A 72,089-nucleotide genomic window follows, 5' to 3' on the forward strand; every position below is an offset into this window, starting at 1 on the left:
TTGCGAATGCTTTTCCCAGCTTCTGCTGCATCATCCAGCACTGCTGATCTTCTCTCTTTGAGGTCTTCCTTGATCACTTCTCTGCACTACTTTGCGAGCTTGAACATTCACTTGCGATTGCCTGAGGCTCGTGCTAAGTCACTTTGGTAAATGAGTTCGAGAGTTTTCGAAGACAGGCGTCCTTTTGTGGCTAACTCTCTCTGAGTGTTCCTTGCACAACCATAGAGGTGCTGAAACTGTCAATCGTATTCCTAGTCAATGTTGTCATTGACAGCATCTTCTCAGGTTGCTGCAATAGTGCCAAAGAGCTCCCAATTGGTAGTTGTTCCGGGAGTTCTCTTCTTAAACTTTGTGGCCCATTCCCTGCTCCATGAAGTATATTTTTGCATGAAGGAGATGGTGGTTCGATCCTGTTTGAAATTTTGGGACAACTTGACATCAGTCAGGCAAGACCGTTGATTGAATATGATGTGGTCAATTTCTTTTGGAACCATCCACCGGGAGATTCCCATGTCCGGTGTTTAGATTTGGCCTTCTGGAACTGTGAGTTACCATGGATGGTCTTGGTCAACATGATGAACTCAGACAGTCTCTCACCTTGTTCGTTCCCTTCTAGAACTTCTCAATTTCTTCTTCATCATAATTGGATGTTGATGCGTAGATAGCAAAGATAGAAACAGCCAGTAGTGAGCCACATCTATTCAAGTGTAATCGTCTGATTCGGGTTGTTAGGCATTTGAATGAATCAGTGAATGAACCAAGTTCGAATCATTTGTCTGTTTGTTTTGGCTACACTACATTGAGCTCAGGACTTATTCCTGGTTCTATGGGATAAAACCCAGTTGGCAGCATGCAAGGAAAGTACTTATTTCTGTGTGCACTATCTTTAGACTAAAGTCATTGTTTTTTTGATGAGAAAATTGTATTTTCTTTTTATTTTCAGAAATGATTATGTCACTATAGTTCTGTCATTAGGATGAGTCAAACGTTTGTTAATGCAAACTTTTTGTTTAGGGCCTGTGTTTGTGAATAAAATTCTTTATGCTACTGTAACTTACTTTGAAAAGGTTAGTGTGTTCTAACATCATTTGAATGAACCAAGTTTGTTTTGACAAGGACACCAACACCACCAATGCTTCTTTTGTCACATGTTCCGAGGAACACTTCTTCTCTGGTGTTGAAAATGGCATGATGTAATTGATGCCTTCTCATCTCGGTCAGACCAATGATGTCGTACTTGATCTTTCGCACTTGTACCATCAGCAATGCACGATGGATGCATCTGGTGCCAGCGTACATGCTTTGAAAGTACAGGCAGTGAATTTTGTCTTTCTTCATTTTGGCAACTTAGATTCATTTTGGCCTTCATTTTGGCCTTGAGATTTTATCAACCTCTCCTTCCTCATCCTTCTTAATACTGCCGTAATGGTGGCTCTTTCAGGGTCAGGGGAATGAGACTCAGTGTATTTACAGGTTTTGGCATATTGAATACACCATGACTAGCTTGCCAGTCTCTGTCATGAATGTAGGATATTCTCAGTTGCTGGCCAGGCTCTCCAAGAGGGATAGAGGCTTTTAGGGTGGCTTCTTAGAGCCCTTGCAGGTGTTCCCATGGTTCAAACCATATTTGAACCCTATTAAATATGGTGTGGTAATCCTATATTATGTGTCTTACGATTCGCAAAGCAGCCGCATGGTCCGAAAAGCATACTGCAGTATGGCGGCGGCTATGTAGTAGAGGTGGTGGAGGTAGTGGAGGTCTGCTGATGAGGTATTTATCTGGTACCAGTAGGGTGGTTCTTCTGTGTGTAATCCCTGGGTCACAGAAGGTTGGTGGAAGCAGACAGGGCAGAGTAGGGTGGGGGCTTCATGTTTTAATCCCTTGGTCGCAGGAGATTGGTTGGAGCAGGCAGTGGATCTCTGTTCCGGGGTCTGTTGAGCCTGGAGTCCAAGGTTACATAATTTATTAAGGTTGAAAACATTCCAATATGACTGATATTCATAAGAGAAAAACCTTGGACACTATGTTTCCAGGGGTTTATATGCAAAAAAGGCATGATCGTATTAGCACAGAATTAGAAGGGAGTCATCTGAATACCAAAGAAAGAGAAACATCAAAAGAAATTAAGCCTGCCAACAACTTGACTGAGATAAGAGCTTTTCTATGACACCTGACAAAAATGTGATAGGAATAAATGACATTTGTCTGTTTGTTTTGGCTACACTACATTGAGCTCAGGACTTATTCCTGGTTCTATGGGATAAAACCCAGTTGGCAGCATGCAAGGAAAGTACTTATTTCTGTGTGCACTATCTTTAGACTAAAGTCATTGTTTTTTTGATGAGAAAATTGTATTTTCTTTTTATTTTCAGAAATGATTATGTCACTATAGTTCTGTCATTAGGATGAGTCAAACGTTTGTTAATGCAAACTTTTTGTTTAGGGCCTGTGTTTGTGAATAAAATTCTTTATGCTACTGTAACTTACTTTGAAAAGGTTAGTGTGTTCTAACATCATGCACAAAAGTCATATCAAAATGACATGAAACCTGAATCAATAGAATTTATTTTATGGCATTAAATCTTGATATACATTCAATGATTTGGTGCCATTGCCCAAGCAAATAGAAGAGGGCATAAGCAAATAGAACTACATAAAACAAAAAAGCCTCTGCACTGTCAAAATAAACGATGACCAGAATAAAATGACACCCAATTAATTCCTAGGATAAAAATGTTTTTCCACTCCTCATCTGACAAGGGGTTAATATCTAAGATCTATAAAGTAATAGTAAATGCATTTATTTATTTATTTATTTATTTTTCTGCCATACTCAGCGTTGTTCAGGGGTTATTCCTGGTTTTGCACTCAAGAATTACTTCTATTAATGCTCGGGGACTGTATAAAATGCCGAGATCAAACCTCGGTTAGCCATGTGTAGTGCAAAGACCCTACCCATCCTCTGTACTTATTTTACTGGCCCCAGCACTTGTAGAACTTAATTTAAAAAATTCTATCAATGAATGCAAGACTCAGCAGTGATCCTTGAGTGCAGAGCCTTAGGCACCACTGGGTGTGACCCAAAAATTAAAAAAAAAATAAAAGAAAAAATAAAAGAAGATATGAAAGTGTACTTTGGATTAAAAGTGTTCAAGAAAAACATTCTAAGATATTATCATCAGGAAAATGTAAATAAAATAAGGAAATATGTCAGACACATGACCCTGGCACATATAAAGAACAAAAGCAACCAGCGTTGGCAGGAATATGTGCCAAAAGGAACCCTCATTCACTGCTGCTGCTGAAAATGTTCACTGATATAACATTTTTGGGAAATAATATCAACACTTCTCAAAAACTAAGAGTTGAGTTCCATATGATCCAGCCAGCACACTTCTTGGCATCTACCCCAAGAGTCTAAAACTATATTCAGGAAAAATAATTTGCATCCTTATGCTTATTGTAGCACTATTAACAATAGTCAAAATCTGGAAACAATGCAAGTGTACAAAAACAGATGACTGGATAATCAAACTATGGTATATAAACAATGGATTGCTATTCATAAAAAATGACACTGGTGGAGTGGAATATTTTATGCATGGTATGCTATATTGCCACTATTGTAATCGTCATGCCTAAAATTAAACATTTTTTTTAAAAGATAACATTAGTCTAGTTCTCAAAACTTTTTTTTGGATTTTCTAAGATCATTAGGAGTAAGCTTTAATTTCTTTAACTTTTATGAAATCACTTGAATCAATGTTTTTGTTCATAAATTATGGAATATATGCATAAAAAGCTACCTTGCTGCCATTTGTCATTTGTTTTGTTTGTTTTTTTTAGTTTATTGTCATGGATTCTTATCAAATAATCTGGCTTGTCTTTTATTTCAATAAAAGGTATTGTAAATTTTTATAAAAAGGTGAGGTGGGCACTCACGGGACTCAAGAGTTTGATGGCAGAGTGTTCCCTCCCGAGGCCAGTCCATGAAGGCAGCAGACAATGGGTGAAGGACAGGGGACAGACAAAGGAACAGGAACCAGGCCTCGGACTGGTTGGCAGTCATTTTATTTCTCTCTCCTCCCCGGGGTAGTCTGATCTCTCCCTTTACAGTGCAATCACAGTTATCATTTTGGTCGTAGTCCTGGTCATCAGAATTCCATCCAGTCTCCTTGTCCTCAAAGTCCTCTCCTTCATTATATCTTCTTCCTAATCTCATCATAGTCTCATAGTCCTCTACTTACAGTCATTGTCATCAACTGGTTCTCCTAGTTCTCGCAGATCACAAAGTCCCAAAGTCTCAGTTCTCTTTATCATCTTCAATGTCTTGTCATTGACTTTCCAGTCGATGGCTAGTCTTCAGCATTTTGTCTTCAACATCTTGTCTTCAGCATCTAGTCTTCAGCATCTTTAACATCTTGTCCTTAGCATCTAGTCCTCAGTATCGAGTCTTCTATATCTTGTCCCCCAATGTCTAGTCTCTTCTTACCCCTTCCAGCATAGTAATATAGAAATCATGAAGGGTGGGGATACAAAGATGGGGTTGAACATTATCATAACAACAAGATGTAAAGCCAATCCTACAAGGAATTAACTCAAAGACAAAATTTCATCTGAGGATTCAGCACTCCAGTTTACTAGGAAATTGCTCAAGGGCAGGATTCCATTCAGGGTATATTGCTTTCTCCTTTCCTTAGCTAGTAATCCATTTAAACAATTATACTAAATTTACTTATAATATTTCTAGAAATGTCATTTTGTATGTACACAGTAGAAGAGATACTAAGCTTAAAGGTTGGCTCTTCCTGGAGACATCTCACTATATATTTCAGACCATAGTCCTCAAAGTTAGTCTTTCCTAACCTCAGCAGGGTCCTTATTTAGTTACTTCTTTTTTTGGGTCATGACAGAGTGTGTCCATGCCCATGCTCTTAACTTATAGTTAAGTATTATGGCACTTGAACTGGCCCATTTTGATGCCAGGGTAGCTCACCACTTGCACTGGGCCCAGCCAGTCCATCGTTGAGACCCTGCTCTTGGAGTGCTAAGAACTAAGGGCAACTGAGGCTTAAGTCAAGTGAATATGGATGCCCAGGAGTAAATATTATTTTTGAGTCAATTAACTCCCATGTTACAAAGCACAGCATCAATTGTCTTCCTGTGTCCATACAAAAAGACACTGTTAAATTAACCATGCAAATGACATACAGGAAAGAGACAAGCAATATAGGATTATTAGCGCTGGATGGAATTAGGTATGCCTCAGGGTCATTGTTGTGGGAGTAGCTCAATAAACCTTAAGTTCCCTGTGGGAGGAACAAGGATAATCCAATGTTATCCAACAGGGTATCTTTTAGAGCAGTTTTGTCTTGAAAGTAAAAGTACAGGGACAGTACATTGGATTAGAACAGTTGCCTTGCCGAACTAGGTTTGATCCTTGGCATTCCATATGGTCTCCCGAGTCCACCAGTATTGATCCCTTATTGCAGGGCCAAGAGAGTAAGCCCTTAACACCAAGTGGTACCTGATGTACTGTCTCTCCATAATTTCTTTTAATACCTTATATACTTCATGTGTAAGTCTTTTTATTTAGTTAAACTATTCAGGAGCCCTTAAAATTTGTATGCATCTATCAAAAGCATTTTATTGGAATTTTCTTCCCAAAGATGTGTAGAAACACAAAGTACTTTTGTAATGTATTACTTGTATCATTTTGTCACAAATGGATGCTGAAATGTACTGCATACTCATACCTAATCTCATTATATGTCCAGCCCATCTGATTTTCCATGTCTTGGCAAACGAGACAGCGTCCCTGATTCTTGACCATCAAGGAAGGTCAGAACTCCAGATTCTTTCTATAATTTGAGTGAAACATGATACTCCAAGCATAGCTCTTTTGATTCCTCTTTAGAAGATCTGAATAACGGTCTCATCCTGTTTTCTTAGGGCCCAAGACTCTGAGGCATATGTTAATGCAGGAAGAACAGTGAAATTGTAGAGATGTGCCTGGAGCCGGAGGTTAGTTGTCCTCTTAGCTATTTCCTTGAGGATCTTGAAGTTGTTCCAAGCAGCTCTCTTCCTCCTGCGCAACTCATGTGCCAGGTCATTTGTCATGTTGACTTCTTGACCTAGGTACACATAACTGTATTTGGAGATGGTTGCTCCATTGAGAGAAAATGGAACACCAGGAATGAGACCATTTCTCATAAACATTGTTTTCGTGACATTCAGCTATAGTCTGACCTTCCCACACTCACAGTCAAAGTCGGCCAGCATTTGTGCAGCTTGGCTAATGTTTGGTGTTATTAAAACAATGTCATCAGCGAAGCACAGGTGGTATAGTCGCCAACCGTATATCTTCACTGCCATTCCTTCCCATTCCAGTTGTCCCATGATGTTCTCGAGGGTGGCAGTGAAGAGTTTTGGTGAAATGGTATCACCCTGCCGAACCCCTCTCTTGACATCGATGATCACTTCTTTGTAGAATGGTGAGATCCTGGTAGTGAATCCGCAATACAGTTCACGGAGGATCCTGATGTATTGAGTTTGAATACTCTGATTGGCTAGGGCTTAAATGACCAGTTCCGTCTCAACAGAATCAAAGGCCTTCTTTAAATCAATAAACGTTAGGCAGAGTGGCATCTTGAACTCCTGAGAAACCTCAATGAGCTTGGTTATCATGTGGATATGGTGAATTGTGCTGAATTCTTTTTGGAACCCGGATTGCTCACAAGGTTGTCCTTCATCTAGTATTCTGCCAATCTTATTCAGGATGACTTGAGTGAACAGCTTGTAGATGACAGACAATAGGCAGATCAGCCAATGGTTGCCAATGTCGTGGATGTCTTCCTTCTTGTACAGTAGTACAATCCTGCTGGTTTTCCATTGGGATGGAACCTTGAATTCAGACAGGTAGTGTGTGAAGAGCCGAGCCAGTCTATTGATGAGTACTGACAGCAGGTTCTTCAGGTGTTCAGATCTGACCTTGTCTGGGCCAGGTGCTGTTCTTTTCTTTACGGTGTTGAATTTCAGAACAGAGAATGTTGAGAATGACATATCCAACCTGTGGAATTTGGTTAGTGGGCAGGAGGACGGGGCTATCAAAGAGATCTGAGTAGAAGTCATGGATAATCTTCTCCATTGCCCTTCTGGAAGATATAATAGATCCATCAGAACATCAGAGGGCAGTCATATTGGTCTTGTAGAAGGCAAAGGACAGGCGGGTGTTACAAATGCTTTTCCTGGCTTCTGCCGCATCTACCAGCACTTTTGATCTTCTCTCTTAGAGGTCTTCATTTATTGCATCTCTGCACTGCTTTGCGAGCTCTGACGTTTGCTTGTGGTTGCCTGAGGCATGCGCCAAACCAAGTTGGTGAATAAGCTCAAGAGTTTTTGAAGACAGGCAGTTTTTTTGTGGCTATCTCTTTCTTGGCATTCCTCGCACAATCATGGAGGTGCTGAACCAGTCAATCATGTTCCTTGTCAATGTTGTCAATGACAGTATCTTCCCATGTTGCAGCAATAGTGCCAAAGAGCTCCCAGTTGGTGGTCATTCTGGGAGTTCTCTTCTTAAACTTTGCAGCCCTTTCTCCCCACTCTGTGAAGTAGAATTTTGCACCAAGGAGACGGTGGTTTGATCCTGTTTGGAATTTTGGGATAATAGCGACATCAGTCAGGCAAAACTATCAATTGAATATGATGTGGTCAATTTTGTTGTGAAACCATCCACCGGGAGACTCCCATGTCCAACATTTAGTTTCAGCCTTCTGGAACTGTGAGTTACCATGGATGATCTTGGTCGACATGACGAACTCAGACAGTCTCTGACCCTGTTAGTTCCATTCTAGGCCATGGGTACCGATGTGGAGTTCTTTGGCTGATCTTCTCAGTCCTATCTTGGCATTAAAATCACCAACAATGATCTTCTTGAAGGTGTGGTCTTTTTTATAGAACTTCTCCAGCTCCATGTAGAACTTCTCAATTTCTCCTTCATCATAATTTGATGTTGGTGCATAGACAACGAAGATAGAACTGCTGGCAATGAGCCACATCTATACAAGTGTAATCGTCCAATTCGGGTTGTTAAGCATTCAAATTAATCAATGCTGATGGCTAAGTTTGTGTTGACAAGGACACCAACGCTTTCATAGCCTCTTTTATCGCATGTTCCGAGGAACAGTTCTTCTCCAGTGTTGAAAATGGCATGATGTGATTGATGCCTTCTTGTCTCAGTCAGACCAATGATGTCATACGTTATCTTTCGTGCTTGTACCATCAGGTCCTCGATGGATGCATCTGATGCCAGCGTAAGTGCATTGAAATTACAGATAATCATTTTTGTCTTTCTTCATTTCGGCAGCCTATTTCGGCCTTGAGATTTTATCAGCCTCTCCTTCCCCATCCTTCTCAACACTGCCATATTGGTGACTCCTTCAGGGTCAGGGGAATGAGACCCATTGTAATTACTGGTTTTTGAATATTGAATACACAACGGATAGCTTGCCAGGCTCTGCCGTGTGGGTGGAATACTCTTGGTAGCTTGCCAGGCTCTTTGAGAGGGATAGAGGCTTTTGGGGTGGGTCACCCTTGTAGGTGTTCTTGTGGTTCAAACCATTTTGAGCCCTATCAAATATGGTGCAGCAATCCTGAAAGATGGGTATTAAGTGTGTTATGATAAAACACACTGAAGCAGCTGCGCAGTCAGGAAAGCATCCTGGAGCATGGCATTGGCTGGGTAGTGGAGGTAGTGGAGGTAGTGGAGGTCTGCAGGTGAGATATTTATCTGGTACTGGTAGGGGTAGGGTGGGTCTTCTGTGCATAATCCAATCCCTGGGTCACAGGTGGTTGGTGGAAGCAGACAGAGCATGGTAGGGTGGAGCTCCTGGTTTTAATCCCTTAATCACCTGTGGTTGGTGGGAGCAGGCAGAGGATCTCTGTCCCCGGGTCCGTTGAGCCTGGAGTCCAAGGTCTCAGAGTTCCGCTTATATTGTTCTGTGGGGCTTCAGTCATGCGTGAGTCTCGGCCTGAGTGTCCATAAAGCATCCTGGAGCATGGCTGCAGCTGGGTAGTGGAGGTAGTGTATAACCATACAAAGTGATTTATTATAGATTTACTACACTAAATTGTCCAGAATAAATGAAAGTAAGATGGAAATCTAGTTGTGCTCATTTGTGGCAAATTCTATTGCTAATGGACATAGGTTAATCAAGCAGAGGTAGAGAAATGTATATTTACTTTTTTAATTATAGATTTATCTTGTCAATTTAAATCTGCTGCATTTAGTATTATATATTCTGTGTATGCCTAATAATAGTTTCCTTCACAATAGTGATTAAAATAATTCTATGTAAGAATATAAAATACTGGGAAAACTCACAGGTGTATCATAAATTTCTAAGTGCCTATTTTTAACTTATGAGAATAACATAGAAATAAACTTATTTTTAGCTTATAAAACATCCCAACTTAAGATATAGACTAAATTATCTGAAATAGTATCAATTTCAACATGCACTGTAGCACTGTCCTCCTATTGTTCATTGATTTGCTCGAGTGGGCACCAGTAATGTCTCCACTGTGAGACTTGTTACTAGTTTTGGCATATCAAATATGCCACAGGGAGCTTGGCAGGCTCTGTGGAGAGTTGAGTCTCAGGCAGGAGTGAAGTCCCCCAGAACCCAGGTAATGCTGAGGAACTTTGTGACCTTGGACTCTGGACTCAAGGGGACTGGGAGCAGAGATTGTTTACATTAGGTAACAAAATCAAACTATGCATAATAATGAATAATTGAATAAAAAATTCAATGTTTATTCAGAGCAAGTCTACTCAACTATTTGAAAAGCTAAATTCTTGCTTCTCAAACAATATGGATGGAACTTGAGATAATTATGATAAATAGAACCTTAAAGTGAGTTAGAGTATTCTGCCGCGTTAGCAGTGTCATTCATTTGTTGAATATAAATAACCAAGGCAAACAAAATAAACTAGAAAAAAACCTCATACTTTGGGAAACATATGACAGATATCACAGGAAAAGTGAAGGGGTTTGGAGGATTGTCTAGAGGGTCAGTTTGTTAAACTGCTCTTGCAGCACTTAAACATCCTTGGAGTGAGGGTTAGTTGTATTTGTTTAAGAAAGTGTGAATCTGTACTTCCAATTTATTTAGTTTTTCAAATCAATGGTAAATCAATAAAATTTGATAATAAAATGCACATATTTTGCTTATTGAATGAAATTTTAATGGGCCTTTTTGAATTATCGCGTTTAAATTCGTTTTCTAAATCAATTCAAATTTTCTTTATTATTGCTTTATTTGCTCATTTTTCACACAAGCTTCTAAAATTTTCTTCATAACATGTTTTTGTAGTTTTAAAACATTTTCTCCCAGAAAAGCTTCCTTTTCTTTATTTCATTTCTTAACTTTTGATATAAAGTAAAACTAAATGGGTACTCAAGAAAAAATATGAGTACTGGGCTAATTAGTTACCTGTGTATTTTGTTAAACTGACACCATTCAATAACCTAGGCATAATGAATTTTCTCCTGACTGAAACTTTCAATTACTCACTCACTGTTACATTAGTACTTAAACATTTCAGTTATTGCCACAGCTCATTAGAATGTAAATGAAGACCAAGGGTTGAATTAGCACATTCAGGAACTGATTAAGTCTGGATTAGTTTAGACAGATTCTCTTGCAGATGTCAGTTTCTTTCCTCTCACACTAACAATGTATATCAGATCAAAGCAATTCTATTAATGACAAAACCTTTGTGTAAATTTCTTGCTGCAGATTTGCATATAACTTGTTTCATTAGAGGGACAGTTCTCCATGTTTCTTCTACTCACCAGAGATCCAGAATGAGCATAATTAATGTTCTTGAAATAAAGGCTTGTTAATGTTTGATTGCAACTTCATTGTTTCTAACAGTTCTTATTAACACTGTAACATTTGCTTCCCAGAATAAACCAGCTGCAGTGAAGTTCACCAGTAGTTATACCACAAGATTGAAATGTAATAACCTGCTCAATTTTTGCCCCACAAAACTGAGAAAGGAATGATTAACCTTTCTAATTAAATAAATATTTAAAATTAATACCAGCATTAAAGACCAAAAAAATAGTCATAAAAATAAAGCAGGGCTTGACACACTTGCCTGGCATGTAGATGAACCTGGTTGCATTACCAGCACTGCCATGAGTGACCCCTGAACTCAGAGCCAGGAGCATCCCAAAGCACTGGAACAGCTCCTGAGTACGCCAGATGTGGCCCAGAAACACCCCATCACCCTAAAAAACCTAAAAATGTTTAATAACTTTTTAAAACCACAGACCAAAAACTTTAACATATTTTCAGCTACTAAGTAGAAAATTGTTATGTATTTTATTTATATATGCTTTCCATAAAAATTGTGTGAAAATCTTAATAATTCTATTTCCAAAATATTATAGTTTGAGAAAAGCAGTATGGTTAATTGCCTAGGATTTACAACAAGCTACTTCCTTTAATTGTGGTTCTCATAGACTATTTGTCCACAGAAAATGCAAGAAAGAAATCTAACTCTTTAAAAAAAGATAGGGCAAAAATAGTGAGGGCAGAGGAGGGAGCAGATGTGTTTTAATTGTACAGTTAGGATAAAAAAGTAATATAGAAAGAAAATTCTCAGATCATTTAAATGTGTTGCTTAAACAATTTGTGTTCACCTATTGATTTAAAAATAATAATAGATGTTAAAGTAATGTTAAAGGCCTCAGAGACCTGGGCCCTACGAAAACAGGATGAGAACGCTATTCAGGTCTCTCAAAGAGGAATTGAAAGAGCTATGCTTGGAGTATCACACTTCACTCAAATGAGAGATAGAATCCGGAGTTCCAATCTCCATCAACGCTCAAGAATCAGGGACGCTGTCTCATTTGCCAAGGCATCAAAAATCAGATGGGCTGGACACATAATGAGGTTTACAGACAACTGTTGGACTAGAGCCATTACTGACTGGATTCCACGGGACATCAAAAGATCTCATGGACGCCCACCTACCAGATGGTCAGACTTCTTTGTCAAGACCCTGAATGATCGGTTTGAGGCTCTGCATGTTCCTAGAATGAACAGATGCCATTAGGCTACGCTAGCACACAACAGGGATGAATGGAGACGTTACTGGCACCCGCACGCGTAAATCGATGAATAACGGGGGAATCAAGTGATCAAGTGATCAAGTTAAATTAATAGTTATATATTTTATTTATTTTAATTTTTCTTTTCCCAGCTTTTATTTAAAGAGAACATATTATGTGAATGTTGAAATGTCTAAGAATACATTATGTGAATTTTGAAATGTCTAAGAATAAGCAATTGAATAAAAGTAGTAAAAAAAAACCTCTATAGACCATTCATTCTTATATAATTCTTTCATAAGAGCTAACACTTTAGTAACTTGTTAACTGAGACCTTTGCCACCTGAGATTTTTCAGAATCAAGGTGTATTTATCTTGTTACTTTCTTTTAGTTATTGAATTGCCAGGAACTACAATACTGTACCTCAGTAATTGGCATCATTCTATGTTTTCTCTAAAAATAGCTCTCCCATTACAACTCCAATTAAGTTTTTTGTAATACTGAGTAAGGAAAATCAATATAAAATTTGGCAGGTAATCAAACATTGCTTTATTAGTGATAATTGGAAGTGGAAACTATTAGCTTTCCTATATATCTTCAGGAAAAAGTGTGGTGATAACTTCATGGAGTTGTAAGTATAATGTAGGTTTTAAGATCACTTTATAAATAATTTAGGGAAAATATGTGGTTAGAAAACATTCATAGGAGATAAACATATTAGGGACTCATAGTTGTGTCCAAAGTCATATTGAATTAGAGAGTGAAATTTGTGCAGAAACATAAAACATATAATATTACTTAAAGTTGGTCCAAAGAAATGGTGCAGTGGGTATGGTATTTGCCATGCACACTGAAGACATGTGTTCTATTTTGGTATCACATCCACATAAGAGACTATCACGTACCACCAGAAGTGATACCTGAGCAACACCAAGAGAGACACCGAGCACAGACACAAAACTATGTCCTATGTAACAGTGGGTCTGATGCCAACACACACACACACACACACACACACACACACACACACACGAGATCTAAAAATCCATAATTGCTCTTGATATTCTGGTTAAAAATATTAACCTCACATTTTGTTTTGAGATTTAATAGTGAAAATTTCAATTTGGAAATAAGTTCTCAATTGAAAATTTTGGAAATAAATTACTGTTACTGACAGAAAAAAAACAGTATTTTACTTACCATTTGAAATTTAGAATATTTATAAAGAAACAATTCTTACTATTTTAAAGATTTAGTTACTGTTTTTGGTTCATTATAATATTTAATTTAAATTGAATTTTAATTTGATTTTCCACTTTTGTTTTTATTTGCTCCCATTTCCTTAGTCAGTAGAATGAATCATTGAAAATATCTCATAAAAACTGTTCTGAAGAGTTCTTGTTATTTCAATTTTATGGAAGAGCCTGAGAAAGATTGGAAGTAGGTCTTCTTTTAAGATGGGATAAACTAATTAGTAAAAACCATTTGGGCCCAAAGCAAAATTGGTTTTAAGAAGGAAGTTCATAGCAATGCAAGCATTCACTAGGAAAGAAAGAAAGGGTCTATATAAATAAACTCCACAGAACAGAATAGGCAGCTAAAAAAAATGGAACCCAAAGCAACCAGAAGGAATTATTATTTAATCATTATTTAATTTGTTCTGCTTGCTGTGGGTTCCTTTCTGACCCTTATGTTCTTGTTTGTCATGTCATTATTCATTTTGGATGTTCAGGAAAAAAATCCCAATAACTATTTATGGGAATATGAAAAGTTCAACATTTTGGGAAAACAAACAATATGGAAAATCCTCATAAAAAGTTAGGAATTATTCCTCCATATGACCCGGTATTTCCACTTCTTGGCAGCTACCTCAAGGGCGCAAAAATTCTTTTTTTTAAAAATTTATTTATTTATTTATTGAATCACCATGGGAAAGGTTACAAAGCTTTCAGGTTTAGGTCTCAGTCATGCAAATATCAAGCACATTTCCCTTTACCAAAACTTATTTTTTACCAAACTTATTTATCGCTGGAGCGATAGCACAGCGGGTAGGGCGTTCGCCTTACAAGCGGCCAACTATGGCCGACCCGAGTTCGATTCCTCCGCCCCTCTTGGAGAGCCCGGCAAGCTACCGAGAGTATTCGATATGCCAGACACAGTAACAACAAGGTCTCCAAATGGAGACGTTACTGGGCCCGCTCGAGCAAATCGACGATCAACGGGAGGGCCTTTTTTGCCGGGCGTGGTGGCGCGCGCCTGTAGTCCCAGCTACTCGGGAGGCTGAGGCCGGAGGATCGCTTGAGTCCAGGAGTTCTGGGCTGTAGTGCGCTATGCCGATCGGGTGTCCGCACTAAGTTCGGCATCAATATGGTGACCCTCCGGGAACGGAGGACCACCAGGTTGCCTAAGGAGGGGTGAACCGGCCCAGGTCGGAAACGGAGCAGGTCAAAACTCCCGTGCTGATCAGTAGTGGGATCGCGCCTGTGAATAGCCACTTTAGGGCTGGAACAATAGCACAGCGGGTAGGGCGTTTGCCTTGCACGCAGCCAACATGGCCGACCCGAGTTCGATTCCTCCGCCCCTCTCGGAGAGCCTGGCAAGCTACCGAGAGTATTCGATATGCCAGACACAGTAACAACAAAGTCTCCAATGGAGACGTTACTGGGCCCGCTCGAGCAAATCGACGATCAACGGGAGGGCTATTATTATTATTATTATTATTATTATTTATTTTTTACCATGAAGAACCCCAATAAAACCCCACCCCCCACCCCTCCCAGTCCCTGTGGGGCAGATGAATTCTAGTTAATACTCTATCTGCTTTGATTAGATTCATTGTTTCAATAAAAGATTCACCACTATTATTTAGAGTTTACCCCCCCACCAAATCAGACATGCTGACAAAGCATTGTGAAGTGATTTGCTTTCTACAGCTGGGTTCAAGAATTATATGTTGGTTTTGGATTTCTGCTATTTTACTTATTGACCCTGGAAGTATTTCTACTGAAAGTCAGATAGTTAAGAAATTGGTTTCTGTGCTCTGGAGTCGTGGCCGTGCTGGAGAGCTGCTAGTGGGGGGCAACTAGTGGCCTCGGTAGGGCGTGAAGGGCGGACCGAAACGCCCCCCTTCCCATGAGGTTTTAGTTGTCCCCAGTCCCCCGGCTCGTACCTGCTGTCCACAAGGCTCCCATGCGGCCGCCATCTTTCTTTCCAGAGAGGAGAGGGCGACTGGGGCTACTCCCTTTCCCCTCCGGACAGACCTGATGGCCTGGATTAACGCATAGTCCGTTCACTTTTCTGCTCCAAGCTGCCGGGTTCTGCATTAAGTCCTTGTGCTTCTGGGGCCGTGGCCGTGCTGGAGAGCCGTTCGCGGGGGGCAACTGGTGACCTCGGTAGGGCGTGAAGGACGGACCAGAACGCCCCCCTTCCCATGAGGTTTTAGTTGAAGGGCGCAAAAATTCTGTTTCAAAAAAGATATCTGTGACTTTATGCTCATTGCAGTAAATGATAGACAAAATCTGGAAACAGCACAAATGTCTATGAATTGAGTAATGAATAAAGAAATCACATAAATCTACTTCGCTATAAATATGATGGAATTATGCAATTTACTGCTTGATTTGGTTTAATTTGGACACTATGGCACTGCATATAGTAAGAAGGAGAGAGATAGATACAGGATAATCTCTTTCATATGTGGTATGTAAAGAAATGCAGCATGGAAGTAACATGTGTAAAGGCAACAGAACCAGAAAACTTGTTTTCAGAAGATCATCTATCATGGGCTGGTGGAACATAGGATAAAAGTGGCATTGTGGTGAATGGAACTGGGATATTGATGGAATTCAGAAGGAAAACACCATTTTCCCAAGAAAATCTAAGTTAAATTACCTGTGTAACTATATACTCTTGAAAAACAAATAATCATTTATTTTATTCCTATTTACACAGAGCGATAGCACAGCAATTGGGCATTTGCCTTGCATGCGGCTGACATGGCCAACCTGAGTTCGATTCCTCCACCCCTCTCGGAGAGCCCGGCAAGCAACCCAGAGTATCTTGCCTGGACGGAAAAGCCTGGCAAGCTGCCCGTGATGTTTTTGATATGCCAAACACAGTAACAAGTCTCACAATGTTACTAGGACCAGTTGACAAAATCGATGAACAACGGGAGGATAGTGCTACTCACAAATGTGAGCTCTCCGATAAAGAATTCAGAGATGAACTATTGAAGATGTTCAATGAGCTCAAAGAAACGGTGGGACAGATATTAAACTAAAGGAGGACATGAAAGAAACAATGGATTGGACAATCGAAAAAATGTCCAGTGAACAGCTAAAGCCCTTAGCATGTTTTCTGTAGGTTGAGTTATACCCATTTATACAAAATTAACCTAGAATGGCATATATTGATTATTAATTCATAGAAAAAATTAATAGAATTCTATAACTACCATTCTAAGCTTAGAACAGAATGAGTTCTTACAATATGTTTTCCCACATTCTAGCTCTGTCAATTAGTCAAAGGTGTACACCAAGATTCACAGTGGGGAAAGGCATTGAGAAAATTAGAAGCTTTCTGGAAAACCATTTCACAGAAACACTTTTTTTACTTTATGGCTAAATAACATATGATCTGGTTGAACTGAAGCAATCGCTATTACCCAAACACCAGAAATGGGATCTAAGAACCTGAAACTTATTTTTGTAATCTTGACCATGGTAGTTTCATATATAGAAAAGTGAGGTCAGCTTGCCCTAATCAGGTTGTGTCTTATAGTTGAATTGGCAGTGCTGTATGCAGTACATCTTAGTGGGCTGGAGAGATAATACAGGGGTAAGGTGCTTTTCCTGAAAATGGTGTTCCCTTGTTTGATTTCCAGCACCACATATGATCTCATAAGAAGATGCAAGAGTGAGCCCTGGGTACAGAACCAGGAATAAGACCTGAGCACACTAGGTGTGGCATGAAAGCCAAACTAGAAAACAAATACACAAATGAAAAAGTCAAATAAATTCTCTCTTAACTGTTATATGGTCCTGGAACACCACAGTTTTAGGAGATCCTCTTAGTCTCATGTGATTAGAAAACAAAACAGTGGACAGAGCGGTGTTACAGCAAATAGGGTGCTTGCCCCAGGCAAGCATCATATAACCCCCCCCCCAAATTTCCACCAGCAGTGTAGTGTCAGAGTAATTGCTGAGCACCTCCAGTTGTGGCCCAAAATATAAGAAAATAAAGAAAATTATACCAATCCAATTAAACAAAGAAAGTAAGAGACAAAACTTGATTTTAAATGGTGCTGTGATATGTCTTAAAGAGGGGTGAATTGTATCCCTAACATTTACAGTGTCTTATAAATAAATACCATGTAAAGAAAGATAAATGCTATTTAAGTCATACTCAATTCTCAACTGTGAATCTCATATTTGGCCTGATGTACCTATTCATGTGAGATAATTATTTTAATATTTTTCTTAACTTGGATGAGTATTCACTTATCTAAACATGCTTTTATACCAAAATTAAGAAATTAATTAGCTATTTAGCTGATAACATTAGTTAACAATGTATGTCAAGGAGTAAAAATCTTATAGAAATATATATGTATATAAAGACCTTTTTTAGCACTTATTAAATTTGTAATGAGAATTTGGAATATTTGAGTCATATGTTAACATGAACTAAGTCTTATTCAGACACTCATCTTTCAACATTCACCTTAATTTTATATCAGAGGCTTCACTCCATTATTGTGATTGATTCCTTCTCTATGTCTTTCTAGCAAATGATACACCTTTTGAAGTTTTTAAAATCCATGAGAACAGTGTCCAGTTAGTATTCTTTTACAATTATTATTCTGTGTCCTCTTCTATAACTACGATAATAGTTTCTATTTGTTTCTACTATTTCTGCTTTTTTTCCCTGCATCTTTCCTAATTAGCTATATTGAATACTTAAATAGTACTTTTGTCCTTCTATGGTGGAAGAAAAACTTATGGGTTACAGAATATTAATTGCTAATTGATATTATGCTGCCAATTTCTTTTAACACGGGATCTATTAGTAGCTTGGCCAAGCCTAAAGTGTATAGAACATCTTTTTAAAAGCACTTTTACTCAAACATCAGTTTCTTCTTATATTACTTCTTCCAAATTCTACTCTCCTATTTATAAAAACAGTATTTACTTGTCTTTGCCTTTAAGTATTGACCTTTTCTGACAATGTATGATATATAGCATGGCCCAAATATATTTATTATTCCCAGAAATTTTAGCAACCTCAATAATATTTCAAGTTTACTCACATATTCAATCTCTGGCAAAAGTAAAAGAGAATTGTTCTAAAAGATCAATTTTACATACCAAATGGGAAAGGGAAAAGAATGCTTATCATAAGATCTACAGAAAGAAAGAAAGCAAGGGCAAAAGAAGTGAAGAATTAAAAGTGGATATCAGTCAGGCAGTCAGGAAATCTTTTAATGCAATTCACCTAAACAATAGAATATTTGGATTTTAGCTTCCTAAAATGTATAGTTAAGGCAGTTAAGTCAATTGTGGTAAAAACAAAGTAAAATCATTTGAACAAAACTGATTTCATTTAGCTTACTAAGTCAGTCATATTATAATTAGACCCCTTTATGTAAAAAATATGCATCTTGCATTAAATCTTACTGGCATTTAGGTATTCACATTGGTGATATTTATGATATTCATAAAAAACACAGTAAAGATAGCAGTCAGAACACATGCTGAGTATAAGCAGTTGATACTGAATATACACTGTTTAAAGATAAATATAGGTATTTATTGCAGCATGAAGAGAACCAAACACAACCCACTAAATACTTCAGTATGTTTATCATTGGTTTTAAAATATATGCTTTCATTTTATATTCAATGTTACATTTGAAATGTGTTATAACTTAAGTTTTTTTAATTGGCTATGGAACATATTGTTTTCATTTGACACACTTAACACTTAATTTTTTTTTTCATTTACTTTTATTTTTGGTAAAACAAGGTAGTTTTTTTTTTTAAATCGAATGAAACTAACTTAGAAAGATGTGATTGGAGAGAAAGAGGGGGAATATGTGTTCAAGAGAGACTACAGACTTCTCCATAATGGGAATAAGCAAGTAGACGAACAAGTGAGATACCTGTTCAAGGAAAAACAAGGTCTTGAAGAGCAATGCTCCTTTCACCCCCGATGGCTTTTGGAAGGATATTTACAAACATTTTGTAAATGTTTTTAGTTAATCTAGTAGTATTACCTTATTTTTATGGCATTGGCACCAAATAAAATGTTTTGTTTTGAACATGACATTTATATTTTTCTCTTATTGTGCAACTAATTCTTATATTTCCATGCTCTATGGGATTTTAGAGCTATAATAGAAAAATATGACAAACTTTTTAAGTTGTTCTAATGTATATTTATCGCTTTGTTGATTATGTTGTCATAAGAAAATGTTTTTAGTCTAAAGCGGTTATCTCAGAATATCTACTTCTCAGGCACTCTTGTTTGGTGTGGTTACATAAATTCTAGAGAAATAGGCATAAATTGAGACTGCTGATTAAAATAATTGACGATTATGAGATTTGAATAAGAACAGTAAAAATTCTATATGATAAAAATAATTTTTTATTTTATTAAACTGCTGCTGGAGCAATAGCACAGCGGATAGGGCGTTCGCCTTACAAGCGGCCAACATGGCCGACCCAAGTTCGATTCCTCCGCCCCTCTCAGAGAGCCCGGCAAGCTACCGAGAGTATTCGATATGCCAGACACAGTAACAACAAAGTCTCCAATGGAGACGTTACTGGGCCCGCTCGAGCAAATCGACAATCAACGGGAGGGCCTTTACCTTTACCTTTACCTTAAACTGCTGCTTACATAAAATAAATTTATACATATCAGGTGTTGTGAAACCATTTTTGTCTGTAATGAGTGCGAGAAATATTTTATATTTTATATGTTATATGATCTCTGTTGCAATTATTCAACTCTGTAAATAAATGCACTTTATGCATTTTACTGAAAATTTGCTTACAAAATAGTGGAAATAATAACTGTAATAATTATTTATTTTCATTTACTCAGCTAAATGCTAAATAGGTAAGATATATTTTCCCCATATTACTTTTAAAAATTTAAATGCTTCTTCTATTTTTATATTTAATTCACTGGAATACATTTTTTTAAATTTTTTTTTATTAGTGAAACACCATGAGGTACAGTTGTAGACTTACAAGTTGTTGTGCTTGGGTTTCAGTTATGCAATGATTGAGTACCCATCCCACCACCGGTGCCCATTCTCCACCCCCACCAATCCCAGTATCCCTCCCACCCCTCTATCCCCCATCCCACCCAGCCTCTGTGTCAGGGACTGCCTTTTGTTCTATCTCTCCTTTTGGGTGCTGTGGTCTGCAGAAGAGACATTGGGTCGCAATCATATTCGGTCCATAGATCACTTTCAGCAGGCATCTCCCATCCTGGGCAGATCTTCCCAGCACCCTTTATTTGGTTCTCCCTTTTCTATCTGAGCTGCCTTTACCCCTAGAGTGTGTGACCGGCCTCTAAACCATGGAGTGAACAACCTGATATTTATCACAGTGGTTCTCGGGTGTTAGTCTCTTATTTTGTTACTTTATGTTACCCAGATGAATGCAATCTTTCTATGTCTGTCCCTCTCTTTCTAACTCATTTCACTTAGCATAATATTTTCCATGTAGTACCACTTGTATATAAATTTCATGGCTTCATTTTTTTCTAACTGCTACATAGTACTCCATTGTGTAGATGTACCAAAGTGTCTTCAAACAGTCATCTGTTCTTGGGCACTCGGGTTTTTTCCATATTCTAGCTACTGTAAACAGTGCTGCAATGAACAAACAAGTGCAGATGTCACTTCGACTATACTTTTTGGCCTCTCCGAGGTATATTTCCAGGAGTGGCATTACTGGGTCAAGTGGGAGCTCAATTTCTAATTTTTTGAGAGTCGTTCATACTCTTTTCCAAAAGGGTTGAACCAGTCGGCATTCCCACCAGCAGTGAAGGAGGGTCCCTTTCTCACCACATCCGCGCCAACACAGGTTGCTTTTGTTCTTTGAATGTGGGCCAATCTCTGTGGTGTGAAATGATATCTCATTGTAGTTTTGATCTGCATCTCCCTGATGATTAATGATGTAGAGCATTTTCTCATGCACCTTTTAGCCATTCGAATTTCTTCTTTGAGAAAGTCTATTCATTTCGTTGCCCCAATTTTTGATGGGGTCGGATGTTTTCTTCTTGTGGAGTTCAACCAGTACTTTGTATATCCTTGATATCAACCCCTTGTCGGATGTGTATTTGGAGAATATCCTTTCCCATTCTGTGGACTATCTTTGTATTTTGGTCACTGTTTCTTTGGAGGTGCAGAAGCTTCTTAGTTTCAGATAGTCCCATTTGTCTATCTCTGTTTTCATTTGCTTGGCCAGTGGCGTGACATCTTTGAAGATACCTCTAGCGTCAATGTCATGGAGGGTTTGCCAACTTTGTCTTCAATGTACCTTATGGATTCTGGTCTGATGTTGAAGTCTTTGGTCCATTTTGATCTTACTTTTGTACATGGTGTTAGGCAGAGATCTAAGCCTAGTTTTTTGCATGTAGTCATTCAGTTTTGCCAGCACCATTTGTTAAAAAGGCTTTCCTTACTCCACTCCACATTTTTGCCCCTTTATCAAAGATTAGATGATCACATATTTAGTAGGAGATGTCAGTATATTCAACCCTGTTCCATAGGTCTGCAGCTCTGCCTTTGTTCCAGTACCATGCTGTTTTAATTATTACTGCTTTGTAGTAGAGTTTGAGGTTCGGGAGGTTAATTCCTCCCATTTTCTTTTTCCCAAGAATTGCTTTAGCTATTCGATGGGTCTTATTGTTCCATATAAATTTCAGGAGTATTTGCTCCATTTCTTTGAAGAATGTCATGGGTATCCTAATAGGGATCGCATTGAATTTGTACAGTGCTTTGGGAAGTACTGCCATTTTGACAATATTAATTCTCCCCTTCCATGAGCAGGGAATATTTTTTCCATTTCCTCGTGTCCTCTTTTATTTCAAGAAGGAGTGTTTTGTAGTTTTCTTTGTATAGGTCCTTTACTTCCTTAGGTAAACTAATTCCTAGGTAGTGGATTTTCTGGTGTACAATTGTGAATGGGATTGTTTTCTTCATGTCATTTTTTTCTCTCTCACTATTTGTGTATAGGAAAGCCATGGACTTTTGGGTATTGATTTTATAGGCTGCAATTTTACTATACAAGTTTATCATTTCTAGGAGTTTCTTGGTAGAGGTTTTAGGATTCTCTAAGTATAGTATTATATAATCTGCGAGTAGTGAGAGCTTGATTTCTTCCTTTCCTACCTGGATGCCTTTAATATCTTTTTCTTGCCTAATCGCTATTGCAAGTACTTCCAGTACTATATTGAACAGTAGTGGAGAGAGTGGGCATCCTTGTCCTAGGGGAAAAGCTCTCAGTTTTTCCTCATTGAGGATGATGCTTGCTGTAGGCTTGTGGTAGATGGCTTTAACTATATTGAGGAAAGTCCCCTCTATCCCCATTTTGGCTAGGGTTTTCATCATAAAGTGGTGCTGGATCTTGTCAAATGCTTTCTCTGCATCTATTGATATGATCATATGCTTTCTATCTTTTCTTTTGTTGATATGATGGATTATGTTGATTGATTTCCGAATGTTAAACCATCCTTGCATCTCCGGGATGAATCCTACTTGGTCATGGTGTATGATCTTTTTGATGAGATGTTGAATTTTATTCGCTAGTATTTTGTTGAGAATCTTCCCATCCGTGTTCATCAGGGATATCGGCCTGTAGTTTTCTTTTCTTATGGTGTCTTTGTTTCCTTTTGGTATTAGAGAGATATGTGATTCATAGAAACTGTTTGGGAGAGTTTCCGTTTTTTCAATTTCCTGGAAAAGCTTGAGAAGGAGTGGCAGTAGGTGCTCTTTAAATGTTTGGAAAAATTCGCTAGTGAATCCATCTGGACCTGGGCTTTTGTTTTTGGGAAGACTTTTGATTACAGTTTCAATTTCCTTGACGCTAATAGGTCTATTCAAGTATTCCATATCTTCTTGATTCAGCTTTGTGAGATTATAGGAATCTGGGAATTTATCCATTTCTTCTAAATTCTCTTGTTTTGTGGCATACAGACTTTCAAAGTAGTCTCTGATGATGTTTTGAATTTCTTTGGTTTCCGTGGTGATATCTCCATTCTTATTTCTGATTCGGTTTATTAGGGTTTTATCTCTCTGTTTCTTTGTGAGTGTTGCTAGTGGTTTATCTACCTTGTTTATTTTCTTGAAGAACCAGCTCTTGGTATCATTGATCTTTCGGATTGTTTCTTTGGTTTCCATGTCGTTGATTTCTGCTCTAAGTTTTATGATCTCTTTCCTTCTGCCCGATTTGGGCTCCTTCTGTTGATCCTTTTCTATGATCTTGAGCTGTGAAGTCAAGTTGCTTATGTGCATCCTTTCTTCCGTCCTGAGATATGCTTGCAGGGCTATAAATTTTCCCCTTAATACAGCTTTAGCTGCATCCCATAAATTCTGGTAGCTCGTGTCTTCATTCTCATTTGTTTCCAGGTACCTTTTGATTTCGTCCTTGACTTCCTTCCTGACCCACTCTTTGTTCAGCAGTGAGTTGTTTAGTTTCCAGGTGTTTGATTTGGTTCTCCGTGTCTGTGCGTGATTCACTTCTATCCTCAGTGTATTGTGGTCTGAAAAGATTGTTGATACTATTTCTATCTTCCTGATTCTATTGAGGTATGTTTTGTGGCCTAGCACATCATCTATTTTGGAAAATGTTCTGTGCGCACTGGAGAAGAATGTGGATTCTTTCTTTTTTGGGGTGTAAAGCCCTGTATATGTCTATAAGTCCTTTCTCTTCTATTTCTTCATTTAAAGCCAATGTTTCCTTGCTGAGTTTTGTTCTTGTTGATCTATCCAGAGGTGATAAGGCGATGTTGAAGTCTCCAACTACTATTGTGTTGCTAGCAATGTCATCCTTAAAATCTGTTAGCAGTTGTTTTAAGTATGTAGCTGTTCCTTCATTAGGTGTGTATAGATTTAAGAGTGTGATTTCTTCCTGTTGTACGTATCCCTTGATGAAGAGAAAATGACCTTCACTGTCCCTTCTAATATTTTACAGCCTGAAATTAATGTTGTCAGATACTAGTATGGCCACCCCAGCTTTTTTGAGGGAGCTGTTTGCTTACAGGACTGTTTTTCATCCTTTTACTTTGAGTCTGTGTTTGCTCTGATTGTTCAGGTGAGTTTCTTGTAGACAGCAGAATGTTGGTTTCAGTTTCTGGATCCATTTTGCCACTCTGTGTCTCTTGGTAGGTGCATTTAGACCATTGACATTAAGGGAGATTATTGTCATGGGTTTTTTTGCCATCTTTCTGTAGGAGTTGGTTCTGTTTATACGTGTTTTCCTTCTTATCTTACAGGAGTCCCTTTAGTCCTTCTTTTAGATTTCGTTTTGAGCCTATGAAGTTCCTGAGCTGTTGTTTAGCTACAAAGTGGTGTATAATTCCATCGAATTTGAGTGAGAGTTCAGCTGGATAGAGTATTCTTGGTGATGCTTTCATATCATGCAATACATTTTTTGAGGTACATCTTAATGTTGAACTTAAATATTATCATTACAAAGTGTTTCAATAAACAATCTAAAAGAAAATCAAGAAAACATTTTCACTCATAATATCCTCAAAAGGTATGAAATACCCAGGAATTCAAGTAAGTCTGTGAAAATATTTGAAAAACCAAAAAATTTGCAAAAATAAATAAAGACAATTAAAAGATATTTAATATTTCTATCAATGGAATGACGCAGAGGTAAGTGTTAATAATTGAATGCTACCCTATAAAAATTACATCATACAATCTCATAATTTTTTTTTCAAATTTGGAAAATTTACCATTAAATTCGTATACAATTTTCAAGAACCCTAGACAAGTATTGATTTAGACATAAAAGGCATAAAGGATAATCTATAAAATAAAAATAGTCAATTGTACTTAGTCTAAGATAAAAAAATTGTTGTGCATCACATTATTCTAAATAGAATCAATAACCAACAAAGTTATAACACCTGAAATTTTTTTCCACGTTTTATTGAGGAGTAAAGTCCTTTATTTACAGATATTTACTGAAGATAAATTTAAAAAAATAAAAATGAGAAAATACTTGAATGGAAAATAAAAAAAAGTTTACAAATATTCAATAAGCATAAAAAATTGCTCAGTGTCACAAATGAAAAAAAACTGTAATGAAATAACTTTCTAAACACATTTGTCCACATTTGTAAAATGGCACATATACAAATCTTGACATAACAATAAAAATATAAAATGCATTTCTACAGAGGTAAAATATAACAATAGTTTTTAAAAATATTAAACATGGAATTGCTGCTTGTAACTTGTAACTGTAACAAGTACAGAGTTTCAATGTAGATTTAAAAAAACTTTCAAGATGGTTAGTGGTCATGATTGGTAAAAGTAAATGCATGAATTTCACTGAACTATACATTTAAGCATGCATCAATTGATCACTTAATCACTTGGTATCCTGTTGCTCATCGATTTGCTGAAGCCGGCACCAGTGACGTCTACATTCGTCCCTGTCATGTGCTAATGTAGCCCAGTGGCATCTGCTCATTCTAGGAATACAAAATGCCTCATACTTATCATTCAGAGTCTTTATGAAGAAGTCTGACCAGGCTCTGCCATGAGGGAGGGATACTCTCGGTAGCTTGCCAGGTTCCCTGAGAGAAACAGAGGAATCGAACCTGGGTTGGTCACGTGCAAGGCAAATGCCCTACCTGGCATTGATTGTCCATTGGGTAATGCAATTGCCTTGCACATGACTGATCTAGGTTTGATCCTTGGCATGTCATGTGGTTCCTGGTATCATACTACCAAACCCCTCACTTGACATGGATGATCACTTCTTTGTAGAATGGTGAGATCCTGGTAGTGAATGTGTAACACATCTGGAGAAGTTTTATAAAGAAGACCACACCTTCTACAAGATCATTTTCAGTGATTTTAATGCCAAGATAGGACCGAAAAGATCATCTGAAGAACTCCACATCAGGACCCATGGCCTAGAATGGAACAAACAGGGTAAGAGACTGTGTGAGTTCATCATGTTGACCAAGACCATCCATGGTAACTCACAGTTCCAGAAGGCCGAATCTAAACGTTGGACATGGGAGTCTCCCAGGTGGACGGTTCCATAACAAAATTGACCACATCATATTCAATCGATGGTTTTGCCTGACTGATGTCGCTATGTCCCAAAATTCCAAATGGGATCAGACCACCGTCTCCTCCATGCAAAAATTGTACTTCAGAGAGTGGGGAGAAAGGAATGCAAAGTTTAAGGAGGGAACTCCCAGAACGACCACCAACTGGGAGCTCTTTGGCACTATTGCTGCAACATGGGAAGATGCCGTCATTGACAACATTGATGAGGAATATGATCGACTGGTTCAGCACATCCATGATTGTGTGAGGAACTCCAAGAGAGAGAGAGCCACAAAAAACTGCCTGTCTTCGAAAATTCTTGAGCTTATTCACCAAAGTGGCTTGGCGCATGCCTCAGGCAACCACAACTGAACGTCTGAGCTCGCAAAGCAGTGCAGAGAAGCAATAAAGGAAGACCTCAAAAAGAGAAGAGCAGAAGTGCTGGTAAACGCGGCAGAAGCCAGGAAAGGCATTTATAATGCCCGCCTGTCCTTTGCCAACTACAAGACCAAGATGACTAAGCATGCATAAGATAGTAATATTTTATGTGTATTTTGCTGTAAAAATTATCTCTGATACATTCATTAAATTTAGAATTTAATTATATTTTATTATAGTTGCCAAACTTCTTTTCTATTTGTATATATATACTTTTAAATTTTATATCAGATAATTTGATGTGTTTTTGGGAAAGATGAATAATTGTATTTTATTCATGCAATTTTGTGCTCTTCAAATATTTTGTTTAGATATGTTATAAATTACAAATGAAATACATTTAGCGATATTAATCTACTGTAGATCTCTTAAAGCCAATATTTACATCAATATATAGTCATTTCCATCATTGCAGAAGTTTTTATGACCATCAGAGTTAGTCAGATTTTTGCTTACTATATCAACTACTGATATTCTTTTGTATTTTTTATCATAAAGTATTTTAGCTATTAAAGAACATGACAACATGGAGTAATAATATATCTAATATACTTTTTCATGTCTGACAATTTGTTCATGAAGTTGGCAGGTATTACAGTAGTTTTTCAGGTTTTATTGATAAAAAATCATTGTGTGAATATGCCATGATATATTAACATTTCACATTAATAGCTGGCTTTTTAGATGTACCATTATGAATAATATTTCTATTAACATTTGTGTAATAATTCCTTGGGGCATATATTTCTATTTCACAATGGAAATACCAAGGAGTTAATGTGCTACATATTGCAGGAATGTAGTTAACTCTATAAGAAATTTAAAAAATGATTGTAAAATGTGTTAAATACTTGACAACTATGAGAACTGTAAATGCTCCATGTCTTGAAAAATTCATTTTTGTCTTACGTCCTTTTTATATCTATTATTTTGCAAGTATGTAGAGTGGCAATCGTTTGCATCCACCAACACTAACTGATCACTGTTCAATGTGATGTTGCATATGCCTGTTGGCCATTCTGTGTTGATCTGTCTGTAAAATGCATTTTCTTTCTACCTAATATGTGGTGGAGTTTTGCTTTCTTAATATTTCACTGCAAATATATTTATAAATGTGTTATTAATATATTCTAATACATATTCATTATCACTGTCACTGTCACTGTCCTCCCGTTCTTCAATTTGCTCGAGCGGGCCAAGTAACACTGTAAGACTTGTTACATAGACATTATCAGGAATACTTATTATAAACTTTTTTTATAGTTTGAATTTTTAAGTATATAAAGGTATTCTGGAAATGTTTTTAATCACAATGAGCTTAACTATTAGATTTTCTATAATTATATGTCTCCTAAGAAATTGTTACTTAATAAAAAGTTCATTTTGAGCAGTGCTTGTATATAGGTTGTAAATACTTAGAGTCTTTCAAAATGTATAGTTTTATCAAAGACACATTGCAAACCATCTTTTAAAAAATTTTATTTGTTCTTTTAATATCATGGGGATTATTTATGTGTTATCCTCCTTCTGAACTCTATTTGACAAAAATATTTATATTTATAATTGTGCTAATATAACAGGGTTTTGATTACTATGATTTTAGATAGATCTTTAATTTATTTAATCTCAGAAATACTGTTGTAATGCCTGTGACTTACATACACAGAAAATGCATATAAAGACAGTGTTCTTCACTTTATACAATTTATTGTAGATTATTTTAATTCATTGTTTTTCAGTAGCAGTAATTATTCTTCATTTGGGTGAGCCCATCAAAACAATTTTTTGTCTCTGAGAGTTATTTATTTTTTTGACTGGTATTTGATTTGACTATATACTTAAATTGTCTAGTGTCAGGGCCCTGGCCAGTCGAAGCCGGCACTCTTCAGTATGATCCCCCCCAGAGTCATCGGACTTACTCCCTATAGGAGAGGGTGTGGGCAGGAGAGAAGCCTCTGCCCTGGCCCTCAGCGCACCTGTGGACTCCCGCCGCCACCGAGAAAGAACCACGCAGATGGGGGGAAAGCTGGTGGTCAATCAGCAATCCCTTTTTTAGCTCTCACACAGGGATTTTTATACATACATTTCAGGGGGCAATCCACGTGTATTACATTTACCTCATCAGGCTCGGTACAGATGTTAGTTAATGATTTATATCTCCTGCTCTCACGGCCTGGTATATCAGCTCAGGCAAATGGTAACTGTTACATCCCTCATCCTCAACCAGAGTGCCTACCTGTGGAGTGCTGAAGCAAGCCCCTGGGCCCTGTAAACAGAGCCAGATCTTGCCTTCAGGGGCAGGGTATTTGGATAAAATCTCAAGCTGGCTGCTGAGACCCCAGTAGTCTAGTTCTTTATAAATGTTTGTATATCAAAATGATTTAATATTTATTTCCAAGTCCCTGTATTACAGTTCAGGTCTTTGGCCACCTCTCAGTCCAAAGATTATTTCTTAATGATGGTTTGTAGATACACTGTCTAGCTTTTGTCCAATAGTTTTGAATTTGTATAAGATATTTTATATATATATATATATATATATATATATATATATATATATATCCAATCAGGGCATTCAAACTCAATACATCAGGATCCTCCATGAGCCTTATTACGGATTCACTACCAGGATCTCACCATTCTACAAAGATATAATCATCCATGTCAAGAGAGGGTTTCGGAAGGGTGATACCATTTCACCAAAACTCTTCAGCGCCACCCTCGAGAACATCATGCTATGACTGGAATGGGAAGGAATGGGAGTGAAGATAGATGGTCGGCAACTACACCACCTCTACTTTGCTGATGACATCGTTCTAATAACACCAAACATCAGCTAAGCGGCACAGATGCTGGCCAACTTCTACCGTGAGTGTGGAAAGGTCAGATTACAACTGAATCTCAAAAAGACAATGTTCATGAGAAACAGTCTTGTTCCTGATGTTCCATTCACTCTCAACTGAACGACCATCTCCAAATGCAACAGTTATATATACCTAGGTTGAGAAGTCAACATGGCGAATGACCTGGCACCTGAGTTATGCAGGAGGAAGAGAGAGGCTTGGAATGCCTTCAAGAGCGTTGAAGAAATAACTAAGAGTGCAAAGAACCTCCAGCTCTGAGCACATCTCTTCGATTCCACTGTTCTTCCTGCATTAACATATCCCTCAGAGACCTGGGCCCTGCGAAAACAGGATGAGAAAGCTATTTGGGTCTCTCAAAGAGGAATCGAAAGAGCTATGCTTGGAGTATCACACTTCACTCAAATGAGAGATGTAATCCGGAGTTCCAATCTCAATCAACGCTCAAGAATCAGGGACGCTGTCTCATTTGCCAAGGCATCAAAAATCAGATGGGCTGGACACGTAATGAGATTTAGAGACAACTGCTGGACTAGAGCCATTACTGACTGGATTCCACGGGACGTCAAAAGATCGCATGGACACCCACCTACCAGATAGTCAGACTTCTTCGTCAAGACCCTGAATGATCAGTTTGAGGCTCTTCATGTTCCTAGAACGAGCAGATGCCATTGGGCTACGCTAGCATGCAACAGGGATAAATGGAGACGTTACTGGCGTCTGCTCGAGCAAATCGATGAGTAACAGGGTATCAAGTGATCAAGTGATTATAGATATGAGAAGAAACTAAGATAATTATTATACTCAGAAGGTGGTATAATTTTCTCAAGCTCTTGTATAGCTTTTGTTTGGTTCTTTTAATATTCAGTTAATCACAGATCATTTTTTTCTGCACTCTCTTAAAATAAAGCACATGGTTCTCTCTAACCTAGTTCTTTCTTTTTGTCAATTCTTGCATATCTGTGGCATTGAGAAATTTTCACTTTATACATATCCAGTGGCTGTTTATTATGAAATTCTTTTCTTACTATAAATGTAGAAATATGTCTTTATAGTTTTTTTAACTTTATTTATAAAATTTATTCATCTTGTCGATAAACTTCAGTTTATTGAGGCTTATATTCTTGATCTTGAGGATAAACCTTTTACGGGATTCATATTCCTTCTAGTTGTAGGAGACCGATTCTAGCTTGTCTTCTCAGTGACTTCTGAGAAGAAATATATTGCTTATCTTCCTATTCCATTAAGTTGCATGCCCCATAAGTTGCAATATTTCTTATTAATAGTGTTGTAGTTCACAACAAATTTTCTGCCCACACACTATGTGCTCATGAATTTTCTACCACACATCATCCACAGAATTTTATCTCTGTTTTCTAGAGGAGAGAGCCTTTTCTACCCTTTGTATAGAAGAATTTTGTTTCTCTTCTCAAAAGCAGCAGATTTTTGACTTATTGAGTATTACTGTTTTCCCCAGCTGTTCCATATAAGAAATATTCCAAAAATGACAAAGATTTGTAAACTGGAATTTAGTTAACAACTAAATAATAAAAAGTAACTGTCACCCAGTATTCTAGGAGCATTCTAGGAGGAAAGACACATTATGTAATGTATTATTATATCATATCTGTAACACTGTCCTCCCCTTGTTCATCGATTTGCTTGAGTGGGCACCAGTAACGTCTCACAAAAAATTGTGAGACTAGTTGTTACTGTTCTTGGCATATCGAATACGTAACTGGTAACTTGCCAGGCTTTGCCGTGCTGGCAAGATACTCTCAGTAGCTTGCCGGGCTCTCCGAGAGAGGGGCGGAGGAATCAAACCCAGGACAGCTGTGTGCAAGGCCTTACCTGCTGTGCTATTACTCTAGACACTGATTTTAAAAAGTGAAAACATGAAAAAAATTTCAGAAGGATAGAAGAATCAAGAATGCTGGGGTGTGGGGATGGAGTGATAGATACCACAGCGGGTAGGGTGCTTGTCTTGCACACGCCAACCCAGGTTCAATTTCCAGCATTCCAAATGGTCCCCTGAGCACTACCATGAATAACTCCTGAGTGGATGAGCCAGGAGTGACCCCTGTGCAACGCTGGGTGTGACCCAAAAAAGAAAAAAAAAAGAATGATGGGGTGTTTGCTTTTTTAAATGATGTGGTTCATGCAAAATTTTAAAAGGTGATTATTTAACAGTTTTAGATTAAATTCCCAAAGAAACATTTGTTGTATCAGGATAAGAATTTTTTTGTGATATTTGTGGAAATATCAAGAAATTTAAAGTAGAAATGGCTACACTTTGGTCAATTTTAAAGGTAACTATGTGCATCTCTGAGCATTAGTATCTCTTTTTCTCTCTTTCAATCTACCAGGCAAAAAAATACTTTATATCATCCAAAGCAATTTCATATCATTAAGACATAAAGATGGCAAAAATATCTTTATCTAACTTTGCTGCACCTATTACATGATGTTTTAAAAGAGCATTCTAAATCAACTCTGACTCTCAAGGTGGTATTGAAATGCAAATTCTGTTCTTAAATATTGACAAAAGGTCAACATTCAGTTAAGACAGAATAATCTCAGAGTAGAAGCTAGAGGAAAATCAATATAAACTCCAGTCAAGACATATATATGAGGTAAACAGTTAATGCATACATAAAAATCAGGCTATAAAATAATATTTACTCATATTGTGAAAGGAAAATAAGAAAGCTTTAAAAAGTGAGTAATAATACATATTTACTTTTTAAAAAAATATAAATTTTTTATCCAAATTTAGTTAAGTCATTCAGCCCATAATGGCCTGAACATTATCCTAAAGTGTTATCTGTTCATTATAGTATTGTGTTAACAAAATTATTTGTAACTTTAAGAATATTACCTTAATATTAGCACTGTAGCACTGTTCTTGTATTTGATAGGGTTCAAATATGGTAACACCTACAAGGGTGATTAGAGGTCGCCCCAAAAGCCTCTATCCCTCTCGGAAAGACTGACAAGCTACCGAGAATATTCCGCCCACAGGGAAGAGCCTGGCAAGCTATCCGTTGTGTATTCGATATGCCAAAACCAGTAACTACAACTGGTCTCATTCACCTGACCATGAAGGCTTCACCGATATGGCAGCACTGAAAAGGATGAGAAAGGAGAGGCCGACAAAATCTCAAGGCCGACCTAGGCTGCCACAATGAAAGAAGACAAAAATGATCCTCTGTACTTTCAATGCACGTACGCTAGCATCAGATGCATCCATTGAGGACCTGATGGTACAAGCGCGAATGATCAAGTACAACATCATTGGTCTGACCGAGACAAGAAGGCACGAATCTCGCCATGCCGTTTTCAACACTGGAGAAGAATTGTTCCTCGGAACATGCGATAAAAGAGGTGTTGGAGGCATCGGTGTCCTTGTCAACACAAACTTGGCCAAGAGCATTGATTCATTCGAATGCCTAACAACCCGAATTGGACGTTTACATTTGAATAGATGTGGCTTACTGCCTGCAGTTTCTATCTTTGTTGTCTACGCACCAACATCTCATTATGATGAAAGAGAAATCGAGAAGTTCTACATGGAGCTAGAGAAGTTCTATAAAGAAGACCACACCTTCTACAATATCATTGTGGGTGATTTTAATGCCAAGATAGGACCGAGAAGATCAGCTGAAGAACTTCACATTGGGACCCATGGCCTAGAATGGAACGAACAGGTTGAGAGACTGTCTGAGTTCATCATGTCAACCAAGACCATCCATGGTAACTCACAGTTCCAGAAGGCAAAATCTAAACGTTGGACATGGGAATCTCCCGGTGGACGATTCCACAACGAAATAGACCACATCATATTCAATCGACGGTTTTGCCTGACCGATGTCACTGTTGTCCCAAAATTTCGAACAGGATCGGACCACCGTCTCCTTCGTGCAAAATTCTACTTCACAGAGTGGGGAGAAAGGGCTGCAAAGTTCAAAAAGAGAACTCCCAGAATGACCACCAACTGGGTACTCTTTGGCACTATTGCGGCAACATGGGAAGATGCCATTGTTGACAACATTGACGAGGAATACGATCGACTGGTTCAGCACCTCCATGAATGGGCGAGGAACGTCAAGAGAGAGATAGCCACAAAAAACCGCCTATCTTCGAAAACTCTTGAGCTAATCGCCAGCGTGGTTTGGCACATGCCTCAGGCAACCACAAGCTAACATTCTAGCTCGCAAAGCAGTGCAGAGATGCAATAAATGAAGACCTCAAAGAGAGAAGAGCAGAAGTACTGGTAGATGTGGCAGAAGCCGGGAAAGTATTCGTAATGCCCGCCTGTCCTTCGCCAACTACAAGACCAAGATGACTGCCTTCCGACTTCCTGATGGATCCATCATATCCTCCAGAACGGCAATGGAGAAGATTATCCATGACTTCTACTCAAATCTCTTCGATAGCCATGTCCACTTGCCAACATACCAAATTCCACAGGATGGATATGTCGTTCCCAATGTTCTCCCTTCCAAAATCCGACACACCATTTCGTCGGTAAAGAAACAAACAGCACCCGGCCCAGACAAGGTCAGACCCAAACACCTGAAGAACCTGCTGTCAGTACTCACCAATACACTGGCTCGGCTCTTCACTCGCTACTTGTCTGAATGCAAGGTTCCGTCCCAATGGAAAACCAGCAGGACCGTACTACTGTTCAAGAAGGGAGACATCCATGACATTGGCAACTATCGCCCGATCTGCCTATTGTCTGTCATCTACAAGTTGTTCACTCTAGTCATCCTAAATAGGATTGGCAGAACACTAGATGAAGGACACCCATGCGAGCAAGCCAGGTTCCGCAAAGGATTCAGCACCACCGACCACATCCACATGATAACCAAGCTCATTGAGGTTTCTCGGGAGTTCAAGATGCCGCTCTGCTTAACGTTCATTGATTTAAAGAAGGCCTTTGATTCTGTTGAGACGGAAGCGGTTATTGAAGCCTTAGCCAATCAGGGCATTCAAGCCCAATACATCAGGATCCTCCATGAGCTGTATTGCGGATTCACTACCAGCATCTCACCATTCTACAAAGAAGTGATCGTTGATGTCAAGAGAGGGGTGCGGCAGGGCGATACCATTTCACCAAAACTCTTCAGTGCCACCCTCGAGAACATCATGCAATGACTGGAATGAGAAGGAATGGGAGTGAAGATAGATGGTCGGCAACTACACCACCTCTGCTTTGCTGATGACATTGTTTTAATAACACCAAACATCAGCCAAGCGGCACAAATGCTGGCCGACTTTGACCATGAGTGTGGAAAGGTAGGACTACAGCTGAATCTTACGAAGACAATGTTTATGAGAAACAGCCTCGTTCCTGATGCCTCATTCACTCTCAATGGAACAACCATCTCCGAATGCAACAGCTAAGTGCACCTAGGTCGAGAGGTCAACATGACAAATGTCCTGGCACCCGAGCTGCGCAGGAGGAAGAGAGCGGCTTTGAACGCCTTCAAGAATGTCAAAGAAATAGCTAAGAGGACAAAGAACCTCTGGCTCCGGGCATATCTCTTTGATTCCACTGTTCTTCCTGCATTAACATATGCCTCAGAGACCTGCGCCCTATGCAAACAAGATGAGAACGCTATTCAGGTCTCCCAAAGAAGAATAGAAAGAGTTATGCTTGGAATATCACGTTTCACTCAAATGAGAGAAAGAATCCGGAGTTCTGACATCCGTCGATGATCATGAATCAGGGATGCTGTCTCATTTGCCAAGGTGTCGAAATTCAGATGGGCTGGTCACATAATGAGATTTAAAGACGACCGCTGGACTAGAGCTGTTACCGACTGGATTCCACGGGATGTCAAAAGACTGCGTGGCCACCCACCTTCCAGATGGTCAGACTTCTTCTTCAAGATCATGAACAATCGGTTTGAGGCCTTTCATGTTCCCGTAGCGAACAGATGCCATTGGGCTACACTAGCACGCGACAGGGACAAATGGAGACATTACTGGTGCCCGCTCAAGCAATCGACGACAAACGGGAAGTTAAGTGATTAAGTGATTAAGCACTGTCCTTCTGTTGTTATCCATTTGCTCGAATGGGCACCAGTAACATCTCCATTGTTATATTTGTTGTTACTATATTTGGCATATCAAATATGCCACAGGGAGCTTGCCAGGCTCTGCAGTACAGGCCGCATACTCTCAGTAACTTGCTGGGCTCTCCGAGAGGAATGGAGGAATCAAACCTGGGTTGGCCACGTGCAAGGCAAATACCCTACCTGCTGTACTATTTCTCCAGGCCCAGGCAAACAGCGGCTGTACTATTGCTCCAGCCCAAGAAAAACACCCTACCCACTGTACTATTTCCCCAGTCTTTCACTTATATTTGTTTATCAATCTAAATAAATATAAGTGAAAGACTTTCACTTCAATATAATTCTATAAATTCAATTTTATTATTTTAGATATGATACATTTTCTGTTCTTTCTTGAAAATTACCAATTAAACAGATAAATATTTTCTAAATATCACGTTTTTTTTCTGTTTGTATTAGTGTAAAACATCTTATGCACAGATCACCCATACACAAACACACATATTTCTATGTATGATATAATAATATGGAGCAGTGACATTTTAAAAATCAACTGAGAATGCATTTTCTAAGCTTCATTCCATGAAAGTTTGTGGTTAAAAGATTATGAATGCTGGGGATATAGGCTGCAGGATTGGAACGCATACTTTACACGTGAGAGATCTAGGTTCAACCCACAGCACATGGTCCCCTGGGCTCTACCATAATAACCCCTGAGCATTTAGCCCCAGAATTACTCCCAGAACACCATTAGATGTGGCTCCCAAACAAATACATAAAAAGCAAATGACTTCATAAGACACATTTTTATGGTCAAATAAGTATAGAAACCTTATATTAAATAGCAATGAAAGTGTTTTTTAGTCTCATCTTAGTGAAGTGATCATAGAATTTAGCATTCCTACAACTTTATAATTCCATTTTGTTTGTTTGGAGACCATGTATAGCAGTGATCCCGGGTTCATCTTTGCTTTGTGTTCAGGGATGACTTCTGGTAGGGCTCAGAGATGTGCTTTTGTGTTGTTTGGATCAAACTTGGATCAGCTTCGTGGAAGGCATGTGCCCTACTAGCTTTACTATCTTTCTAACACCTATAAGTTATTGATTTATAGAGCTTAACAACTCAGAAATATGCCCTATGAAATTTAATTTAGAAATCATACATAATTCCTGGTGAATAGTTATTTGCCAATAAGGTAAAGTACAGTAATGCATATTATACATATGTTAACATATAATGACATTTAAGAGTTATGGTTTAGGTATATTTTTACCACTTTGAATACTATTCTTTATTTCTCATTCTTCATGACAATTTAAAAGTTGATGCCACTTATTTAAGTTACTCTTGTTTAATGTTCCTCAGTATGAATTCTTTACCCCATCAATTTGCAGTGTCTTCAGTCAAACAAAAATTCTACAGTAATTCTTAAAAATGGGTTTAATTCTTTGATGACAGCCTCATTACTGTTAGAATGCAATGTGGCTTTTGGCTGTTTATGCAAAATAGTCATGTATGAGTTGTTTAAAAGATATCTGGGTCTAGCAAATATCAGATTTCTGCAACCAAGATTCTAAAGCCCACAGAGTGCAGACAAAATAAATATTCCTTTCAGAAGGTTTGTTCATTTAATCTTGTTACTCTAATTATGTTGTAGTCTATTCTTAGTAAATAAGGTCCAAAGGAAACAGACTAATTATTAACACTTAACTTTGATGAAATCTTCTCTGGAAAAAAAAAACACCTCTGAGCTGCTGCTCTATATTCCTTTGATGACAAATGTATTACATTGTCTATTTTAAATAATTCTTCATTTGAACCAAAAATTCTGAAGAATATATGGAATAACACGCTCACAGATGAGGGATTTTTATCTTGTGCAGGATTGCCAATTTATTTTATGGCTATAGCCAAACATAATACCCAACAACATTGAACACAACAGACCAGCGATAGTTTGCTAGTCTTTCCTGCTCTCAATCTAGAAGTGAGAGGCTACCATAAAGGAAGAAGCTAAAATCAGAACAGATCATCAGAGAACTATGGAAGGCTCTATTTCCTCAGGAAGTCATGATGTAAAAAAAAAAATTAAAATAAATTTTAAAACCTAGAGGAAAGGGCAGTTCAGATAGAGAAGGGAGCACCAAATAAAGGGTGTTTGGAGGATCCTCCCAGGAGGGGAGATGCATGTCGAAAGTAGACTATGGACTGAACATGTTTGCCACTCAATGCCTCTTTTGCAGACCACAACACCCAAAAGGAGAGAGAGAACACAGGGGATTGCCTTGCCACAGAGGCAGGGGGGGATGGGGGATGGGGGTGGGGGGATATTATCCACGGTGGTGGAAAATGGGCACTGGTGGAGGGATGGGTATCTAATCATTGTATAATCGAAACCCAAGCACAAAAAATTGTAAATCTACAACTGTACCTCATGGTGTTTCACTAATAAAAAAAAAAAGGAAAAAAAGAAAAAAAATAAATTTTAAAAAAAGTCATGATATTCAAAAAGCTCCCTGAGGAAGAAAGTGATTAGAGTTGATTGAATAATGGACCACTGAGACATTACATCAGGAAAGTTGCTTCCCTTGGACTTGGCTGACTCTTTTAATATTCAGCACTGCTTAAGATCCCCTGAGCACCAGTAGGAGTGATCCCTGAGCACATATCCAGGAGCCCTACACACAGTTAGGTGTGGCCCACAAATCTAAAAATAAATAATTAGATCAAATGAATTTGCTGAATTGAAGAAAATTAAAATTGCCTGCTTAGAGATAACCAGGAACTGCATCTGGTTCGTCTGGTAGTCTGGCAGTAACTGTTCAGCTAGGAGATCTTCTCCACAAGATGAGAAGGGAAATAGCTTGCATTTAGAATATTGAGGATCATCTGACTTTATCAAGTTGAAATTAAATACATTATTAATTTTAGGCAACCATCTTACATTTCTTTTAGAATAATTTTTGTTAGAAGAACCTTCTGTGTACATGTTTTGCTACAATCTCAGTCTCTGTACACTGGTGTTAGAATCCACATTCTTCCATCTCAAACAAAAGTTTTGATCATCATCACGTTTCCCAAAATTGCTGAATATCTGCTGAACTGCAAAAAGGAGTAGTAGCTAAAAAGCAGAATTGAGAATTGATAAAACTTCTATAGAGTAAATATTTTGCATAATTGCATGCTCTGACTGACAAATTTCAGATGCACCTTACCGGGACAAAATCATTATCTAAGGAAATTTATTTCCTATATGTACACGAGATAGTCTTTATACATTTCAGAGAAACTATTATGCATTTGTCTTACTTGTATCCTTACCACTTTATACATCCTTTAACTTCAGAGTTAGTTTTTCCAAGAATGAATCTGTTGTTTTAGTTAATTTCCCTTTTCCTTTTGAACATCCATGTAAGACCTAAAATTGTGTCTTGGATCCAATGACAAATAGAAGTATACCTGACCCTCACTCAGCTTAGGGTCATAATTAAAGAGAAATGTTGGGATAAGTAAGAAGAAGAAGACACTTGTATACACATACAGACTCTCTGTGTCTGTGTTTGTCTGTCTGTCTGTCTGTCTGTCTATCTGTCTGTCTCTCTCTCTGTCTCTCTCTCTCTCTCTCTCTCTCTCTCCCCCTGTCTCTCTCTTGGTCTAAGCATAATGAAACACAGACAAGGGTTATTTTCCATATGGACTATGGGGTATACTCTCGCCAGTACAAACATTCAAAGAGTGGACATGCAGAAAGAAAGTACATCAAAATTAAGGGGTTTATTGGTAGTCTTGCAAAATCTGGTGTCAGGTAGATAGACACATCCAAACTGTTTAGAAGAAGTATTTTATTTTGTAGGCAAATCCTGTCTCCAGATCCCCATTGACTGAGTACTTTGGAGTGTACAATCCTTTAATACTTAACCTAAATTTCATTATGTTCTAATGGATAATTTGAACACATTTGTACTTGGGGATTATTGGTTATGCTTAAAGGAGTGGACATTGGTTTTCCACACTGCTCTTTGTTCTCCTATGGCAGGAAGACTTTAAAGAAGAATGTCACTCTGGAATGTTTTTTGCTTGACTCCATTCTAACACCCTGTTTGATCAATACCATGCCATGTTTACAATTTGCTGTGTAGTTATAGTGACGTTAATTTTCCATTCAGGGTAAATGCTTTGTCTTTTGAAATGTACCGCCACTGACTTTATTTCTACCGTGTTTACTATATTAAATTTTTCCAATACAAAACAAGCTTAGGGGCTGGAGCGATAGTATAGTGGGTAGGGCATTTTCCTTACACGTGACTGACCTGGGTTCGATTCCCAGTATCCCATATGGTCCCCTGATCACCACCAGGAGTAATTTCTGAGTGCATGAGCTAGGAGTAACCCCTGTGCATCGCCAGGTGTGACCCAAAGAGCAATAATAATAATAATAATAATAATAATAATAATAATAATACAAAACAAGTTTATAATCTGAGAATATTGAAATTTGTAAATTTAGACTATAGAGAAGAGTGTTATTAATAGAGAGATGTTTGGAATAAATATATATATGTCAATATATATAAATGAATAAAGTGAGAATTGAATGTATTTCAGTTAGAATGTGAGATTTAAAAAGATGTGTTTCCAGAAGAATAAGAAAATACTGAATCATGAAGGGACTTGCAGATGATGATGAGGTTACTATAATATATTTTAGGAAATGAAGTGATATTAAAAGAAAGGAAGTACATACATTGTTTAGAATATTTTTCTGAATTTACTATGAGGAACAAATTGAGAACAGGCAGACCTAGGAAAAATGCATACTTTTGTATTTCCACCATAACAAATAAATCCAAGTGTAGTACATTTCATTTCATGATTCACTAGGATAGTGCCTATAGATATAAAGAAAAATGGTTATTTTTGTGAATTTAACATTAAGGATTACAATACGTTGAAAGTTCAAAGAATCAAAGAAGAAGTAAAATTTGTAACTTTAAAGGATATATGAAAGGTTTTACATCATTATTTATGCAGAAGACTAAATACGTTTTATTGAGATTTCAAAATGAGAAGCAGGTTTTAAGCACAGAACAGTTGAGTCCAGTATTGGTAAGAGCAAATTTGAAGTATTTTTTATGATAACTCAAGTGGATATGTCAAATTAATATTTTAAATATCAGTCTAATGAAAGAATTATGAGAAGTAGCCATAGATTTGCAAGTGATTTTATTGGCATTTCTTAAATATTTGATGATGAAAGTTACCACTCAAGATGAATGAAAAAAAGTGAAATGGAATCGAAACAGGTAGTCTTATAGATAACATTATCTGAGACATAGAAAAAAGTGCCTAAAATGTAGTATGTGGTAACTAGTCACAATATGATAAGACTCAGGCAATATTTAAGAAAGTGTTAGTAAATGGATTAAAAGCTGCGGGAAAACAATGTATATACAGATAAAAACATTTTCTAGTTTTACTATCAAAATTACTTATATCACTTGTCATTCTATTGATCATCAACTTGCTTGAGTGGGCACCAGTAATGTCTCCATTCGTCCTTGTGGTGCAGGCTAGTGTACATTGGGCTAGTGTAGCCCAATGGCATCTGCTCGCTCCAGGAACACGAAGAGCCTCAAACCGTTTGTTCAGGATTTTGATGAAGAAGTCTGACTATCTCATAGGTGGGCAGCCACGCATCCTTTTGACATCGTGTGGAATCCAGTTGGCAACAGTTCTAGTCCAGCAGTCGTCTCTAAATCGCATAATGTGTCCAGCCCATATGATGTTTGATGCTTGGCAAATGAGACAGCATCCCTGATTCTTGATCATTGACGGAGGTTGGAACTCCGTCAATGATCTGTTGGAACTCCGAATTCTTTCTCTCGCTTGAGTGAAGCATGATACTCCAAGCATAGCTCTTTCAATTCCTCTTTGGGAGACCCAAGTAGCATTCTTGTCTTGTTTTCCTAAGACACAGGCATATCTCTGAGCCGTATGTTAGTGCAGGAAGAACAGTGGAATGAAAGACATGTGCCAGGAGCCTGAGATTCTTCATCCTCTTAACTTCTTCAACAGTCTTGAAAGCATTCCACACCACTCTCTTCCTCCTGCGCAGCTCTGGCTCCAAGACATTCCTCATGTTGAGTTCTTGACCCAGGTACACATAGCTGCTGCATTCAGAGATGTTCATTCCATTGAGAGCAAATGGAACATCAGGAACTCGTTCATTTTTCATGAACATAATCTTGGTAAGATTCAGTTGCAGTCTAACCTTTCCACACTCACAGTCTAAGTCAGACAAAATTTGTGTCGCTTGGCTAATGTTTGGTATTATTATAATGATGTCATCATTATATACAGCAAAGGTGGTTTACTTGCCAACTGTCTATCTTCACTCCCGTTCCTTCCCATTCCAGTCGTTGCATGACATTCTCAAGGATGGCACTGAAGAGTTTCGGTGAAATGTTATCACTCTGCCAAACCCCTCTCTTTATGTCTATGATCATTTCCTACTAGAATGGTAAGATTCTGGTGGTGAATGCATAATAGAGCTCGCAGAGAATACTGATGTACTGACTTTGAATGCCCTGTTTGGCTAGGGCTCTGATGAATGCTACAGTTTTAACAGAATCAAAGGCCTTCTTTAAATCAATGAATGTTAGACAGAGCAGCACCTTGAACTCCTGAGAAACCTCAATGAGCTTGGTCACCGTATGGATATGGAATCCTTTTTGGAACCCTTCTTGCTCGCATGATTGTTCTTCATCTAGTGTTCTGCCTATTCTATTCAGGATGATTTGAGTGAACAACTTGTAGATGATGGACAACAGGCAGATCCGCCGAGAGTTGCAAATGTCGTGGATCCCTTCTTGTAGAACACAATGATCCTGCTTGTTTTCCATTGGGACAGAAGCTTGCATTCAGACAGGTAGCTTGTGAAGAGCCGAGCCAGTGTATTAATGAGTATTTGTTCTATTCTAGGCCATGGGTACCAATGTGGAGTTCTTCAGGCATTCTCAGTCTTATCTTGGCATTGAAATCACTGACAATGATCTTGTCTAAGGTGCGGTCTTCTTTATAGAACTTTTCCAGCTCCAGTAGAACTTCTCAATTTATTCTTCATTATAATTGAATGTTGGTGCATAGACAATGAAGATAGAAACTGCTGGCAGTGAGCCACATCTATTCAAGAGTAATTGTCTGATTTGGGTTGTTAGGCATTCAAATGAATCAATGCTCATGGCCAAGTTTGTGTTGCAAGGACATCGACACCACTGAAGCCTCTTTTGTCGCATGTTCTGAGGAACAGTACTTCTCCAGTGCCAAAAATGGCGTGATGTGATTGATGCCTTCTCACCTCGGTCAAACCCATGATGTCGTACTTGATCTTCTGAACTTGCACCTATTAGGTCATCAAAATGAGGACATAAACATACAAAAAAACCAAAAATATTTAGGGGTTGGAGGGATAGTATGACAAGTAAGGCCATTGACTTTGTATACCTCATACAGTTCCCAGAGCTCTGCCATGAGTGCTCCTTGCAGAGAAAGGAGTAAGCCCTGAGCATTGCCTATTGTAGCCCCCAAACAAAAACAAAAAATAAAAAATCATTTTAAATGTTGCATGAGGACTAATCTTCACTGAGTGAAAAATGCAAAGAAAATGAAAAAAAGGATGCTTATAGATAACACATAAAGAGGAATGAGATAAGTTTCTAAGAGAATCACTTGATCACTTTACTTCCCATTAGTCATCAATTTGTTCGAGTGGGTGCCAGTAACATCTCCATTTGTCCCTGTCGTATGCTAGTGTAGCCCAATGGCATCTGTTCATTCTAGGAATACAAAGAGCCTCAAACCAATCGTTCAGAGTCTTGACTAAGAAGTCTGACTATCTGGTAGGTGGGCGACCACGTGGTCTTTTGATGTCCCATGGAATCCAGTTGGTAATGGCTCTAGTCCAGTGGTCGTTTCCATATCTCATTACGTGTCCAGCCCATCTGATTTTCGATACCTTGGCAAACAAGACAGCGTCCCTGACTCTTGACCATTGGTGGAGGTCAGAACTCCAGATTCTTTCTCTCATTTGAGTGAAATGTGATACTCTAAGCATAGCTGTTTCTATTCCTCTTTGGGAGACCTGAATTAAGAGAATATGTTAAAGAAATTGATAGAAATTCAATTGCTGCTGTAAAGATGAAGGAGTAGATTTGGAAGACCTAGACAGATTGTGTGCCATCCCATCTCTGAAATTAGCTTGGAAGTTTTGATTTCCTTTATAATGGTAAAATTGTGGGTTATATTTTATAGCAGACACCATGAAGTTATTAAATATGTATGAGATATGAAAATATAAAAGGAGAAATTAAGTTATCAAGACTTTGTTGTGCTGGTCTAGAAACCATCAATGACTAATGTGAGAAATGATTGAGGTATACAGAAAAACCATAAAGTGGTATTGTATAAAATAAATAAGTGAAGGGAGAATTTTAGAAGAATTCAGCAAAAGAGCAAAAAGAGCATGCATTTGACTTTAGCAATTAAGATATGGTACTCAGGGAGAAAATCTAGTAAGAAATAATGACTGAAGTAAGAAATAATGATTGAAGTGATACTTAAAGTGGAACAGATTGAAGGTCATGAAGTACTGGTGAACTAAAATGAGTATTGAATGATTCTTACTGTATTTTCTCTTACTGAATTAACATTGTTACTACCTGTCTCTTCAGCAGAATTCATTTTAGACCTTTCATATACTTTCATTTAGAACTTTCATATACTTTCTACTTCAAAACAACTATAAATGGAGTAAATGTATGATTATTCTGTCATTATGTACTGTATCTGATAGGACATCTATTACTTATTGTTTCTGTTTTTTCATCCTTAGAAATTTTTATAAACTATACAGGTATATAAACAAATTAATTGCTAATCTATACTTTAATATTTTTTATAAATTCACAAAGTGATAGTGGAAATCAATGTGATAAAGATTACTCTTAGATCTAGTATTTGGAGTTGTTGGAGAGAGTGCTCAAAACATAGGTGGAGCACATGTTTTGAATATGGGAGACCAGGTTTGGTTGGACTGCAGCATTTCATTGATCCATAAAAACTTTCACAAGTTACCCTTGATCAGAGACTCAAGTAGCCCTTAAGCTCTGTTGAGTGTGCCCCAATACCTGAAAATAAAAATAATTTTTAAATGTCAAAATGATTAGGGGAGTAGGAAGCCTATCCTTAATCCTGTGTGTCATATGTTTCTGAGTACCGTAAGTGAGTGATCCCTTGAGCACTGTTGGATGTGATCAAATAAGTACAAAATAAGTACAACAATCTTAAATCAAGTTTTATCTAAAATCCTTAGTAAACTCATTCACAATTCTTTGAGTCGTGTCATGTCTAAGACCTCTCATTTAGTTTTAACTCTATGTTCTGGCCCCTGCCCTTTCTATACCACACTGCCCCATCCTGCCCTGCCCTTCTTCTTTTCCCTCTCTTCCGTTCCCTTCTTCTCTTCACTCCCCTTCCTTTCCATCCCCTTCCCTTCTCTCTCATCTTTTCCTCCATTGCCTCATCTTCTTCTCTCTTATCTTTTCCTTCCTCATCTCCTTCTCCGTCCCTTCCCTTCTCTTCCCTTCCCTTCCCTTCCCTTGCCCCCTTTCCCCTCCCTTTTCTTTTTCTTTAAGTTTAGGGGACTATTTGACTTCAGGATCTCTTTAACTCCTCCCTTCTTTCTACTGCTCACCAATTCTTTTACTTTTCTATTTTGCTAGTTTGGAATCACAAATTCATTCTTATATTGCTGTTAAAATGTGATCCATGATTTTAAGAACTTGTTCAGATAAATACTTCATGATTTTCACTAATCATTACAGTGAATAAGCACGTGTCACTTACATTCATTCTGTTCTCTAAATTTTTTATATTAAAATTTAGGCATTCATTCTATATATCATAGAACTGCTTTGAAAGCTTCTCATCAAAATGAATACTTTTAATGATTAACCATTGAGTCAGTAAGTTATACATTTGTGATTATTGAGTAATTCTCTTTGTCTAAAATGTGAATTTTATAGATATCCCTCAATAAGTTTTGATTTTGAAATCCTATTTAAAACTTACATTTTAATTATTTATTGTAGGAGAAGTTATAAATTATTAACCACACTGTGAAAATCAAATGATTGTATTACTGAGGCACCTGCTTGAGATTTAAAAAAATCAATAACTTTTACTATGAGGTATTTTGTAACATTTGTGCCAAATTACATGTGTGCACACATTAACACAGAGAACATATTTATACAATGTTTGATTATTTTGTAGATACAAAACAGATACAAAAACTAGTCAGTTAGTCAGCTAATAATTTATATGCAACTAGTCTTAAACATATTTTTGGCATATCCATCTTGTATCAATACATAATTCAGCACTCATCTTAATTAACTTTGCCTAAATAGCTAAAAATTACAACATATATGAAGAAAGATCACAAATCTGTTCATTCAATTTTCCAGAAAAAATTGAAAAATTAACAAAACAAAAAATAAATGCTGAGGTAATAGACCTTAGACTCTGGGCTCAACGAGACCTGGGAGCAGAGATCCTCAACCTGCTTCCCCCGTCTCCAGCGACCCAGGAGTCAGACCCATAAGCAACCTTCTGCCAGCAGCAGATAATCTCCTCATTGGCCACCCTCCAGAACTCACGGCTGCTTCTTCTGAAAGGGAGCATAAAATGAGGTCCCCATAACCATGACACCGGACTCCACACCAGGCCATTTTCACTTAGGGTGCCCCAGAGGGGGGCGGGTTAGAGCCCTACCCATCCTAAGTTACCCATCCCTGGCAGCTGACCTTCACTATCCAACCACGGCCATGCTCCAGGCCACTTTCCAAGTGCTTAGGCCGAGTCTCACATATGAGTGAATATATTCCTGGACATCATAAGACACTCCCTACCCATTCTTCATAATTACCACATAATTACCACATAGGGTTTCAGACAGTAGGCAAAAAATCATAGAGGGAAATATATATATATATATATATATATATATATATATATATTTCGATTTGCTCGAGCGGGCCCAGTAACGTCTCCGTTGGAGACTTTGTTGTTACTGTGTTTGGCATATCGAATACGTCACGGGGAGCTTGCCAGGCTCTGCCATGCGGGCGAGATACTCTCGGTAGCTTGCCGGCTCTCCGAGAGGGGCAGAGGAATCGAACTCAGGTCGGCCATGTTGACTGCGTGTAAGGCAAACGCCCTACCGCTGTGCTATATATATATATCAGAGAGCCCTGCATGCTACTGAGAGTATCCCACCCACACAGCAGAGTCTGGTAAGATACCCATGACATATATGACATGCCAAAAACAGTAACAATAACAGGTCTGATTCCCCTGACCCTGATAGAGCCTCCAATATGGCAGCATTGGGAAAGACAAGTAAGGAGAGGCTGCTAAAATCTCAGGGCTGGGACGAGTAGAGACACTACTGGCACCCGCTCCAGTAAATGGATGAACAATGGGATGACATTGATACGGTGGTACAGTGAGGTAATAGACTAATATCTACTATTTCTAGTTTTCTTTGTTTTACAAATTCTATTAATAAGGAATGTTTTATCTTTTTGTTAATATCTCTCCTTACATAATGCCGTCATTCAAAAAAATGAAAGACATTCAGAGTCACAGAGGTTTCTCAGCAAAGCACATGATTTGTATGCTAGGAGTCCAGTTTTGATCCCCAGGGCCACCTGATCTTTAAGCACGGCTGTCAGAGCTCACTGAGCACAGAGCTGTGAGTTAACCTCGAGCACCAGCAGGTATGACCCAAAAATAAAAGGGGGGAGAAATTCAGTGGAAAATAAAGTTGCAAGACTTTACAAATAACTTAATTTTAAAATAAATGAACTAAGCATAGTAAATTATGACATCTGTGAAATAAGAATTTTTTTCTCGATTTCTCTTTTCAAATCCTGGAACACTTGCTACATATTAGATTCCAGTCAATCTCAAGATCTTCATCTATGCTATATTTTATGACATTATTTGCTAAGAAGTATAATGCAGAGCGTCCTAATTTACATACATTTCTTTATTCATAAAGTCACTTTTCCTGTTCTATTCACTGGAGTAACAATAACATTTTTTTCATCTGAATATACAGACTGCTGAGGCCTAGATTAAAAACCTATATTTAGTTAGTTTGTTTGCATTTCATTTCCTGTATGTCTGAGAAAATGAATGCTTAAATCACTTTTTAACATGGCTGCTTAAGAACTTGTTCTTTTTCCCTGCTGTGGTGACCAGGGTCTTATTAAATTTTATTTCAAAGTAGATACTTTAAGTGGTATTTCTTCTTATAAACTGCAAAAGTAGCAATTTTGAAGGAACATTTTAAGGTCTACATAATTTTTTTTTACTTACATTGCTTTAAGAGATAAGAACGAAACCAGCTTTAAAAGGGGGGGGGGGGGGAGTGGTAGTCAGTCTTTTGCTTTCAAATTTGTATTTTAAATAGTTTCAGGACACTAAAAATAATCTTTCAAATTTAACTATTGAATTACATTAATGTAAAATGAGATATAAAAGTAGAAATATAAAAGTTGAGAGAGGGTGAGATAGACTAGAAGTGACATTAGAAGAGTTTAAAGGGTCTTGGTACTTTATGGTGGTGGAGGTGCAGAAACTTTGTGTAGCAAAGATTGTACAACATTAACACTCCTATAATCATATTACTCCAGCCCAGTAATTACTCCAGTAATAAGGTTACAGGAGTGTTAATGTTGTACAATCTTTGCTGCACAAAGTTTCTACACCTCCACCACCATTAAGTACCAAGGACTGGGGCGATAGCACAGCAGGTAGGGCGTTTGTCTAGCATGCGACAAACCCGGGTTTGATTTCTCCTTCCCTCTCAGATAGCCCAGCAAGCTACCAAGAGTATCTCACCCACACGGAAGAGCCTGGTAAGCTCCCAGTGGTGTATTGGATATGCCAAAAACAGTAACAAGTCTCACAATGGAGATGTTACTGGTGCCCACTAGAGCAAATCGATGTACAATGGGAGGACAGTGATACAGTGATACAGTGAACCATATAACTATCATAATAATAAAAATGCTACAAAAATATATTCATATTAAAACTTTTATTTTTGGTTTCTGTTTTATTCTTTTTTCTTTTCTTTTCTTTCTTTCTTTTTTTTTTTTGCTTTTTGAGTCATGCCTGGTGATGCACAGGCATCCTGGTTCATGCACTCAGGAATTACCCCTGGCTATGCTCATGGTACTATATGGGATGCTGGGAATCGAACCCATGTCAGCCTCATGCAAGGCAAATGCCCTAACCCTGCTGTGCTATTGCTCTGTTTTGTTCTTGAGCCAGACTTAGTGTGAGCTCAGGGATCACTTATGGCGAGACTCAGAGAACCATAAGAGGTGCCAGAGGCCATTTACATGCAAGGCTAGTGCCATAGTCACTGTACTATCTCTCCAGCACAAAAACATTTTGATATGTTTATGCTTTGTTGTTAATAGTTTATTATCCCTTTTTTAAAAATCAGCGCTACAGTACATACTAAATGAAAAATCAATTTTGGTTTGAAAATATTCTAAATTTTAATGACTTCAAAAGTTTAGCAAATTGGTTGTCAGAGGAAAGTGACAACCTCCTTAATGTGATATCATTTTTTATTGAGGTTAACTCAGAGTTAAGTGATAATAGTATACTACTTAATACCAACTCATAGAATATAAAATAGATATGAACCTCTTTATAAGTATTGTAGGACAGTAGTAAAACTTGTGGGGAAAAAGCCTAGGTATAGATAAATCTGGAGCACTGAAAATGAAAAAAACAAAATCCTGAGACATATATTTGTCCCTGGGTTTACCTGAAAATTCAAGGCAAATATCAAAATGATCAGAATACTGGGTCCTCAAAATCATTGCAAGCAGTGATACAAATGAACATAGCAGAAGGCAAATGTCTTTTCTAATGTTTAAAACTTTATACATCAATGTGATACTAAAAATAAAATGGAATAAATCTATATTAATAAATAAGAGATAGTGAGCCTTCCCCCTCTTGGAGAGCCTGGCAAGCTCCTTGTGACAAAATCAATATGCCAAAAAGTGTAACAAGAAGACTCACAAAGGAGACGTTACTGGTGCCTGCTCAAGCAAATAGATGAACAACGGGAGGACAGTGCTACAGTGCAGTGGGCCTTCCAATCCACAACCTATTAAGACAAAAAAGTTAGTACTATTAATTTGGACCAATATAAAGTTGACTCTGAGTTTGAATTTAAGAGGTTGCATATTATCCTAGTGGTAAAGTAACTGTTACATCTTGGGTAATATAACATTTTTGATAAAGTGAACATACCTTGTGGTCACAGTATGACATGAAAATGTGGAGGAGTGCAATGAATTGAAGGGAAGAGACTTGAACTTGCAAATTGAGATGTGGTATCCTTCAAAGAGTCTTTTCTAGAGAAAATCAGATTTGCAGGGAAGCATTTGCACTACTTAGATGTAGGTAGTGAAGGAGAGAAGACAAGAGAAGACATAATACAGAAAAGAAAAGGGTCCCAATGAGATACAAAGTGTACCCACCAATCCCTTTTTATAAGAGCAGTTTTGAAAGGTTCTATTATACCTAAATACCACATTAATTTAATTTAAAGAAAGAACAAAAGTCAAATGAAAATGCTCTAGGATACTTCACTATAATTATCACATAATAAAGTCCCTATATCAGAGAAAAACAAAGTCTTTGGCACAGTAAAATATATGTCAGTTCAGTAGTATTATACATTTAGATTAAAATAATACATCACACTTTGTGAAAATTAGGAAATGAATGTGCTCCCTTAACACTGCTTGACAAAATGATGATGCCCACATATAAACTCCAGAATAAGCAGAAAAATGTCAAATAGACCATTTGATATTGTTATTCTTCCTTTGCCTTTTTGTCTTCTCTCAGTCAAAAAGCAAAGAAACATTTTCAGCACATTCTAAACAATTCCTTGAAATCTTTTTATTTCTTTAAAGACAGAGTAACTTTCTTCCTGTCAAATATCCTGGAAATAATCCGAAACTGGTCTCTTTCAGGAACCATTTTCTTCCATTAAAACAGCAATGAAACTGTTCTTTTTACTATCTCCATGAAGTGAATTGCTTTCATTCAAGCATAGAGAACTTCCCTTTCTTCCCCAAGAGAGGATTTGCTTACATTCTAGGATAAAAGACAGTTTTGCTTTCTCCACCTTCATCTCCATCTTATCTTTGTATTTGTTTTCTACTTGGACCTTTATCTCCATCTCTGTGGGGGGAGATGAGCAGATCAATCAGCAGTGTATATATAGTATTTGAGTTTTATGATTTCTGTTCAAATGCTACATATACACATGTAAACATCTGTTCTCATCATGGTGCTCTGTGGAGAACAGGGTGGGGGATCTGAATTATGAACTTTCTCTTGCTGTTATTATTGTTTAGAAAAAAAGTCTGATCTTACATCTAGCCATCTTGTTAGGCTAATATTTTAATTTTTAAGGAGAGAAAAATCTCATACCTTTAAACTTTGAACTTCACAAAAAAGTGATCCTATACACTTAACAAAAAAGGTCTATTAATTTCACATCATACTTTCAAGACAGTGAAATTTATAGGAAATTCTCATGTTTTCTCATGTATTATAGAATGAAACACAGAGATGAAATGATCAAATCATTCTTATAAAATAGGCAAATTTGTTGGTATGTGGTAGGGCATTTGCCTTGTGCACAGCCAACTGAACGAGCCGGGTTCGATTCCTCCATCCCTCTTGGAGAGCTCGGCAAGCTACCGAGAGTATCTCGCCCGTGCGGCAAATCCTGGCAAGCTACCCGTGACGTATATGTCAAACAAGGTAACAACAAGTCTTAAAATGGAGATGTTACTGGGCCTGCTCGAGCAAATCGATGAACAACTGGAGGACAGTGACAGTGACAGTGACCTATAAAACTGGGCACACATTAAGTTATATCAAAATGACATGAGTATCAATGCAAAATCCTTATTATGAAACAGTATTTCATATGAAAATATAAAATAGGATAATTGATGGAGGGTAAAGTGGCTTATTTTTAGGAATCTAAAATTCAATAGATTCAACAATATTTTGACACAAGTATATACCTATTATTGTAAACAAAAACTACATAATAATAATACATGCTTCAGTTTCGTACTGCAACAGTTACTTTAATTTCAGGACAAAAAATGAGCAAAAAATCATAGACACACATTATACTGTCAAATGTGGTTGGTAAGGCTGTAAATGGCACCATCAATAAAGCAATTTGATTACGAATTAGTCCAATTTCCAAGTTTGGGCTATTGTTAATAGTGCCACAGTGAGCATGGAGGCTCATACATCTTTTCAAATTAGTGTTTATATATTCTTAGATGAAATACCCAGAAATTGCATAACTAGATCATAAAGATTTTTTCTTTTTCTTCAATTTGTGAGAACTACCAATACTGATTTCCATACAGTCTGCACTAATTCACATTTCCAACAACAATGCACAAGGGATCTCTTTGCTCCTTATTATCTTCAACACATTTTATTATTATCTTTGGATAATAGCTATTCTGGTGCTAGTGGCTATCTCATTTATGTTTTGATATTTGTTCTCTTATTAACAAGAGAGGGTGAACACATTTACATGTGCCTGTAGGTCAATCTGTATGCCATCATTGGAAAAGCATCTGTTTAGGTCCTCTGCCTCCTCTTTTTTAATATGTTTTGTTTTTGTTGCTGATTTTAACTGGTTCCTTGTATAGTCTAGATATTCATCCCATGTCATATAAGTGACATAAAATATAAAATTCTTACAATAGAATAGATGCTTTTTCCATTTTGATCCAAGTTCCTTTAATTGGTAGAAGTTTCTAATTTTTGTTGTTTTATATTTTTATTTTTGCTTTCTTTCCCCTTGACCTTGGAATTCATCTCTTAAACAAATCTTTTAGGCCAATGTGGAGGACTAATTCCTGAACACAGAACCAGAAGTTATTCTTGAGCGCTGCTGCGTGTGATTCCAAAACACACCACAACTATGAATTTATGGATAATGCCTGCCAAAAGGCAGTCCTTGCTACAGTAAGTGGCTAAAGTACCCTGGAGGTGCTTAGCATGTTCTTTGTAAAAGTTTTGAGTTAACTTGATTAAACAACATCCATCTTCTACATGGTACTCTTCAGAATCATTCTAGAGGGCATGATACTTACTCTTCCCACCTCTATTTAAAACTGGACCTGGGGCCGGAGCTATTGTACAATGGGTAGGGCGTTTGCCTTGCATGCGACCAACCTGGGTTCAATTCCTGGCATCTCATATGGTTCCTCAAGCACCGCCAGGAGTAATTCCTGAGTGCAAAACCAGGATTAACCCCTGAGCATCGCTGAGTGTGATCCACAAAGCAAAAAAAAAAAAAGAAAACTGGACCTGTTTTAACATTAAGTGTATAATGCATTAGAATCTCTCAGGATTGAGAGAGAGAGGAAAGGCAAAGGAGAAGCTTCAAAACAAATTTGGGGAGCAAGGTGGAGTCGCTAATGCTTGCTCATTTACGGTGCAGTATCTTATTTTATGGATGGTGGAGCCAGGGATTATTTCAAGTTATAGTAAACTAAATGAACTGAATTTTCAGTGCTTGGGTCAAAAAATCTAGTACTATTTGGTCCTCTGGTGCAGAGGAGCTTAAGAGTTATTTCAATAGTTCTCTGTGATCTTCAGAGTTATACCCTGCTAGGTTAAGGAGACGATGCCATGCTGGGTATAAAACACTCAATAACACTGACAAAAACTGTTGTACAATAAGTAATAATAAATTACTTATTACATAAAATAGTAATAAATTAATTACTACATAAAATTAATAGCAAATAAAATATAGCAAATACGAGAAGACATATAAGAAATAAGTGTATTCCATTATTTCACAACAGGATAAAAATGAAGGCACACATGATAATTTAAATGCTAAAAATAAAAATAAATGATGAATTTACAGTAAAAGGATATATAAAAGGTTTTGCATAATATGAACTAAAAATATATATTACTTTTTTGATGGACACATTTGACCACTTCAAATGTTATCTTTCAAAATAAATTTAGAAAATAAATACTAAAGAAGCTTTAGTAAATATAATTTTAAATTTTATATAAAAAGTTGGAATGTATAAAATAATTTGTGAAAATAAATTAAGACCTTTATTATTCCAATGAAAAAATTTTGTGCTATAATTTACATTTTCATATCAATTTATGTCTTCAAAAACAAAGGACAGATATAGAAGCAAAATGCACCTTAATAAAAACTCACAAAAGTTGACTTTACACATATTTTACCAACTTTCATTTTTACTTGCTTATGTATTTATTTGTATTAGGGCCACATCTGGTGGTGTTTAGGGCTTACTTATGACTCCACACTCAGTGATCATTTCTAAAAGTGTTCAAAGGACCATATAGTCTTGGTATTGAACCTGGGTTTATTAGATGCAATGCAAGCACCTCGCCTGCCATTCTATCACGCTGGTCCTGAACTTTTATTTTTAAGGACAACAGACTAGATTCAAGTAACTTAGGGTGGGAATAATTTCACCACATAAATTAAAACTTAATTTAAAAACATTGCACCAAATAATATTTAGTAAATATAAGAATTCATGTAATAAATTGCATTTAGTTTTCATATCATGTAACAATTGCATATTATTTGTTATCAACAGTTATTACATGATAAAATTCACTCTGTGTCAGTGAAAGCATTGACTGTAAAATCATATTTATCTTATAGAGGCATTCATAATGTTTCAAATACAATTCAAATTTTAGAAAACACTTAAAAATGTAGACAAATCTCTAAGTATTCAAGTGACTAATTTTTTAAATAATGGAAATCTGTTTGTGAATTTAATTGCATAAAAAGTTTGGAATCACAAAGATAGTACAGCAGGTAGGGCATTTACCTTGCATCCAGCCCACCCAGGTTTGATTCCTGAATTCCTATAAGAACCCCAGAGCTGCCATGTGTGATAACTGAACAGAATAAGCCCTTATTGCATGAGATCACTTGATCACTTGATTACTTGACATCCGGTTACTCATCAATTTGCTCAAGCGGGCACCAATATCGTCTCCATTTGTCCCTGTTGCATGCTATTGTAACCCACCCAATGGCTTCTCCTCACTCCAGGAACACAAAGAGCCTCAAACCAATTGTTCAGGGTCTCGACTATCTCATAGGTGGGCGGGCACAAGATCTTTTGATGTCCCGTGGAATCCAGTCAGTAATGGCTCTAGTACAGTGGTTGTCTCCAAATCGAATTATGTGTCCAGCCCATCTGATCTTTGACGCCTTGGAAAATGAGACAGTATTCCTGATTCTAGGCTGTCGATGGAGGTAGGAACTCCAGATTCTTTCTCTCATTTTAGTGAAGTGTGATACTCAAGCATAGCTCTTTTGATTCCTCTTTGGGAGACCCGAATAGCATTCTCATCCTGTTTTTGTAGGTTCCAGGTCTCTGAGGCGTATGTTAATGGAGGAAGAAGAGTGGAATTGAAGAGATGTGCCGGAGCCAGTGGTTCTTCCTCCTCTTAGCTATTTCTTTGATGCTCTTGAAGGCGTTCCAAGCTGCTCTCTTCCTCCTGCACAACTCAGGTGCCTTCATGTTGACTTCTCGACCTAGGTACACATATTGTTGCATTTGGATATGTTTGTTCTGTTGAGAGTGAATGGAATGGCAGGAACAAGTCCATTTCTCATAAACATTGTCTTCGTGAGATTTAGCTGTAGTCTGACCTTTGAACACTCACGATTGAAGTTGGCCAGCATTTGTGCTGCTCTGCTAATGTTTGGTGTTATTAGAATGATGTCATCAGTGAAGTGGAGGTGGTGTAGTTGCCAACTGTCTATTTTCACTCCCATTCCTTCCTATTCCAGTCATTGCATGATGTTCTTGAGGGTGGCACTGAAGAGTATTGGTGAAGTGGTATTACCCTGCTGAACCCCACTCTTGACATGGATAAACACTTCCTTGTAGAATGGTGAGATCCTGGTAGTGAATCTGTAATACAGTTCATGAAGGATCCTGATGTATTGAGTTTGAAAGCCCTGTTTGGCTAGGGCTTCAATGTCCGCTTCAGTCTCAACAGAATCAAAGGCCTTCTTTAAATCAATTAACGTTAGACAAAGTGCCATCTTGAACTCCTGAGAAACCTCAATGAGCTTTGTTATCGTGTGGATATGGTCGATCATGCTGAATCCTTTTCAGAGTCCAGCTTGCTTGCATGGTTGTCCTTCATCTAGTGTTCTGCCAATACTATTCAGGATGACCTGAGTGAACAGCTTATAGATGACAGACAACAGGCAGATTGGGTGATAGTTGCCAATGTCGTGGATGTCTCCCTTCTTGTACAGTAGTACAAACATGCTGGTTTTCCACTGGGAAGGAACCTTGCATTCAGACAGGTAGCATGTGAAGAGTACTGACGCCAGGTTCTTCAGGTGTTTGTGTCTGACCTTGTCTGGGCCGGGTGCTGTTCACTTCTTTACCGATGAAATGGTGTGTAGGATTTTGGAAGGGAGAATGTTGGGAACGACATATCCATCCTGCAGAATTTGGTATGTGGGCAGGTGGACGTGGCCATTGAAGAGATCTGAGTAGAAGTCATGGATAATCTCCATTGCCCTTCTGGAAGATGTGATAGATCCATCAGGACATCAGAGGATGAGATGTGACCCAAAAATAAATAAAAAGTATATAAAGTTTAAATATTTGAGCTAGAGAGATAGCATATATGTTAAGAAACTTACCCTGTATGTGGCTAACAGAGTAATAATCACCCACACCACACCTGGACCCCAGAATCCCATAATGAATAATCCCTGAGCGCAAAGCCAAGATTAATGTCTGACCAGTGATGGGTAGGACCCAAGAAAGAAGAAATAAGTTTAAATATTTGGCAAAAATGTATGTAGGCAAACTGCAAGATAAGTATTAACCTAGGAAATATTTCCCAGTGAATTCTTTCTAAAAAATGATTAATGCTATTTAAAGAAAAATATCTGGATCTATTTTTAAAATGTATGATATGTATATGCTTCAGAGAAGGGGAATATAAATTCCAAATAAAGAACTAAAAATCATTCTCCGGAAAGAGAAAAAAATTAATATAATACACAAGGTACCACATTTCCAACCACAGAAGTACCTCATATGTTCCCAAGCAGTCTAAGCAGTAATCTCTGTGCACAGTCAGGTGTAAGGACCACCAATTGTGTCCCCAAAACAAAATGAAAAAGTATAGCAATGTGTTTATAATAAATGTATGAAGGGAAATAAAAATTATTGTATAGTTTGGATAATTTTTATATGTCTTAAATAAAATAAAATGTCTCTTCTATAGGAATTCTCTTCATTTTATTTTGCCACAATTGTTTTTTTTTCCATCCTGCTTTTCTGATTCTTATTTCAAAACACCAGTTTCAAGCTGGAGTTTTATAAATATTAGAAAATTATAATATTTTTAATTATCTCAGCGTTCTATATAATCCATCCTAGAGCTGTAGGGCTAACTCTGACATTATTTTGATCTTTATCTTTTATTTCTTAAATTTACACTGATGATCATTTACCAATTCCCTAATACTTATTCTTGTGTAACTCTTTTTGATATTTGATATTTAGAGAGATTAAAAACCCTGTACTGTTCTTTTTTGTAGGTTTTAAAAAAATCTGTCAATGACTAATCTAAATTAAACTCGAAAAAAATGAAGTTTAAGAGAACTCATCATTTTCTGAAATAATGTTTTATTTATTTATTGTATATTTTATAAAGTATTTGTACTTATTGAGTTGAGATCAGTCTTCTGTTGATGAAATTTGAGTACATAAAGTTATAAAAATAAATTAAACATTTCTTTAAAGCTCTGTACTATATATGCCAAATTCTTCTTTTAAGGCACACTTTAGGCATGTGACTCTGTAATTCTTCATGTTAAGATCCGATAGTCTTTTATACACTCCTAATACAGCAAGGATTATGTAAATTAAGATATATTTTAAAGAAACTTTGGCTAAAGTCAACTGTGGAAGCTGTTTCAACAGTATATATAAACATGTTGTTGCTGCACCTGGAGCCAGAGGGACTTGTACTGAGGCAGAAAGTACAAACTACAAGAATGAGCAGCAAAATGCAATTGCAATTTACAAACAATATTGTACCTTCATTGCTTTCAGAACCTGGAAATGATATGAAAGTAGGCTTGAAGAGAGTCTCTTCTTAGTAAGGTAAACTTTTGCTTTACCCAGAGATAGAAGTTACAGAAAATCCTGGAAATTTGTGGATTTTCTCACATTTCTCCACTTTTCTTGAGAAAAGGTACTATCAACTTAAAGTTTATACATTCTTAAGGATATTATTGAATAGAAAACAGTTTCAATGATAAAGTCTCTCTGGAGAGGATAAAGAACACATTTTAATTGTTCTCAAATAATAAAATGTCTTCTTTAGGTGAACAGGTTGAAAAAGTTTTCTTTGGAACCCCTACAGGATCGGACGTTTTTCAGCTCAATGCTCTTTGTTTCTTGTGTGTGAGATCAGCTTGGGCTATTGAATAATGTGCCCCTAGGTTTTGAGGACATTAGTTAATCAACACAAATACTGAATTCATGCTGTCTGTTGAGCTGTGGGCAAGTTTGGAATTGAAGGCAAGAACTTCCAACTCATTCCAAACTGCTGCTTCTCTTGTGTATCCAACTCATGAACACTTTTTCTAATAACCAAATGTCAGTAACTAAAGTGATTTGGGATTCCTGGTTTTACTTTAGATCATTAAATTGAGTGCACAATCACTTCCCAAGGCAAGTTTATTTCCTCTTCCCGTTAAGTCTGTATGGTGAGGAATAAAGACTGAAAGTGATACAAAATATAAAGTATTACCTCCACCTATTTGTGTCTCTCAGTAACCAAAAAATCATAAAATGAATTCTCTTGCCTTGGAAAACCATGTCACCTACTCATAGATAAATTTTTTATGTAATAATATAGTTCCCCTATTGATACCAATTACACATTAAGGGGGGATCTGTTTGAGGCTATCACAATTGAACAGCTGTGCCCTCTTTATAATGCTGATCTGAACAATCATATTAAAACATTATTTTTGCCCTTGTTGAACCATAGCAATCTACAACTGATTGGTGGTGATACTTTTAAATATGATTATATTTTAATTGGGTTGAAGCAATAGCACAACAGGTAGGGCATTTGCCTTGCACGTGGCCGACCCGAATTTAATTCCTTCATTCCTCTCAGAGAGCCTGGCAAGCTCCCTGTGGTGTATTCGATATGCCAAAAACAGTAACAACAAATCTCACAATGGAGATGTTACTGGTGTCCGCTTGATCAAATTGATGAACAATGGGAGGGAGGACAGTGTTACAGTGCTATATTTTAATAAAATATGTGAAGTTTCTTGCATATCCATCTATAAAACTTAACATTCTAAGGTAGAAAAGGGCAGTGACAGGGTTGGGTGGAGTGAGAAAGTTGCAGGGGAAGGAAGTACCACATTGCAAAGAATGAAACTCAGGGTCTTGTGCTTACTAGTCATGTGCTCTACTACTTGTACCTTTGTTTTCAACCTCATTGAAAGTTTTTAGGGCTTGAAGATCTAACACAGCACTATAGTCACCATTTCTACATGCTCAGGTTACTTTAAAAAAAAAATCAGTCATTTCTAGCTATAAATGCTCTATCATCTGCCTAACTATTCTAGTGTAAATAAATGTACTCAGTCTTTGATAGCCTTCATTATATTTGCACATAGATTGTTTCTTAAAAAGAAAACAATAAGCATGAAACATTTATATCCCATTAGAATGGTCATTGAGGCAAGTGTCTTATTCTTTTTGCATTTTTTATATTAATACACACAAATTTCAATCATTATCACTATCACCCTGTTGTTCATCGATTTGCTCAAGCAGGCACCAGTAAATGTCTCCATTCGTCCTTGTCACGTGGTAGTGTAGCCTGATGGCATATTTGGGGCTCTTTCAGGGGAATGAAGACCATCATTGTTACTGTTTTTGGCATATCGAGTACGCCATGGGTAGCTTGTCAGGCTCTGGCAAGTTCAAATTTTAAACTCAAATTTGAAAATTGCAATTCATAATACACACCTTTTATATAATTTCATTTAGTTATCACTATCACTAATATATCAGATAAATACAACTAATTATTACCAATTAATAGCAGCTTGCAATAATCTTTAGAATATGAAGAAACAAAAAGTAAATAGAAATTATAAAACACCACGTTCTTCTCTTTTATAAATTTTATTATTATTGTGACAATAACTTAATAGTTTATAGATTGAGGTCAATGACACTACTATTTTAAATGAATTCACTTTGGTAAAAGCAAAAGTGTTAAATCAAGATTAAATACTGCATTATAAAGAAAGTGAAATGGAATATTTATACAATGTATATGTAAGTGTTCATACAATAATTCCTGGTTATCTTTATCAGATAATAAATATGTAGATCACAAGATTCTTTTCCCTTGTAATTATTCCCCTTAGATTTTATTTAATTGATTCATTGATTGCTAATTGATTGTTAATCTAAAAAACTAATCACTGATAAATTAAACAGGTCATTTCGGGTAAAAGCTGAAAAGCCTACAGTGTTTTCTTTAGCTCAGATTATATCATTTAATATAATATTTAACTTAGCATTATCTTTAGCTCAGGTGGCACTATATTAATATAAAATATAATTATGCTTGAGTTACCTCTTCATCTTATCAACACTTAGAAACCTACATAATATGGAATTGATATTTTTACAGTACTCTTATTTAAATAAATAATTTCAAACGCTGTGATTTACAAAAATGTTCATAGTAGGATTTAATGAACCCAAAATTACAATAATATACTCTGGAATCGAATGTCTGCTTCTCTCTACTATGTCCCAGGATCCCCTCCCCACTACCCCACTCTGCACCATCTTGGTAAACTCAGTTCTATAGCAAAATCTTAAAAAGTACCCCATATATTACCTGGCCTAACTCTAAAGAGTAAAGAAAATGAGTACAAAATGTATTAAGTACATTTTGATTTCCCAAGGTCATACAAATATTGGTATGAGCAAATTTCAAATTAGTTAAAATTAAGTACATACTGATTCTACTATACTGATTAAATTGAGTCTAGATTACATTAATATCCCTCTTTTAGTAGCCAAAATATCATGTTTAAAAAAAATTTAATTCTGGAGACAGAGTGACAGTACAGCAGCTAGGGTGTTTGCCTTGCAAATGGCCAACCAGGGTTCAATCCCTGATATTCCATATTGTCCCCCGAGCATCGCCAGGAGTGATTCCTGAATGTAGAGCCAGGAGTAACCCCTGAGCATTGCTGGTATGACACAAAAAAGCAAAAATAAAATAAAATGAAAACGTTTAATTCCATATTTTTAAGCTTCCTGACTCAATATTGTTTCTAAATAAATCAAGATTGCATTTAATAGTTTGCATTATTATACTGAAGTCTTTATTTCTTTTATTTTATATTTTAATATTTGGGTCACACCTGGCGATTTACAGAGGTTACTCCTGGCTCTGCACTCAGGAATTACTCAGAGGACCATATGGGATGCTGGGAATTGAACCTAGGTCAGCCGTGTGCAAGGCAAATGCCCTACCCACTGTGCTATCGCTCGAGTCCCTATACTGAAGTCTTTAAATCTAAAAATTGTATTTGAAAATACTTTTACTTTACTTTATTATGATAAAAGAATAGGCAAATATGTTAGAAAGGGTACCAGTCTGTTAAGTGATGCTTATGCATTGTCACAGGACTATATTTTCTTTATAACTATATGAAGGGAAAATATAGGGAATGGAGAAAGAACAGATGTCATTTTTTATTTCCAAAAGGTAAGTTGTTTAAAGTTTTTTATTTTTTTATTTGTCTATTTATTTTATTTTTGGGAGGGAGCTATAGCACAGCAGGTAGAGCGTTTGTCTTGCATTTGGCTGACCCGCGTTCAATTCTCTGACCCTCTGGGAGAGCCTGGCAAGCTACGCAGAGTATCCCACCCTCACAGCAGAGCCTGGCAAGCTACCCGTGGACTACTGTATATACCAAAACAGAAACAACAAGTCTTACAATGCAGACGTTACTGGTGCCCATTCGAACAAATCAATGAACAATGGGAGGACAGTGCTATTTTATTTTGGGGTGACATCCAGCAATGATCAGAAGTTCCTCCTAGCTCTGCACTCAAGGATCACTGCTAAGTGTGCTCAGAACATATGGTTTGCTGAGAATTGAAGACAAATCAAACATGTGCAAGGCTGGAGCCATGTCTGCTATACTATCTCTCCAGTGCCCGAGTGTAGAATATTTAAAAAATGTAATATGTATTCAGTTATGTGAATTAACTGATATTTGTGAATTATTTATGCAAGAATTTATTTTCTTAGAATACTTGTTTTGAATTCAGTCTATAGACAACTCTAAGTCCCCAAAACTAATATGATTTTATGTTACAAATACCATAAGTAATATGTATCCGGGCTTTATGGAAACTGATATTTTCAGGCAATAATGGGACACAACTTTGAAAAAAAGACACATTTAAAAAAATTATTTTGGATAATGGAGGCAATGGTAAATAATAAGGATATATTGTACATGGATAGGTAATGATTTTTATTTGGAAAAATGAGAAACATGCATGATGGCAAAATAGAGAAAGCTTCAATTTATTTTAAAAATCAACTGCATCTTTAATAATTTCCATAGAAAATTAGACATCATATATTTTGTTGAATTGTTAGTTCTACCCGTTAAGTTTTTATGCATCTAAATTTGTTATGTTAAAATTATTTTTGATATATTGAATTAGAATTATCGTAAGTAAAATATAAAATATCTTAAATATATTTATTGGATGCAATTGTTATAAAATAGGCAGACATTGTTAATTAATGCATATTAATTATAAGTACTTATTTGAATCAATAACATACATTTAATATAACAAGTACATTTATTTTAATATATCTTTTACTAGCACAGCGGGTAGGGCGTTCGCCTTACAAGCGGCCAACATGGCCGACCCGAGTTCGATTCCTCCGCCCCTCTCGGAGAGCCCGGCAAGCTACCGAGAGTATTCGATATGCCAGACACAGTAACAGCAAAGTCTCCAATGGAGACGTTACTGGGCCTGCTCGAGCAAAGAAAAATTAATAGAAGAAAATAAATATGCCATTTTCTCTCATTCTATTCTGGGTATTTGACAACAACCTTTCTAAATTAATGAAAAAAAAAATGTTTCCATGCTGGTCAGAACCACAGAAGGTTTCCAGCATTGATCTTCAGCAATTTTAATTTTTAATCAGTGAACATTTATAAGTGATATATTTTTGTATAGGCCAAAATTGATAAATGCAGAAGTTTTTAATCTATACTACCACTAACCAGTTGAATTCATCCTACACTCTGTAAACTTTATTTTAATACCTAATGTCTTTTTTTCTTACTTCAGAGTACTGCAATTGTGTCCTATAAATAGTTTATATTGGTAATAGTTAAACATATTTGCTTATTTAAATTAAACAACAGCTAACAATAAAATGAATCAGAAATTAACAAATTAGTAAAGGAGACGATAGCCCTTACCTATTAGTAATACAAACAAGACACCTGTTACATACACAAACCCAAACATTGAACCTACCCTAAGCTCAAACCTTAGCTGATACCCCAAACTAAAAATTATCCTAAATTATCCATTGTTCTATACTAAATTTGCAAGATATGCTATGAAAATAGAAAAATATCATAAATAAACCTCTCCACAAAAATTACATTAACTCTAATCCTAACCCAAATCCTAATGCTAACCCTAACCAGTTGCTAACTATGAACTAAGCTTAGGTCTAAACCAAAAAATTCACAAAAACATAATAATTATTCAATGCATAAATTGCTTTTAAATGATGAAAATAGCAAAACATACTACAAAAAACCTGTACAAACCTAACCATATCTTAACCCTAATCTAACACCGAATCCTAACCTTTACTTAGCCTGAGTTTAGTGGATGCCCTAAACTAGCACTTATCCTAAATTTAACATTCACTCAAAATTTAACTTGCATTTTGAACTATGAACACAGAAAAGCAGAAAACCTAACACATCTACAAACCTAACCCACATCCTAGCTTTAACTCTAATCTTGAAGCAAACACTAACTTTACCATAACCTTGACACAAGCCTGGGTCTGAAGTAAATCCAATTTAACTGAAATTGAACAATCTAACAGCACTTGCTTTTTAAATGAGAACAGCAAACCATACCATGTACCAGCTACATAAATTTACCCTTACCATATCTTTAGGCCTTTTCTCAATCCCGTCCCTAATTTATAGTTAGTCTGACCTCAGATGTTGTCAAAAACTACCAAATAAAAAATGTGACCATCATGCTATATGTAACTTTCAATTTTAAGAACGAGTAAATAATTATGTAATACCAGACACTTACAAAACTCTAACTCTATCCTAATACTAATACAATTGTTAAATTTAAAATTAATCTAACATTGATCCACGCAGGCATAAACCAATCAGTTAGTTAATAAGTATTAGTCAAAACAATTGCCCATTATTCCCTATGCATTTATAATGATGAAGACAGCAAAATATAGGTCACAACAAAATAAACCCTAACCCTTGCCGTAATCTTAATCCTAGGTTTCAAAATAACTTTATGCATAATCTGCATTGTTAACTATGAACAGAGTAAAATTGAACACCTGCACAAACCTATTCCTAACTCTTACCCTAACACTAATCCTAATAAAATTCCTAAATTAAATGTAACCATTTGCCAAGCCAGGCCTAAATCACCAATTAGACAAAATTTATAAATGGCCCAACACTTAATTTGAATTTCTAGTGATGAGGAGAGCAAAATAAAACATCCAACATCTAACTAAACAAACTCTAACCGTAATCTATATTCAGTTTGACCTTAGCTTATCACTCAAACTACCAATTATCCTAAATTTAACTATTGCCATATACTGGATTTGTATTTTAACTATGTACATAGAGAAACATAACATCTAAACCCTCCACAAACCTAATTTTCCCCTAAACCTATTCCTAATCCTAACCCAAATTTTAATCAAAGCATCACCAAAACCTAGGCTTATACTAACAATTTTGGAAAAAAAAAATAATCATTTCATATAGAGTTATGGTTAGGTTTGTGGAGGGGTTACATGTTTTTCTATAATTATTATGAAGCATTACAATTAACTGTAGGGAGATACTTAAATTAAGATAATGGTTTTGGGATCAGCTAAATTCAGATGTAGTATATTTTAAGGATAAGGTTAAGATTGGAGATAGATATAGTTGGAGCCTGTCTCATGAGCCGAGGGAGAAGGCAGCTGGAATAGCAGCTGGGATCAATAAGACAATGATGGTTGGAGGAATAGGTTGAGGTGGGAGTTGTGTGCTGAAAATTGATAAAAGACCAAATCTGATAACCTCTGAGTATCTGTATTGTAAACCATAATGCCCAAAAGTAGAGAGAGAGTATGGAGGAAATTGTCTGCCATGGAGTCAGGGGAAGGTTAGAAAGTGGGGAGGTATACTGGGGACATTGGTGGTGGATGATATGCATTGGTGGAGGGAATGGGTGTTTGGTCATGACTAAAACTCAAACATGAAAGCTTTGTAACTGTATCTCACAGTAATTCAATAAAATAGATAAATAAAAATATTTCAGATAGAGTTAGATATGAATCAAGTATTAAGATAAACATTGAGATTTTGAACTACTAGACTCAATAATGTAATAGGTTATTTGCTTAAAAATGTGTCTTTAGTGTTAACTACATAGTCTACTTGAAACTAATATCTTGTCATTTTGTGCTTGCATTAATATTATATTGATAAAACAGAACATAAGATCTCTTCATTTATTTATTCAACCTATCTCATACCAAATTAGTATAATGGTATTCTCCATGGGCATATCTTATATGCAAATATTTTATTTAAAGGCTTAAAGAGAATAATAAGGATAAAATTACTAACAGAATGTGACTGAATATTTCCTGTACAGGAACAAAATATTAGATTATTTCCTTCCTTTTAATGTTTTTTGCTTTTACTCTTTGTTCTCATGAATAAATGCATCATGCTGTGGCATATAATCAGTTGGTATTATGTCTCTTTAATATAAAAATGCCTTTAACAGTCATTTGTAAAATTTCTCTTTTACAGTTTTATAAATTTTAATTTTGCATTGTTACAATTTCCCTCTAGTAAAAGAATGTTATGTCACACTTCCTGAATTTAATCATAGTGATCTTGATTATAAGAGAGTTTCTGGGAAATAACCTTTGGACATGATAGTAAGTCCTTTTAAAATCTTATTTTATATTTTAGTTATTAATGATAAGTTCTAATTAGCATCAACTAAATTAGGAGTCCACATTTCAGCAAGAATGTATATATGATATATTATGATAGTAATATTTCAAAGTATTATATTTTCATTGACCTATTCATTTCATTCATTTTTCTCTAATTTCTAGTTAGTTGTAGAACTTTATCTACAAATAATGATATTAATCCTATTTCAGTTGAGGAATGGTATGTCAATTTTCTGCAAATTTGTATTCATATAATGTATCTAAGGAGCTTAGTAATACAGTTAATGAGTCCAAATACCTATAAAAATGAAAGTCTTGAATCACCTTTCTGACATTTTCCTTTCTGACTCTTGAGAGTGTGCAAGTATGCTCCTTTGATGGCTCTTGCTATTTTATCAAATATGTTGATTGATTTTTCAGTTCCCTACCAAATCACACCAGTCCCTCTTGCATAAACTTTTATTTCAACAGCTTCAGGAACAGATTTCAGTTAAGCATATTAAATATAGAGAGAATAAATACTAAATTTGTAGAAAATAGGTCTCTAAATACATCTTTACTTTTTCAGTGGTGAACTATAAGGGTAAATAGGAAAAAAAGTAAGTAAATTCGATGTTGTCAAGGAAAAGACTCCCGCATACATAATGTTCTGAAAGTAAAACATTATGAAGGGAGATTTTTGGTTTGACAACACAGTTTTCTCTTTCTTTTATTTCTTTTTCCTACCTACATTGGGATTATAATAAAAACATGTGCTTGTCCCGTGGGTTGAAAGTTCTAGAGCAGAATTACCAGCAATCCATATATATTGCCATGCTTTTGCTATTTAAAAAGTAGTAGAAACATGTTGGTTTAGATCTGGAAGCAAAGTAGTTCACTGATAATTCAATCCAGAGAAAAAATGCAGATTCATTAAACCAATTATAAACTCCTTTAAACAGTTTATATCATCCTGTATCATTTCTTATGAAAGAAAGCCTATTCCTGTAAACTTGACACATATATAAAAGCTAAATAGAATATATCCTCTTTGAATAGAATATAAGTAAAATAGTCATGATCTAGTGATCATAGTGTCACTGATGCTGACTGTGATGGGTATGCTGAGAGATGTTGAAAAATAGAGTGGTAATGGAGTGGGGGGAAATAGAGAGTGGAGATAATAGGAGAAAAATAAGAGAATAAGAAAACAAGGAAAGTACCAGTCTACTTTTATTCCAATTCTAATTCTTCTATATATTCTTCCATTTAAAAGCTACTCTGTCTCTGTTTAAGGAAAAGAAAAAAGAAGTGGAAAAAGGCCTAGCAGGTAGTTTTAATCCTTCATCCAAAAATGTGAAATCAAGAAAAAGATTTTCACTTCACTTTCAAGATTATTCTCTTTATAGTCACAACAAATAATAATTAAATGCATCAACTCGATTACTTATGAAATATAGAATAGAATATAGAGACTAAAGAATTTAAGTCTTTAGACAAATTATAACTTAATTAAAAATTTCATAATAGCTTCATGAAATGGGTAGATAAAACTTCTCTCAGATTAGTAGTGAAACAAAATTGGGCCTCCACGTGCACTCAAATAAAAATCTCAGAAAATAATGTGAGTTCTCATTTCATTCTTGTGTTTCAAAGTTTATTACTTAGCTGTTTTAGGTACATGAAATAATTTGACGTTTGTTTATTAAATATGCAGTATTTCATTTTTATGGACTAGATCATTGGAAAAAATCCACAAGGTATGAGTATACAAAGAATTTGAGTCATAAGTAATAAATATTAAATTTCAATATGTTTTGTAAAAATAATAGACACATGTGATCTTTATGCTCAATGTCACCCCCTTTAAAGAATTATCTACTATATGATTACTTATAACAGTAAGAGGATCAAGCAAATTTCAAAATGTCTTATTACCTGAGTTAGAGTGAAAATTCCATACATTTTACTACAATTTAATATAACCTAGAATTTTCTGTACTACAGAGAATCATCTAGGAATTTTACATGTATTAATTCATACTATAATAATCTGTGGGCTGGAGCGATAGCAGAGGGTAGGGCGTTTGCCTTGCCAACAGCCAGGTGGGTTCAATTCCTCTGTCCCTCTCAGAAAGCCGGGCAAACTACTGAGAGTATCCCGCCCACATGGCAGAGCCTGGCAAGCTCCCCGTGGCTTATTTGATATGCCAAAAACAGTAACAAGAAGTCTCACAATGGATATGTTACTGGTGCCTGCTTGAGCAAATCGATGAACAATGGGAGGACAGTTCTACGGTACTATAATAATCTGTAAGAGATTAAAACAAACAAGAAATGAATTTCTGAGTTAAACATTTGATATGTGGTGAACCAAGTTTCAATCTATATAAAATATCCATTTTTATCACTTGATATAGATATCAAAATTGTGATTACCTGATGAAAATGTGTTCGATGATCAGAAAGAGCCTGGATTCTCAAGTTATGCAATTTTTTTGCATGTACCTTTACCATCAATTCAAGATTACATATTTTTGTTATTCTCTGATATGAAATGTAGGTCTTTTAGAACAGAGTGGGGCATAATAAATAATAACTTTCATGTTCCTTTTAACACAAAGCAATGAATGGCCATTGATAAAAATAATTTATTCATTCATTTTATTCTAATATTTCACATCTCATGCAATGAAGTTTCATCACCGTTATATTTTAAAAATCATACCCATTACTACAGATATTTACTAGACAGTATAATACAGTAACTGTATTATACTCAGCTATTAAATTAAACCTATCAGGCTATACTACAAAAATGATTAACTTCAAGCACTGTAGCACTGTCCTCCCATTGTTCATCGATTTGCTCGAACGGGCCCAGTAACGTCTCCATTGTGAGACTTGTTGTTACTGTGTTTGGCATACTTAATATGTCATGAGTAGATTGCCAGGCTTTGCCGTGTGGGCGAGATACTATCGGTAGCTTGCTGTGCTCTCTGAGAGGGGCAGAGGAATCGAACCTGGCTCAGCCGGGCCAGCTTCTTGCAAGGCAAATGCCCACCGCTGTGCTATTGCTCCACCCCAAGGCAAAATAGTACTAATTTAAAAATAAATTGGAGACTAGATATACATAAAGCATAAATTTATTTTTAAATCATTAGCATTCTAATTATTTTTGTTATTATAAAACTGTAACATACAATATATACATGAAGGGCCAGAGTGAGAAAGGCAGAGGGTAGGGCATTTGCCTTGCACAAGACTGACCTGGGTTTGATCCCTAGTATCCCATATCCCCCAAGCACCGCCAGGAGTAACCTCTAAGCACCGCTGGATGTGACTGAAAAAGCAAAATAAATAAATAAATAAATAAATAAATACACACACACACACACACACACACACAACTCCAGGCATATAAATTAATAGTTAGTTCTGAGTAAGAGTGAGAGTACAGTAGGCAAGGCATTTGCCTTGCATGCAACTGACCTAGGTCTGACCCTCAGCACCATATATGACTCGCCTGAGCTGCTCCAGGAGTCATCCCTGAGCACAGAGCCAAGCACCATGCACCAGTAGGAGTGGATCCCAAACCAAAAAGTTAAAACAAATAAAAAACTCCCACCAGACTTGTGATCAAGAGCATGAAGAAAGTTATTAACTCCTAGGATTTCCCTCTCAGGCCAAATGAACCTGAGTTGGGGTGGGGCTTGACTACTGTAGTTCAAGTAATAAAGCATGGGGTGACTGGGAGACAGAGAGATAGAATGAGCACTCTTGGTGTCATTCACAGGTGCTGAAATTTATTATGAAAAGAACAAGGTGCTAGGGCCAGAGCAATAGCACAGGATAGGGAACTTGCAATGCATGTGGCCAACCCAGGTTCGATTCCCAGCATCCCATACACCCCCGAGCAAAAATTAAACTTTTTTATATATTATGTTGATTACGATATGCAACTAGAAAGATATTTCATATTTTATAATAGAAATTAAATATTAGTAAGTTTGGGTGAAAAGGCTGAACACTCGATTGATATGTAAACTATGTTCATGATAAATTACTAGAATATGTATTTGTATAGCATTATTAAACAGAGACAATTTATGAAATTAAATTAATGGATGATAGTTTATTCTATTCTATTATTATTTTAATAGGAATAATTCAAACTTCACTATTGATATTTTGATATTAATATATAAAATGCAAACCTGAAGAATGGTGAGACTTCATTTTAGTTGTTTATATTATAATGTCAAATTACTGTTCTGTGTTTCATTTTTCCAGCTTTCTCAAATCACATCGATGTAGATTTTACCTGCCTTTTTAATTTCTCTTTTAAAACAATTAAATGAGTATCCTTCAAAAAATAATTATAGATAAGAATTTCCCAGAGTTGAGTAATATATGCAATCAAATACAAGAAGCCTGAAAGATCCCAAGTGAAAATAGTCTCAAAAGGAAAACCCCAAGACATATTGTATTCAAAGTAACAAAATTCAAAGATAGAAATATTGAAAGCAGCAAGATCTAAAAAGGAAAGCCCATTAGATTCACAGCAAACCTATCAAATGAGACTAAGAGCCAGAAGAGAATGGAGGGATATAGCATACAATCTCAATGAAATAAACAAAGCACCAAGAAAACTCTATCTAGCCAGATTAATACTAAGATTTGAAGGAAAGATACAGAGCTCCAGGGATATAAATAAGCTTAGCATTCAAACCAGTCTTGAAAGAAGCATTAAAGCAGCTTCTTTAAAAGGCAAGTCAGACCCATTTTTTATTGAGTATGGCATTCACTCTAGGCCTGATGGCTGCCCTCTACTCAATTAGGAAAGGTTAAAGGATTGCTTACTTCTATTCTTCTAAGGGATTTTACAATAATGATCTTCACAATAACAAATTAACATTTCAATTATATTAAATGTTTCATGTATGATCAAGCATTTATTTTTACTCTGAAGAAATTTTTTCTTTAATTATCAGTAAAGATACCTAAGCTGTATCTCTAGTGTAATATTTTTTAAACATATATGCAATATTTCCTTTCCTTGGATAAAACACATGTTTGTACATCTAAAGGCCTACAACTTTTAAATCTTAAATTTTATTTGTATGCAACTACAACTTTTAAATTTTAAATTTTCTTCACCCTTAATTGTAAATTTGTGGAATTATCTATTTATTTTTTGTTTATTTTGGAGCTATACCTGGTAGTGCTCAGGACTTATTCCTGATTCTGTACTCAGGGATCACTCCTGTGGAGGATCAGGTAGGATGCTAAAGATCAAAACTTGGTTGGTTACATAAAAGGAAATTACCCTACTTTACTTTAGCTCTGGCTCAGGATTTATTTATTTCATGTAAAGCTAAAAACCTATTAGTATAGAATTATAAACCAGCACTACTTTTAAAACATAAAATAGATATAGCACTGCACTGTAGCACTGTCTTCCCATTGTACATCAGTTTGCTCGAGCGGGCCCAGTAACGTCTCTGTTGTGAGACTTGTTGTTACTGTGTTTGGCATATCAAATACGTCATGGGTAGCTTGCCAGGCTTTGCCGTGCAGGCGAGATATTCTCAATAGCTTGCTGGGCTCTCCGAGAGGGGTGGAGAAATCGAACTCAGGTCAGCCAAGTTGGCCGTGTGCAAGGCAAATGCCCTACAGCCGTGCTATCGCTCACTTTTCGGCCTTTTGGCTAAGATCAAGTGTAAAA

The sequence above is a fragment of the Sorex fumeus genome, unplaced genomic scaffold, assembly GCF_029834395.1.
Source record: "Sorex fumeus unplaced genomic scaffold, SorFum_2.1 ptg000054l, whole genome shotgun sequence".
Lineage (NCBI taxonomy): Eukaryota > Metazoa > Chordata > Mammalia > Eulipotyphla > Soricidae > Sorex > Sorex fumeus.